The sequence below is a fragment of the Rhipicephalus microplus genome, chromosome X (genome assembly GCF_043290135.1).
Source record: "Rhipicephalus microplus isolate Deutch F79 chromosome X, USDA_Rmic, whole genome shotgun sequence".
NCBI classification, from domain to species: Eukaryota; Metazoa; Arthropoda; class Arachnida; order Ixodida; family Ixodidae; genus Rhipicephalus; species Rhipicephalus microplus.
In genome coordinates, this window is record NC_134710.1 from 489,709,438 (window position 1) to 489,781,526 (window position 72,089).

The 72,089-nt window shown below is 46.8% G+C and overlaps 1 non-coding gene across 1 annotated transcript; it reads left to right on the forward strand.

The window, feature by feature from the left end:
* The first annotated feature begins 27,858 nt into the window (after positions 1-27,858).
* On the forward strand, positions 27,859-27,931 carry TRNAS-GCU (transfer RNA serine (anticodon GCU)). Its single transcript has one exon. It is a non-coding gene; the product is annotated as a tRNA-Ser (tRNA).
* Positions 27,932-72,089: the final 44,158 nt, after the last annotated feature.

A 72,089-nucleotide genomic window follows, 5' to 3' on the forward strand; every position in this document is an offset into this window, starting at 1 on the left:
GTAGTGCTTCTACTTTGGATAACGTTGTCGACTTTGCTTTTAGGTTGATGACAGTACCATGGAGGTATAAGAAGTTCATTCCAAGGATGACATCTCTCGAGCAACGCTGCAGGACTACGAAGTCTGTAAGATAAATACGGCCGTTAATGGTGACTCTCGCTGTGCAGATTCCTGCAGGCGTTACGAGATGACCTCCGGCTGTGCGAATTTCAGTGCCTTCCCGAGCTGTCATGACTTTCTTTAACTTCGCGGCGAACGACCCACTGATGACGGAGTAGTCGGCTCCAGTATCGACGAGAGCGGTCACACTGTGGCTGTCGATAAGAACTTCGAAGTCGCTAGTTTGCCGTCTCGTGATACAGTTAGGGCGTGGCGTTGGGTCACGGCTGCGTCGGCTTGTTCCGCTGCTTCCATGTTGCGTCGTCAGGTCACCTGCGGTAAGTGAGGTTTCGCCGTCAAGGCTTTGCCTGAATGGCGTTGTGCTCGGAAAGCTCCGTCGCGGTGTCGTCGTCGTCGGAGGATCTTTGGTAGTTCGTCGCACAGAAACCGCACCTCCATCGGTTGCTGCCCTTAGTTGCCCGGATACGGGCTAAGAGACCGGCCCCGCGTTGGGCCAGAGTACTGCCGGAGATGCCGTGACGTGCGGCGGCTGGGCGACGGCGAACGCGAAGGGCTTCGTGGTGTCCACTCAGTTCTTGTCAGGTAGTCGGCGATGTCACGTGGCCGTTCTCCTGGCTGTGGACGCGGTGCATTGACGGCGAAGCCACGCAGTCCCATCTGTCGGTACTGGCAACGGCAGTATGCGTGTCCGGCCTCGTCGCAGTGGTTACAGAGCTGGCGGTGGTCAGGGGTGCGCCAGACGTCAGCCTTCCTCGGCGCGCTGCGCTGGGCCGCTGGCGAACGGTATGACGTCGGTGGGGGTGGTGGTGGTTTTGGCGTCTGTCGACGGAAGTGCGATGGGGCGGCGTTTTGGCGTGGACTGGGAGGAGCGCTGCGGCACACTGCAGCGGCGTAGCTCATAGCTTCCGGCTCGGAAAGCGGTGCTTGGGGAATGCGAAGCGATTGCCGAACTTCTTCTCGCACAATGTCGGCGATCTAATGCACTTGAGGCTGCGCCGAAGGCAACAGCTTGCGCAGCTCTTCCCGCACAATCGCTCGGATCGTTTCACGCAGGTCTTCGGAGTTACTGGCTTGAGCATCGGCGCATTCTGGAGTCAGGCGACGATTATACTGTCTGGTGCGCATGTCCAGGGTCTTTTCGATAGTGGTCGCTTCGGCTACGAATTCCTGGATGGTGTTCGGTGGATATTTCATCAGTCCCGCGAAGAGCTCCTGTTTGACCCTTCGCATGAGGAAACAAACTTTTTTCTCCTCAGGCATGTCTGGGTCAGCATGACGGGATAGGCGGGTCATTTCTTCTGTGAAAATGGCGACATTTTTATTTGGTAGCTGAACCCGGGTCTCTAATAGAGCAGCGGCCCTCTCTTTGCGAGCGACGCTCGCAAAAATTTGCAGGAATGCGCCGCAGAAAACATCCCACGTTCGGAGCGTGGACTCCCGATTTTCAAGCCAGGTCCTTGCGGTGTCTTCTAAATAGAAGAACACACGACGGAGCTTTTCGTCATGGTCCGAGTGGTTGAGGGTGGCCACACGGTCGTATGTTTCTAGCCAGTACTCCGGGTCTTCGAACAATTACCCATAGAAAATTGGCGGTTCCCTGGGTTGATGCATGACCATCGTGGGCTGGGATGCTGCGGTTTACATTGTCGCTGCAGTCGCGGTCGTGGCCTTGGTCTTCCGCGCCTTGTCTTGTAGAAGCCCGTACTCCGGTGGTAGCCCTTGCTGTCGGCGGATTTTTCGCTGCTCCTGGTTGGCGTCGGTGTCTTCTCCGCGACGTGGGCTGGGTTCACGGCTTGACGGGGGCGTCCGGTACATGAACGAAGCAGCACCTCCACCAGATGTCACGGGGTGATGACGTGGCCGAAGACAGGAGACTATATGTTGGGATTTAACTGTTTATTTGGGCGAACCTGTGCCCGGCAAACGGAAAGTCCGATTACAGTAGCAGTCTTGCACAGATAGCAGTGAACGGAGCGTCGGCCGTCGATCAACTACTGACAAGCGCCGAAGTGCGTCGGCATTTATACTCTTGCCATCGAATGTTCTAGCGTTATCGCTGGCGGTGGCGTAGGTTCCAGAATAATCTGTACAGTTCACACATTAGGCGTGATCTTATCAATATGATCTACTACGGTCCGGAAGCTTCTGCAAAACTGCAGGCGTGGTTTGCGTTGAGAGTTGTGTAGTGTTTTGGGACGATAACAAATCTTGTGAAATAGAACGTGGCAATATGAAATTAGATGTGGGAGCGTCAGTCAGCGCCACTTGTAGCCATGGCGGCGAGTGCCGTACGCTCTTTTTATGAGTCTGTATGGCTTCACGTACCACGTGAACTTATTACGAGCTGGCAGCTGAACATTAGTCCCTCGTATACAATCTAACGGCACCTAGTATGCCAGTACGACGCACTTGGTGATAAATAAGGAAAAGAAGTGAATACCTAAGGGCTCGTCTTTCCATATTTTGAAAGAATACTCATAAATTTATTTAGTTATTTATCACACACTGCTGACCTGTTTACCATGTCTTAAGCAGGATGGGCATACAGAATTGTTTACAACAAAAAACATATTTTACATCACACAGCATACTGACAGTGGTTACAATTCAACACTTTTGTATTCATTTATACGAGAAAGTAAAGAAAAACATTACAACAATGGCATAGCTTTGCTGTCTGAACCGTACTAAAAAAATAGAAGCATTGCGTAACTCTGTACTGCATGACTGTACAAATAAACTGTTAGTGGTTATTGAGAGCATGTAGAAATAAATCAACTGATGGACTCTGTATAGTATCAGGTGATAGGCAAGTTCACTCACGGGTAGTTCTTTGAAAAAATTAATGCCTGAATGTGTCTGGGCGGTTTACTTAATCTGAAACTTTTTTTGAATAATGTGAGCGCACAGCACATTTACTTGTTTATGAAATATGCACTGTCTTGTTGATACCGCTTTTGTTGTGGAAAATGAGGAAATAAAGCTTCAGCCTCTCTGTTCTTGTTCTCTCCTGAAGTGTTTCGAGATCCGATTTATTTAAAAGAAGGGAAGGGGAAGTACGCCAACTAAAACAATTAAAAACCAATCAGGCAGATTTTTTTGGACCATTTCTAATGTTTTAATATTGGACTCAGTAAAGGGATCCCACACTGCAGCTCCGTTTTCTAATACTGGTCTAATGAAAGTGTTGTACGCGAGAATTTTCATATGAGGCGTGGCATTGACAAGTCTCCTTCGCAAATAGCCAAGCTTCTTCTTTGCTTTTCTTCCAATATATTCTATGTGTTCATTCTATTTTAAGTCAGATTTGAGTACGAGTCCTAAATATTTGTGTTTAGTGACTTCGGTTAACGCATGACCATTGACGTGATAGGTAAACAGAAGTGACTTCGGTTAACGCGTGACAATTGACGTGATAGGTAAACAGAAGCGGCTGCTTCTTACGCGTAACTCACATTGTTACTGTTTTTCATAATTAATTTTCAACTGCTAAATTTCACACCACGTGTGTAGCGTTGCTAGTGCAGTATTTAAAGATTTTTTATCACTGCAACTATATATTTCCTGATAGATATACAATCGCCCGCGAAAAGCTTTATATTTACGGGAGATTTTAGCACAATAATATTTATAAATAACAGAAAAAACAACAGTCCCGAAATTGACCCTTGAGGCACACCCAATTTCACGGGGGTTGAACTCGAGGTGACACCATCAATGGCAACACATTGGCTTCTCATTGAAAGATGAGCAGTTATCCATGCAAGTAATTTTTCAATTTTCAGAATTGGTTTGAACCTAATAAGTTATTTCTGGTGACTCACACGATCGGAAGCTTTCTCAAAAGCTAATAATATACCATCTACTTGACCATTCATATTGATCGCCCCGCCGCGGTGGTCTAGTGGCTAAGGTACTCGGCTGCTGACCCGCAGGGCGCGGGTTCAAATCCCGACTGCGGCGGCTGCATTTCCGATGGAGGCGGAAATGTTGTAGGCCCGTGTGCTCAGATTTGGGTGCACGTTAAATAACCCCAGGTGGTCTAAATTTCCGGAGCCCTCCACTACGGCGTCTCTCATAATCATATAGTGGTTTTGGGACGTTAAACCCTACATATCAATCAATCAATTCATATCGATCGCTGCTGCTAGGTCATGAAACGTCTCAATAAGCTAGGTAACCGTTGAATATCCTTTGCCCAAGCCGTGCTGAAGGCGCGTGATTTGGTTATTTCTTTCGACAAACATAGACAAATGTTTGAATATTATATGCTCTAGAATTTGGACACTAGTGCATAGCAAGGAGATAGACCTAATTGAGGATACAAGCGAATGGTCATCAGTTTTTGGTACTGGATTTATCTTAGCGTGCTTCTAATCACTCGGAAGTTCAGCGCGCAGGAGAGATGATTCAATGATCAAGCATAGGTATTTTGCATTCCATTTAGCATACCTTATCAGAAAGGCGTGAGGTACAGAGTCAATGCCCGGTGACTTTATTGGATCGAGATTAAGCAGAAGCGATAAGACACGCCCTTTAGTGATACAGACGTCATCGAAAGGTGGCACGGTGTCATAGGTGATGAAATCAGGGGTAACGTCGTTATCACGCGTGTACACCAAACAGAAGTAATCATTATTCGCCCTTGCTATTTCCCTCTTGTCGGTTATAACATCACCGTTAATAGATAAGCTTGATACTGGACTTTTTTTGGGTGAAAGATATTGCCAAAACTTATTTGGTGACTTCAAGAGAAAGTGTGTTAAAGCCTCGCTTTGATATCTTTCCTTTGCGCTTTTCAATTCGGCTTTCAGTGTGTGACGCATCTCTGATATATTATCTAGTCCAGACGATGATGGTTGTTCTATTTGTCGCTTTCTTGCGTTCTTTAGATTGCGCCCTAGGCATACGATTTTTGTCGTAATCCAGGGGCCAGACCGGTATATTACCTTGCGTTTGTGAGGAACAAAGTTTTGAATACATTTAATTACTATGTCTTTGAAGAAGCACCACAATCGGTCAACAGAACATTCGCTTTCTTTAAAAAGCGTTAGGAAATCGGAACAAGAATGATCGAAAGCATCTACTTTGTCCACATCGCTAGCACGCGAGAATACGTGTGCAAAAACGGTCTTTTTATCAGGCATTTCAGCATACTACAGTTGAAAGCTTAATGACACAATTTTGTGGTCCGGAATTCCATCATAAAGTTCTATTACTGGACTGCGGTTATATATACCTCTACTAAAAGAAACAAGTCTAAAATTTTGCGAGATTCGTTTTGAACGCGAGTAGGCGTTTTCACAAGCTGCGTCAAATCATGGAACAGCAAAACATCAAGACAAGATACTGATGCAGCAGAGATGGCATACGGAAATTCATCTGACCAATTTATCATAGAAAAACTAAAGTCGCCACCGATTAAGACGTTGCCATTATTCGTTTAAACTCACAAAAAAACTCAAATAATTGTTCCACAAACTCATCAGCACAATTTGCTGGACAGTAAAATTCACCAACGACAGTACGTAGCTCATCAAATAACACTTTAGCGACAACACATTCAACTCCCTCAATATTGGGTAATCGTGTCACCCATAGCGATTCTCGAAACATATGAGATCTAGCAGAAAATAATGCCAAGGAATGTATAGGGGAAGTTATTGCAACCAATTTTGAGTAAAAAAGAAGACAGAACAGTGGCGAAAAAATAAATTGCCGTGAGTATTAAAAAAACCTACGATCTCCGAATAGCGCGTTCGATGCTCTACCACTGAGCTATCATGGCGGATATGCTCCCAGTCAATTTATTGGGTTAATATGAAAAAGTAGGCTAGGGAGTGTCAGTAAGCGCCACCTGTAGCCAGGGCGACGAGTGTCGAACACTCTTCTTATGAGCCTGTATGACGTCACGTAGCACGTGAACTTAATTTAAACTGGCAGCTGACCAAGTGTACCTCATATACAACCTAAAGGCACCAACTCTGCCAATACGAGTCCCTCGGTAATCAGTAAAGCAAAGACGTGTATTCCTACGGGCTCGTTTTTCCGTGTTTTGACACAATAATAATGAGATTTAACAAGCCTTAATTCAAAGGAATGTAACGGAGAAATTATTCGAACGAATGTAATGTTAATATAAAGAAAGAAAAATGGCTGAAGAAATAACTTGTCTTGAATAAGAATCAAACCTACGACCTCCGAATAACGAGTTTGATGTTCTACCACTGATCTATCATGGCGGCTATCCCCCCAGTCACTTTAAAGAACTTTTATGTGAAATTAGGCGTGAGCGCATCAGTCAGCTCCACCTGTAGCCCTGGCGTCAAGTGTCGTACACTGTGTTTATAAGCGTGCATGGTGTCACGTAGCACGTGAACTTATTACGAGCTGGCAGCTAACCAATAGGCCCTCGTATACAACCTAACGGCACCAAATCTGCCAGTACGAAACTCGCGTTAATGAATAAGGGACAGGAGTGTATACCTAAGGGCTCCGTTTTTCGTGTTTTCACACAATAGTAATAAGATCTAACAGATAATCTGCTAAGGATTATATAGGGAAAGTTATTGGAACCAATGTAATGTAAGTGAAAAGAAAGAAAAGTGGCTGAAAAAATAACTTGCCGTGAGGAGGAATCAAACCTACGACCTCCGAATAACACTTTCGATGCTCTAACTGTGAGCTATCATGGCGGCTATACCCCCTCCACATTGTTGGGTCTATTTGTGAAATTAAGCGTGGGAGTGTCAGTCAGCGCCACCTGTAGCCATGACTGCGAGTGCGGTACACTCCTTTTAAGAGCCTGTACGGTGTCACATAGCACGTGAACTAATTACGAGCTGGCAGCTTACCAATCGTTCGTCGTATACAACTTAACAGCACCAAGTCTGCCAGTATGAGACCCTCGTTAATGAATAAGGGCAAGAAGTGCATACATAAGAACTCGTTTTTCTGTGTTTTGACACAGTAATAATGAGATCTAGGAGACAATAATGCTAAGGATTGTATTGGAGAAGTTATTAAAACCAATGTTATGTAAAAAAGAAAAGAGAAAAGTGGCTGAAAAAATAAATTGCCACGAGTAGGAATCAAACCTGCGACCTTCGAATAACGCGTTCAATGTTCTACCACTGAGTTATCACGGCGGCTATTTCCCCCAGCCAGTTTTCGGGTTTATATATGAAATTAGGCGTAGGAGCTTCAGTCAGCGCCACTTGTAGCCATGGCGGCAGTGTCGTACGCTCGTTTTATGAGTCTGTATGGCTTCACGTAGCACGGAAACTTATTACGAGCTGGCAGCTGAACAATAGTTCCTCGTATACAATCTTACGACACCAAGTCTGCCAGTACGACGCCCTTGTGAATGAATAAGGGAAAAAAATGAATACCTAAGGGCTCGTCTTTCCATGTTTTGAAACAATACTTATTTATTTATTTTGAAAAGAGGTTTATTGGCGACTGTCTCGACGGTGGTCCTGCGATGAAACACGATCGGGAAAGAGCAACGGTCAAGCAGATGCGGGCGATGATCAGCACGAGCCGAGCGAGAGAAGCCCAGCACCTAGTACCCAAGCGGTGGCGATGTTGCTTGCCAACGATGCGTTTTCTTTTTCACAATTTGCCCCCGCCGAAAAAGAGCCATCCTGGTTACCTCAGAGTCTGGAGGCAGAGGGCGATTATATGGCTTAAGGCGGGCGACATAGACGATGTCACATCCACGCTGGCGCATGTCGTCAGATGGAGAAAGTGGTTCAATGAGAAAATTCACCGACGAGGTTTGCTCAAAAACGTGGTATGGGCCCTCGTACTTTGGAATGAGTTTTGAGGAAAGGCCGAGGGTTTGGTAACGAACAGCCAGCCATACAAGTGATCCAGGGGAATAGCTGTGACTTTGTGAAAATTCGGCGTTGTTTTATTTCAGGCGCTGCAGTTCTTGTGACGTAAATGTGCGTGCGAGTTCACGGCACTCGTCCGCATTTCGGGCAGCTTCGGACACAGATGGGCATTCGGATGCGTCAGGACGGTATGGAAGGAGAGTATCGATGGTGTGGGGTGGTTCGCGTCCATAAGGAAGAAAGAGAGGTGAAAATGTAGTGGTAGACTGTGCCGCGGTGTTGTATGCGAACGTGATGAATGGAAGAATGCGATCCCAGTTAGTATGATCGGATGTTACATACATCGCGAGCATATCTCCAAGGGTGCGGTTAAATCTCTCCGTGAGCCCGTTAGTATGCGGGTGGTATGCCGTGGTCTTGCGATGAACAACATGGCATTCAGAAAGCAGAGACGTGACGACTTCTGATAGGAAAGCTCGACCTCGGTCACTTAGTAGTTCTCGAGGTGCACCATGTTGTAGTATGAAGCGATGAATGACGAGGGATGCTACGTCCTGCGCAGTGGCATTTGGAAAAGCGGCGGTCTCAGCGTAGCGTGTTAAATGTTCCACAGCCACTATGATCCACCGATTTTCAACTGATTTTGTCGGTAGAGGGCCATAGAGATCAATTCCAATCCAATCGAAACGTTTGGCAGGGCACGGAAGTGGTTGAAACGCACGCGACGAGTGGAAAGGCGGTGATTGCGGCTTTGGCAGTCAGGGCAGCCCATAACAAATTTTCGAACAAAATTATACATTCCGCGCCAGTAGAAGCGATGGCGAGTGCATTCGTAAGTTTTGAAAACTCCGGTATGACCACATTGGGGATTGTCATGAAAGGAGGCGCAGATTTGTGATCGCAAGCTGCGTGGGACAACCAAGAGCCACTTACGACCGTCAGGGGCGTAGTTGCGTCGGTGTAGCAGCCGATCACGTATGGCAAAATCAGCAGCTTGGCATCGGAGAGATCGTGGTACCACGGTGGTTGACGATCCAGAGAGACAGTCAAAAAGGGAAGCGATCCACGGGTCCTTGTGTTGTTCACTGGCAAAGAAGTCGAGGTCGAGAGATGCGACGGAGTTGGTACCAGTGGTTCCGCCGGCCGAGTCGGGAGTTAAAGGCGAACGCGACAGAGCATTGGCGTCAGAATGCTTGCGTCCGCTGCGATAGATAACGTGAATGTCGCACTCCTTGATTTGCAGTGCACACCGAGCTAGGCGGCCAGAAGGATCCTTCAATGTGGCGAGCCAACAAAGTGCATGGTGGTCCGTTACCAGGTCGAATGGGTGACCGTACAAATAAGGACGGAATTTGCGAAGCGCCGACACTAGCGCCAAGCACTCCTTTTCAGTGACGCTGTAATTGTCTTCAGCTTTAGTAAGCGTGCGACTCGCATAAGCGATGACGTATTCGGAGTAGCCCTGCTTGCGTTGGGTGAGGACAGCGCCAAGACCAACCCCGCTAGCGTCTGTGGGAACTTCCATTGCAGCTGTTGGGTCGAAATGCGGAAGAATTGGAGGAGATGTTAGCACAGTACGGAGCGTGGCAAACGCAACGTCGCAGTCAGGAGACCAGGAAGAAAGGTCTGCGTCACCGCGTAATAAGAGGTTGGTCAGTGGTGACATGATTGACGCAAAATTTCGCACGAAGCACCGGAAGTACGAGCATATTCCAACAAAACTGCGTAATCCTTTCAGTGTAGTAGATTTCGGGAACTCAGCGACTGCTCGCAGTTTTGTAGGGTCGGGTAGAACACCATGCTTGGACACGATGTGTCCCAAGATGGACAGCTCTCGCGCGGCGGAGCGGCACTTTTTAAGGTTCAGTTGGAGCCCAGCGTTGGTTAAACACGTCAAAACCAGTTGAAGCCGAAGCAGATGTGTAGGAAAATCGGGAGAGAAAACGACAATGTCGTCGAAATAGCATAGACACACAGACCACTTCAGTCCACGCAATGTGTTGTCCATGAGTCGTTCAAACGTGGCAGGAGCACTACAAAGCCCAAATGACATTACATAAAATTCGTACAGGCCATCTTGTGTAATGAACGAAGTTTTCTGGCGATCAGCTTCTGCCATAAGAACCTGCCAGTATCCTGATCGTAAGTTTAAGGAGGAGAAGAATTCGGCTCCTTGGAGGCTGTCAAGAGCGTCTTCGATGCGCGGTAATGGATAGACGTATTTCCGCGTCACCTTGTTTAATCGCCGGTAGTCAACGCAAAATCGAATCGATCCATCCATCTTTCGAACTAGAACGACAGGAGATGCCCAAGGACTGTGTGATGGTTGAATGACGTGACGGCGTAGCATCTCTTCGACCTGGTCGTCGATGACGTGACGTTTTGCAGCAGAGGCACGGTACGGTCTTTGACGCAATGGCTGGTGCGAACCGGTGTCAATGTAGTGGTGCACTGCGGAAGTCCGACCCGATTGCGGCTGAGAAACGTCGAATAAATTCGCGAAGTGCTGGAGGAGATTAAGAAGCTCGGCGCGTTCATGGGCACTTAAAGTGTCGGCAATGGAACTCGAGAAGGTGTCACTCGACGAGCATTCCAGTGGGAAAAGGGCATGAAGCTCGGTCGAGGCGCTACTGCACGATTCATTTGGCAGTTTAAAGAACAAAGAGAAATTGAGGTACTCCACTCGACCGAGACATTCGTCGGCAAGTAGCGTAAGCGGTGCAGAAAGGTTGTTGTGGACGAAAATATTGCTTCAGCCAGCAGTGACGTCAAGTGTAGCGAAAGGCAAGGAAACGGCTCTGCAGCTCATGAAGATGTCGTAAATGTAAACATTACGGCAACATCGTTATGGTCATCGCAGCAAACAGGAACAACGGCAAGAGAGGCTGGCGGAATTTCAGTGTCTTCACGCATGTCGAATTTCAGGGACCGCTCAAGAGTTTCACGCAAAGGTTCGTCAGACAGGTGCGAAAATTGAGCTTCAGCGCATGCGCAGTCGATGACGGCATGATGATGTGACAGGAAATCCCACCCGAGGATAACGTCATGCGAGTACACCGAAAGGACGATGAACTCGACAATGTACGACAGAAAATAGCGCAAAGAAACGGGGACACAAGACGAGGACACACGGCACAGGCGCTAACTTCCGACATGATGTTTATTACCACCGCACACTCGCCTATATCACCAAGAAAAATAACATCACATGACATGAATGATGCGCACAAAATATTAATTTCTTAGAAAATACAATTCTTTATCACTGAGCGTAAGAGAGGGAGTGCTGACGCACTTAGACCCCAGAGAAGCGATAGCCTCAGCCTCAATAATCTCTTTAGTAAGCTTGTCAACCATTCTCTTGATAACTGTGCATGCATTGAATATCGGCGCGCAGCCGCAGGATTTACAATGTATGGCCAACCAACTTCCCCGGCCGTTTTTCACATTATTACAATGTTCTCTTAATCGATCATTAAGACAACGGCCCGTCTGTCAAATATATTCTTTACCACAAGAAAGCGGGATACGATAAACAACGCATATGATACAGGGAACATAAACAGTTCGATGCTTCTTACTACAACCTTTGGGTTTTCAGTCACGGTCATGAAGGCCACACAGGCTGACCAACTTCTTTGGAGCCGAAAAACAACCCTAACTTCAGAGCGCTTAGCTAATTTCTTTAGGTTGTGCGATATCATGTGATAGTATGGTATGACGACTAGGTGCTTCGGTTTCTCAGAGTCACGACTCGCTGTACATCCTAGGTTGCGAAGCGTACGAAGCAAGCCTTCTGCAACTGAAGTTTGGACGTGCATAGGATAACCTGCTTTCAACAAACGGTCTGACTGAATATGAAAACTATTGACGATTTCGTGCTAACAAGATTTGCTTAAAGCATGACAAAAACAATGACTAATGATGCCTTTTTTCACTAGTTTGGAGTGAGCTGATTGGTAAGGAAGGACCGGTTTGTTCATACGTGGTTGGTAAGCCCAACATATGCGGTTAGGATGAAAGGTGAAGAGGACATCGAGGAATTTTATGGCATTGCTTTCAGGCAGTCCGTGTGTGAGAGTCAAGGGTTTAAACCACTCAGAAAAATGTGGAATTATTTTTGCCAATCCTGCCTCATCCGCTACCGTGTCGTTAATAATAAAACAAGATAGCCATCGACATACCGTAAATCTTTTTTTATCTTCAAATTATCAAGACGTAGGTAAATTGATCTGTCAATTCTACTTAAAAATATGTCGCTTAAAATAGGCGCAATGCAGGACCCGATACAAATTCCATCCTCTTGAATAAAAGGCTTGACAACCCATGAAACGTAGGTCGTCTTGAGGTAAAATGATAAAAGTTCTAAAAACCGACTGACAGGAACACCACACTCTGTTTGAAACCTAACAGAGCCAAACAAATCTATGCACTCTTCAACCGCAGGAAGCAACTGATCATGGGGAATAGAATAATACAAATCTGTCACGTCGACTGAAAAACCATAAACATGCTCAACGACACAAGTTTTCACATAATCTATAACTTGATCAGAACTTTTTACTATGAAAGGATCATTAACGTTAAGCCGGTTCAACTGTTCTTGCAAAAAAGGTAGCAATCGATTTTTGCCATGTATCACATTCTGAAACAATTACCCTAAAAGGCATATTACTCTTGTGAGTCTTTGCATTAAAAGACACTTTTAAAAAGTCATGCTTACTATTTGTGATGCCACTGACAACTCGAGAAAGGTTAAGGTCTTTGCATAGCTTTTTTGCTCTGTCGTCACAATGCACCAACCAGCCCGAATTTCGACAGTGTCAACAACGTACAAAGATCCTTGGATGAATATGCAGGCTGTGCAGGTGCCGAAAGGTCGAACTGGTTGTGCGCTAGCCGTACGAAGCGATAGTCCAGAGAGCGGCATGGTCACTTTGCGTAGGGAGCGGCAGAGCTGGGCGGCTATAACAGAAACGGCAGCACCTGTGTCGATGAGGGCAAAGGTAGAAACACCATCGACAGATATGGCGACGAAGTTAGCAGGTGAAGTGCGACGACTTCGGCATTTCGACGACGGCGCAGTTCTTGCCTCTGGAACTGCGGCGTTCAGTTTTCCCGGTTGGAGAAAGCGGGTCGGGGACGCATTGGGGACAGAGATAGCCTGCGAGGAGACGACGAGCGGGGAGAGTGAGTCGGAGATGGGGGCTGGGGTGACTGAGACTCGGGAAGATTAGTGTTGCCATACTGCGGTGAGGGGTAAAAAGCAGGTAGGTGCGTGGGCTGCGGGTCATACGGTAACGGCAAAGTAGCGTTGTGTTGCGATTGGAAGCGACGATGACAATATCGTGCCACGTGTCCTGGAGTACCGCAGGCGTAGCAGATTGGTCGATTGTCAGCAGTGTGTCAGGAATTGCTGTCTCGCGGTGCAGCGCAAGGTGTCGAAAGAGGGGTAGAGTGGGGAGCAAGTGCAGACATGGGGGGCAAATGCTGCTGGCGGGGTCTGCTGCGTACCACCTGGGCAGAAGAGGTGCGGTCACGGGCTGCATAGCCGGCGCATGGGGAATAGGCATGGCCACAGGCTGCTGGTGGGCAGCGACGGGAACAGCCTGAGCTACCTCTTCGGCAATAACGTCGCGGAGTGGGGAGGGCAGACGAGAGGACGGTGGCTGCGATGTGAAGGGAATCAAGGACAGCTGCCAAGCTACTTCTTCACTCACAACGTCTTCGATTTCTTGCAGGGTTGTTGAGTAATCAGAAACAAAAGTAAGACTAGATAGTGAGTCAGTGTGTGAGGAAAATTGCCGAGTAAGGGCGCGCTGCTTCCTCAACTCGTCGAAACTTTGACATAAAGTCACAAGTTCTGCAACGATGGCAGGATTGCGCGCCAGGTGCATCTGAAATGCGCCATCATTTATCCCTTTGAGGATGTGTTGAATCTTCTCCGACTCGGGCATGGCAGTGTTCACACGGTTGCAAAGACCAATAAAGTCTTCGATGTAACTGGCGAACGATTCAGATGGCTTCTGTACGCGAGTCCGCAAGCGTTTTTCGGCTCTGGACTTGCGGAAAGCGGGCCGGCCGAAAACATCAGCAAACGACGTTTTGAAGATAGACCACGTCGTAATGTCGTTTTTGCGGTTGTTATACCACATTTAGGCCACGTCAATGAGGTAAAATATGACGTTAGTCAACTTGTCCACGTCGTCCCACTTGTTTTTTGCGCTTACCAATTTGTAGTTAGCGAACCAGTCTTCCACGTCGGTCTCATCAGCTCCGCTAAAGACCTTCGGCTCTCGCAAACGAAGAACGCCGGGGTTGCTGGGGGATGGAGTGGAAGAGCCAGGTTGCGCGTTGTTGGTAGCTATGATAAGAGGTAGCGTTTGGTTGCGCAGCTCCAGGTTTAGGCGACGGCGAATGGCAGCATCCAGGTTCAGGCGACGGGGAATGTCAGCACCCTACACCAATTGAAAAGGCGTTCATCGGCGACTGTTGCGACGGTGGTTCTACGATGAAACACGATTGGGAAAGAGCAACGGTCAAGCAGATGCCAGCGATGATCAGCACGAGCCGAGCGAGAGAAGCCCAGCACCCAGTACCCAAGCGCTGGCGATGTTGCTTGCAAACGATGCGTTTTCTTCTTCACAATTTAGTTATTTATCACATAGTGCTGACCTGTTTACCAGGTCTTAAGCAGGAATGGCCATACAGAGTTGTTTACTACAAAAAACCTATTTTACATCACACAGCATACTGACAGTGGTTACAATTCAAAACATTCGTATTAATTTACGAAAAAGTAAAGAAAAACATTACAACAATGGCATAGCTTTGCTGACAGAAACGTACTAAAATATAGAAGTAATGCGTAACTCTCCACGGCATGACTGTACAAAAAAAACTGTTAGTGGTTATTGAGAGCATGTAGAAATAAACCAACTGTTGGACACTGTACAGTATCAGGTGATTGATTGATTGATTGATTGATTGATTTGTGGGGTTTAACGTCCCAAAACCACAATTTGAATATGAGAGACGCCTTAGTGAAGGGCTCCGGAAATTTTGACCACCTGGGGTTCTTTAACGTGCACCCAAATCTGAGTACACGGGCCTACAACATTTCCGCCTCCTTCGGAAATGCAGCCGCCACAGCCGGGATTTGATCCCGCGACCTGCGGGTCAGCAGCCGAGTACCTTAGCCACTAGACCACCATGGCGGGACTACAGTATCAGGTGATAGGCAAGTCCACTCACGGGTAGTTCTTTGAAAAAATGAATGCCTGAATGTGTCTCAGCGGTTTACGTAATCTAAAACTTTCTTTGAATGATGTGAGCGCACAGCACATTCAATTGTTTGTCTAATGTGCACTGTTTTGTTGATACCAATTTTGTTGTGGAAAATGAGGTAAAAAAGCTTCAGCCTCTCTGTTCTTCTTCTCTCCTGAAGTTTTTCGAGACCCGCTTAAATTAGAAGTGAAGGGGAAGTACACCAACTATAACAATAAAAACAAATTGGGCAGATTTTGTTTGGACCATTTCTAATTTTTAATATTGGACTCAGTAAAGGGATCCCACACTGCAGCTCCGTATTCTAATACTGGTCTAATGAAAGTTTTGTACGCGAGAAGTTTGATGTGTGGCGTGGCATTCTAAAGTCTCCTTCGCAAATAGCCAAGCTTCTTCATTGCCTTTCTTCCAATATATTCTATGTGTTCATTCAATTTTAAGTCAGATTTGAGTACGAGTCCTAAATATTTGTGTTTAGTGACTTCGGTTAACGCATGACCATTGACGTGATAGGTAAACTGAAGTGACTTCGGTTAACGCATGACAATTGACGTGATAGGTAAACATAAGCGGCTGTGTCTTACGCGTAACTCACATTTCTACTGTTTTTTATAATTAATTTTCATCTGCCAATTTTCACACCACGTTTGTAGCGTTACTAGTGCAGTATTTAAATATTCTTGATCACTGCAACTATATACTTCCTGATAGATATACAATCGCCCGCGAAAAGCTTTATATTGAAGGGAGATTTTAGCACAATAATATTTATATATAACAGAAAAAACAACGGTTCCAAAATTGACCTTTGAGGCACACCCAATTTCACGGGGGTTGAACTCGAGGTGACACCATCAATGGCAACACATTGGCTCCTTATTGAAAGATGAGCAGTTATCCATGCAAGTAATATCTCATTTTTCAGAATTGGTTGGAGCCTAATTAGTAATTTCTGGTGAGTCACACGATGGAAAACTTTTTGAAATGCTAGTAATATACCATCTACTTGACCATACATATCAATCGCTGCTGCTAGGTCATGAAACAACTCAATAATCTGGATAACCGTAGAATAGCCTTCGCGAAAGCCGTGCTGAAGGGGCGTGATTAGGTTATTTATTTCGACAAACATGGAGAAATGTTTGAATATTATATGCTCTAGAATTTGGACACTAGTGCATAGCAAGGAGATCGACCTAATTGAGGATACAAGCGAATGGTCATCAGTTTTTGGTACTGGATTTATCTTAGCGTGCTTCTAATCACTCGGAAGTTCAGCGCGCAGGAGAGATGATTCAATGATCAAGCATAGGTATTTGGCACTCCATTCAGCATACCTTATCAAAAAGGCGTTAGGTACAGAGTCCATGCCCGGTGACGTTTATGGATCGAGATTAAGCAGAAGCGATAAGACCCCCCCTTTCGTGTTACAGACGTCATCGATAGGTGGCATGGTGTGATAGGTGATGAAATCAGGGGTAAAGTCATTATCAAGCGTGTACACCGAACAAAAGTAATCATTCATCGTCCCTGCTATTTCCCTCTTGTCGGTTATAACTTCACCGTTAATAGATAAACTCCTTACTGGACTTTTTTGGGTGAAAGATATTGGCAAAACATATTTGGTGCCGTCAAGAGAAAGTTTGTCTAAGCCACGCTTTGAAATTTTTCCTTTGCACTTTTTAATTCGGCTTTCAGTGTGTGACGCATCTCTGATATATCATCTAGTCCAGACAATGATGGCCGTTCAATTTATCGCTTTCTTGCCTTCTTTAGCTTGCACCCTGGGCGTACGATTTCTTTCGTAATCCAGGGGCTACACCGGTTTATTACCTTGCGTTTGTGAGGAACAAACTTTTGAATACATTTAATTACTAGGTCTTTGAAAAAGCACCACAATCGGTCAACAGAACATTCACTTTATTTGAAAAGCGTTAGGAAATCGGAATAAGAATATTGAAAAGCATCTATTATGTCCACATCGCTAGCACGCGAGAATACATGTACAAAAACGGTCTTTTTATCAAGCATTTTTGCATAGTACAGTTTAAAGCTTAATGACACAATCTTATGGTCCGAAATGCTGTCGTAAATTTTTATTACTGGACTGCGGTTATATATACCTCTACTAAAAAGAAACAAGTCTAAAATTGTGCGAGATTCGTTTTGAATGCGAGTGGGCGTTTTCACAAGCTGCGTCAACTCATGGAACATCAAAACATAGAGAAAAGACACTGATGCAGCAGAGCTGGCATGTAAAAATTCATCTTACCAATTTATCCCGGGAAAACTCAAGTCGCCACCGAATAAGACGTTGCCACTATTCGTTTTATATTGCACACAAACTCAAATAATTGTTCCACAAACTCATCACCACAATTTAATGGACGGTAAAATCTCCCAACGACAATATGTAGCTCATTAAATATTACTTTGACGATAACACATTCAACTCCCTTAATATTGGGTAATCGTGTCACATATAGCGATTCTCGAAACATAAGAGATCTAACAGAAAATATTGCCAAGGAATGTATAGGGGAAGTTATTGGAACCAATGTTGTGTAAATAGGAATAAAGAAAAGAGGCAAAAAAAATAAATTGCCGTGAGTAGGAATAGAACCAATATCCTTCGAAAAGCGCGTTCGATGCTCTACCACTGAGCTATCATGGCGGCTATGCTCCTAGCTACTTTATTGGGTTTATATGTGAAAGTAGGCGTGGGAGTGTCAGTAAGCGCCACCTGTAGCCAGGGCGATGAGTGTCGAACACTCTTTTTTTGAGCCTGTATGACGTCATGCAGCACGTGCACTTAATTCGAACTGGCAGATGACCAACACTTCCTCAAATATAACCTAAAGGCACCAAGTCTGCTAGTACGAGACCCTCGATAATCAATAAGGGAAGGATGTTTATTCCTAAGGGCTCGTTTTTCCGTGTTTTGACACAATAATAATGAGATCTAAGAGGCAATAATGCCAAGGAATGTATAGGAAAAGTTATTGAAACCAATGTTATGTAAATAAAAAGAAAGAAAAGTGGCTGAAAGAATAACTTGGTTTGAATAAGAATCGAACCTACGACCTCCGAGTAAAGCGTTTGATGTTCTACCGCTGATCTATCATGGCGGCTATCCCCCCAGCCTCTTCATAGAACTTTTATGTGAAATTAGGCGTGAGAGCATCAGTCAGCGCCACCTGTAGCCCTGGCGGCGAGTGTCGTACACTCTGTTTATGAGCCTGTGTGGTGTCACGTAGCACGTGAACTTATTACGAGCTGCCAGCTAACCAATATGCCCTCGTATACAACCTAACGGCACCAAATCTGCCAGTAGGAGACTATCGTTAATGAAAAAGGGAAAGAAGTGTATACCTAAGGGCTCGTTTTTCCGTGTTTTGACACAACATTAATGAGATCTAAGAGACAATATTGCCAAGGAATGTATAGGGGAAGGTATTGGAACCAATGTATTGTAAATGAAAAGAAAGAAAAGTGGCTGAAAAAATAAATTTTCGTGAGTAGGAATTGATTCTACGACCTCCTAATAGCGCGTTCAATGCTCTACCACTGAGCTATCATGGTGGCTATCCCCCCAGCCACTTTGTTGGGTCTATATTTGAAATTAGGCGTGGGAGTGCCAGTCAGTGCCACCTTAAGTCATGGCGTTGAGAGAAGTACACTCTTTTGGTGAGCCTATAAGGCGTCACGTAGCAAGTGAACTTATTACGAGGTGGCAGCTGGCCAATAGTCCCTCGTACACAACCGAAAGGTACCAAAGCACCCAGAACGAGACCCTAGCTAATGAATAAGGGAAAGAAGTGTACACCTAAGTGATATAACCAAGGCACTGCTTGAACAACAGGAATCAGCAGCCTTTATTCAGTGCTGACCAACCAATATATATAAGACTGGTGTGACGTCACCAGCCGCAACAGATACTATGTACCAGCAGCCGACAGATAACGCAAAGAGCATGGCAGCCTTATCGCTGTTGCAAGGCGAACGTTTCACGTTACCACATATTCTGCCTCCCAGAAAAAAAGGTATCACTTCACATGCAAAAGTCAGCATGTTGGAAACGGTCCGGTGACTTCCGCACCCTTGTACTACGACGCTGCGCCTGGGTGTCACTGCTTTTAGGCGAACTGATCGCTATAGCGGGAGGCGAAGTCGGTGTCGTCACTTCGGGTTGTATAGGAGCCTCCGGCTGCATGCGGCGTTCGGCTGTGGCGTGGCCACCTGGTTAACTTGCTGTTGGCTCAAGAATCCGTTGCACGAGTTCCGTGAGCTTGACGTTTATGGCGGAGGGCATCGTAAGTGTGTAAGGAGCTGTCTCCGCTGGAGGAATTTGGTTTTGCAGTCTCTCCACGTCGTCCACTTTCGAAGACGTGCCGGCATTTAGGGACCGCTTGAGATCGGCGTCGACGAAGCGAAACTGGTTCTGCACTTTCGCCACATACGTCACCGCCCTGACCAGTTTAGCCACCAGTGCTTCCTGCCACGACACAAGTTGATTGATTGATATGTGGGGTTTACCGTACCAAAACCACTATATGATAATGAGAGATGCCGTAGTGGAGGGCTCCGGATAATTAGACCACCTGGGGTTCTTTAACCTGCACCCAAATCTAAGCACACGGGCCTACACATTTCCGCCTCCATCGGAAATGCAGCCGCCGCTCCCGGGATTCAAACCCGCGACCTGCGGGTCAGCAGCCGAGTACCTTAGCCACTAGACCATCGCGGCGGGGCACGACACAAGTTCTCCGCGCACAGTTTTCACATAAACGCGCTCACCCGAAAGAAACACAGGTGCAGCACCCCACCTTTCGTCACCGTGTTCTTTCACGCCCTCTTGCTTATCCCGCATAGCCTTCCCTAAATCAAGCTTCAATAAAGAAAGTTTCGTGTGCGGTTGCCTTCTTAGAAACAACTGGGCCGGCGACTGCGCTGTCACACTGCTGGGAGTGTTTCGATACGCACACCGAAAATTGTCGACTCGTTCTTGGAATGAACACCGACTACCCAAAGCATTCTCTTCCAATACTTGCTTAAGCAAGGCTCGCTTGACAGTCTGTTCCATGCGTTCTGCCGCACCTTTTGATAAGGCTTGATATGAGGATTGTGAACGTGTTTCAAACCATTAGCCGCCAAGAAGTCCGCGAACTCGGCGGACGTGAACTGTGGCCCATTATCGCTTACCAGCGTTTCCGGAAGTCCGTATGCGGCAAATGTGCTTCGCAGCTTTTCGATAGTCTTAGTATCAGACGTGGAAGCCATTGGCCACACTTCCACCCATTTCGCGTAAATGTCGACTAACAGCAAAAAAACACCCACACCCTTGACCGCAAAATCCACGTGTACTCGCAACCAACACTTTGCCAGGTACATCCACGGGTGCAAGAGTACCGGTTCAGCCAAGAGTAGGGCGGCCTGACAGATCAAACATCGTTGAACCTATTGCTCATTCGCTTGATCCATTCCTTGCCACCACACATAACCTCTGGCGAGCATTTTCATTCGGCTAGCCCCGAGGTGCTCTTCGTGTAACAAGTTTAGCACTTGATTCTCCAGAGAGTCTGGAATGACAACCCTAGAGCCACACGTGACGCAGCCTTGTTCAATTTGATTTGATTGATATGTGAAGTTTAACGTCCCAAAACCACCATATGATTAAAAGAGACACCGTAGTGGAGGGCTCCGGAAATTCTGACAACCTGGGGTTCTTTAACGTGCACCCAAATCTGAGCACACGGGCCTACAACACAGCCTTGTTCAAGAGAAAGTTCACACCGCCTGGCACAGTAAGGCTTCAGTTCCTCTGCGCAGTTGCTGGGCCACCCATTCATTGTGAATTCGGCGATGCGGGGCAAGATTATGTTACTTTTTCACGCTCTTGCTATCATTTCAGCTCTTAAATGAAGACAAAGACTGCCATGCACTATGCTGGCTCTTCTATGCTGCCATCTGTGCATGGAAGTCTCGACAGCGCGTCCGCTTCTTCTATATTCTTCCCGTGTCGATACTTCAGCCGAATTTATAAGCTACCAGCTTCATCGCCCATCGTTGCATGCGGGCCGCGGCTATGCTAGGCACGGGTTTATCTTGCTGCTGAATACCGACGAGCGGCTAGTGGTCTGTGTACAGAGTGAATGTCCTTCCGTACATGTACCGGTGGAATTTTTTTCAACACAAAAACCACGGCAAGGGCCTCGCATTCACCTTGCGCGTAGGTTTTTTCGACTGGTATCATCGTTCGTGAATCAAATGCGATGAGCCGCTTGCCATCCACCGTCACGTAGAAGATCACTGCCCCGAACCCGCACGCTGACGCGTTACACAACAACCCAGTGGGCTTTCCAACATCATAGAACGTTAGGACGCGGCTGCTTGTGAGTAGCCTCTTTGTCGCGGCGAAAGCGTCTCTTTGTTCCTTCGTCCAAGACCACTTTTGCTCTTTTCGCAGGAGCCTGTAAAATGGCTCTGCGATCGTTGAGCCATTCAGAAATTTTGCATAAAAAATTAACATTCCCAAACACGCCTTTAGTTCTGTCCTGCTTTTAGGCTCTGGTGCCTGCAAGATTGCATTTTTATTTGTTTCGGTCGAGTAGATTTTCTCTGCATCTACCTTGTGACTCAAGTACGTCACAGATTCTTCAAAAAAAACGGCATTTGGCTTCACTCAACGTGATTTTGTAATCACGGAACCGTGTCAAGACCTTCTCAAGAGTCTTTTGGCAATCTGCTGCGTCTGAACCTGCCACAATGACATCGTCATATAACACCCGACGTTTGGTATGCCCCTTAATACTGTATTCATTATGGACTGAAAATTGCGGGCGCACTGGCCACCCCGTATCACAGTAGTTGAAACTCAGAAAGACCGATGCTCGTGTTAATGGTCAACAGTGGTCTGGATTCTGGACGGAGAGGCACTTGTTGACATGCCGATGATAAATCAAGAACGCAAAAAAAGAAAACTCTGCTGTTTGTATTGCTCGAGTACAAGTCTTCCGGCCTCGGCAAGAGATAATGATCGGTTTTTAAAATCGGGTTGATCGTTATCTTGTAGTCTGCACAAATTCGGTAAGTGCCATCGCTTTTCTTAATAGGCACATGGAAGTGGCCTAATCACTGCGAGTGACTTGCTTTAATGTACCCTTCTGTATCATACTCATGATCTGTCTTTCTAGCGGCTCTCGTATGCGAAAGGGACCGGTCTAGCACGGCAAAACACTGGCGTGCAGCCTTTCCGGAAAAACACTTTCGCCGCTAAACTCCGTATTTTTGCCCAGTTCTCTCGAAAACACGGAGTGATATTTTTCTTTCAGTGCTTACACCCTGCCCTCACAACGCACGTTTCTTATTCCGTGCCAGTCTAATTTGACACGTCCGAGCTAATCACGACCTAGCAGCACCGGAAAGCACCTAACTTTATCTTTCACTGCCACTACTAGCAAGGTCATTCGCTGGGTATTATGGTTGACCACCACCTCGCACTGTCCCTCAAGCTGCAGCTGTTCTCCCGTGTATGTGCGTAACGATACTCGGGACGGGGTGAACCTTGCGTGTGGGAAAGTAGCCGTATACACGCTTTCTGAAACTATCATTACGGCTGCGCCTGTGTCAAACTGCATCTGCAGTGGTCGCCCTTCTACCTCTGTGCTAACCTCGTAACAAGACCTTGCCATTTTTACGAAGTGCCACACTTCCTGCTCCGTTTCTTCCTCTAGACCTATCACGTTACTTGAGTTGTTTTGTCTGGGTTCATTCAGAGACATTCTCTGGAAATGTCCTGTCTGATGGCATCTGCGGCACCCGAATTCTTTGTACCAACACATCTCTGAGGAGTAGCTCTTGCCACATCGCTGGCATTTACTTTTCGCCAGATCCTCACTTGAAGTTCTGTAGCCTTCCCTTTTCCTTCTTTGCTGACTTTTCACGGCATATATATTGCAATCGTCATCTTTCATGAGGGTGGAATCGCGTGCGACTAACTATCGCGCCAAAGCAATTTTGCACGCAATCTCAAACATCAAATTTCCCTCGGTGAATAACGCCCGGTGGCTATCCTCATTTCGTACGCCGGCCACTAGCCTGTCCCTCAAAGCATCGTTCGAAATTTCGCCAAAGTCGCACTTTCCGGCTAGGCGTTTTAGTTCTACAATGAAGTCATCGACACTTTCTTTTTAGTTTTGGATGCGCCTGTTGAATTTACATTGTTCTGCAATAAATGAATTTGAGGTACGTAATGACTCTTGAGCAGCTGTTTCCCCTCGTCAAATGTTTTGTTAGCAGGCGTGTCCGGAACAACCAAGCTTTTTAGCACCTCATATGTTTCTGAATCTCCCCAATGCTATTAACCGCGTGCTTAGAGAAGGTTTTCAGAAGCCTAGAATGGGAACAGTTAGGGATAAGAGTTAATGGAGAGTACCTTAGTAACCTGCGCTTCGCCGATGACATTGCATTGCTGAGTAACTCAGGGGACGAATTACAACTCATGAATACGGAGTTAGACAAGGAGAGCAAAAAGGTGGGTCTTAAAATTTATCTGAAAACGAAAGTAATGTACAGCAACCTCGAAGAGAGCAGCGCTTCGAGATAGAAAATTGTGCTCTTCAAGTTGTAAAAGACTATATCTACTTAGGGCAGGTATTAACCCTGGAGCCGAACCACGAGATTGAAGTAACTAGAAGAATAAGAAGGGGGTGGAGCACATTTGGCAAGCACTCTCAAATTATGACAGGTAGATTGCCACTATCCCTCAAGAGAGAGAGATAAAGAAGCAAGGAAAGGCAGGGAGGTTAACCAGACGCACATCCGGTTTGCTATCCTGCATTGGGGAAGTAATAAAGGGGTGAAAAAAGGTTGCAGAGAGATGAGAAGGTACACACAATCACGAGCACACTCGGGGAGCACACACAGTCTACAGGTGGTTGCTAAGGTTTGTTGACTTTAGGTAAAATAGCAGTGCTTTGGTTGCTTTTTGCGCAACTGAGGCCGACGCCCAAGGTCCTAGTATCTTCTGCACACAAAATGGTCCAGGGTCAAGTTGATTCAAAACCATCCGGAGCTGGCATCGCTGTGTGTCATAGCAAGCGCAGTTGCACAAGACGTGTTCGATAGTCTCTTCAGCTCCGCAGTAGTTGCATGTAGGAGTGTCTGCCATACCAATGCGAAAGGAGTACACCTTTGTAAATGCAACACCCAGCCAAAGGCGGCCTAACAGTGTCGCATCGGAACGGGAAAGTTGTGATGGTAGCTTTAGCATGAGAAAAGGATACAGTTCATAAAACTGACACCTTTGGAAGCTGGTAGACGACCAGAACGTGCGTTTGAGATCTCGAGCCAGCAGGTAAAGTTGTTTTGCTGCATCATTCCTTGATAGAGGAATCGGGACTACACGGGTTCCTTCATGGGCTGAGCGGGATGCATCATCGGCTAATTGATTTCCGGTAATACCGATATGTCCAGGCAGCCATTGATATATAATATTATGCCCTCGTGCTAGAGCTTCATGATGGCAATGTCTTATTTCTTGTACCAATTGGTCATGACTCCTCCTACGCATGGCAGACTGAAAATTCTGAAGCGCTGCCTTCGAATCACAGAATATGACCTATTTTTCTGGACGTTCTTGAACTAGATATTGTAAAGCAGCCCTTATAAACGCAAGCTCTGATGCCGTAGATGTGGTCATATGCGACAACTTAAACATGATTGTCATTGCTACAGCCGGAATCACCGCGGCACCTGATGAGCTGCTGGACGAGACGGACCCATCAGTGTATATCTGCGTTCGGTCTAAGTACAACTCATGTAATATTAGCAGTGTTGCTTGCTTCAATGCTACTCTGGAGTGATTGCTTTTCTTTTTGATTCCCAGAATTTCTAGACGTACTTGCGGCTGGTCGAGGCACCACAAAGGACATGCCATTCTCGCAGCTGGCGTATATCCTGATGGAATGCTCTTTAGGTGCTTGGCTATGACGTCTGAAAACGTAGCACGTGGTCTTCCGGATGGTAGAAGGGCTAAGTGGTGGTCGGGGACACGGCTAGCATGTCGAATGTGCGCTCTGAGGCAATCCACAACTCTATATGTCCTGACCGGAGGGTCTTTGGCAAGCATGATTGTGGCATAAGTAGAAGCGCATCGGGGCAGTCCTAGGCAGATATGCAGTGCCTGACCCTGCAAACTCTCCAGTGAATGAGTATTCGATTTGCAAGTGATAGTCAGTACCGGCAAGCTGCAGCGCAATAGACCCAGAAATAGGGCCCTATACAGCTGTAGCATGGAGGCCACAGAAGTTGCCCATGCTTTCCCGCACGTGAATTTCATTATATGCACAATTGATAGCAGTCTCTTCTTCATGTACGCACAATGTGGGCTCCACGAAAGACTTCTGTCGATTATTATGTCCAGGAAACGATGCGTCCGTGCATATTTGACACTCTGCCCATTGATGTAAATTTGGCGTCATTGGTTTGCGTGTAAATGCCATCAACGCGCACTTCACAGTTGATATGTTTAGGCCTTGTTTCTGAAGGTAGGCTGTTGTGAGGGTTGCTGCCCGCTGTATTCGTGCACGCACCTGAGGGCGAGTAACTGCAGCACTCCAGAGGCAAATATCATCGGCGTATATATGGATAGGCACACCGATTTTGGCAGAACCTTCACCAGACCAATGAGGGCAACATTGAACAATGTGGGGCTTAAAACACCTCCCTGAAGAACTCCGCAGTAGGTGTAATGTTCAGCAGTTGTACCCTCATATGTTTGCACAAAGAAACCCCTGCCAGTTATATAATCTTTTATCCACTGAAACATTCGTCCACCAATTCCCATTGCTGCGAGAGAAGTGAGGATGGCATCGTGAGCTACATTATCATATGCACCCTTCACGTCAAGAAAGCGTGCCACTGATATGCGCTTGCAACTTTTTTCTTGTTGAACAAATGTCGATAAGTCAAGGACACAGTCGATGGAGGAGCGGCCCCGACGAAAGCCTGCCATGCAAGATGGGTATTTGGTGTATCGTTCCAAGTACCACTCGAGACGAAATGCAACCATTCTTTCAAGGGGAGGTATATAACAGCTGTATCTTGCCAGTACTTAGCTACGGAGCAGAAACCTGGAGACTTACAAAGAGAGTTCAGCTTAAATTCAGGACAACGCAGCAAGCAATGGAAAGAAAAAGGGTAGGTGTAACCTTAAGTGACAAGAAGAGAGCAAAGTGGATTAGGGAACAAAGGGGGGTTAAGGATATCATTGTTGATATCAAGATGAAGAAATAGACATGGCCCAGCCATGTAGCGCGTAGACAGGATAACCGCTGGTCGTTGAGGGTAACTAACTGGATTCCCGGAAAACGCAAGCGGGTTAGGGGGAGACAGATGGTTAGGTGGGAAGATGAGACTGAGAAGTTTGCGGGTATAAACTGGCAGCAGCAAGGACAAGACCAGGTTAACTGGCGGAACATGGGAGAGGCCTTTGTCCTGCAGGAGACTTATTCAGGCTAATGATGATGATGATGATGATGTTTCTGAAACAATGGCCGTCAAAAACACCGTTAAAACTTTTTCCTGTTTTCCATCATTCGCAGTAATGAACTGTTGAAAGCGTTCAAGGTATGACTCTAAGTTCTGAGTTCTTGGATCAAGCTCGCTTAACTTCCCCCAGTGCGATATTCTATAAAGGCGAAGGCACTCCAAAGTCTGCGGTTGATGAGCGTTGCTTACTCAGGCGCACAATGGTGATGTAGGGGCGTTTCCTTAAGGTACGTCGAAGAGACGTAATACTGGCTGGAGTACTAGCATAATCCGAGAGCAGGCTATATTTTTCGTACGTGGCTACCGCCGTTTAGCTGCTTGGCTGGGCCTACCCTTCTGGGTTCTTTGAAATCCTCGTCACCACATGATATAAGCGAGGCACTGCTTGAAGAACAGGAATCAGAAGCCTATATTTAGTGTTGAGCAACCCATATATTTAAGACTGGTGTGACGTCACCAGCCGCAACAGATACTATACACAAGCAACAGACAGGTAACGCAAACAGCATAACAGCCTTGTCGCTGTTGTAAGGCTAATGTTGGAAATGGAACCAATAAAATGTAATTTAAAAACGAAAAGTGACTGAAAAAATAACATGCTGTGAGTAAGAATGGAACGTACGACCTCCGAATAACGCGTTCGATGCTCTACCACGGAGCTACCATGGCAGCTATGTTCCGAGCCACTTTTTTGGGTTTATATGTAAAATTAGGCGTGGGAGTGAAAGTCAGAGCCACCTGTACCCTTGGAGGTGAGTGCCGTACCCTCTTCTTATGAGCCTGTATGGCGCCACGTAGCACACTAACTTATTACGAGCAGGCAGCTGACCAATAGTCCCTCGTATACAATCTAACGGCCCCAAGTATGCCAGTACGAGACACTCGTTAATGAATAAGGGAAAGAAGTGTATACCAAAGGGCTCGATTTTTGGGGTTTTGACACATTACCAATGAGATCTAACTGACAATAATGCCAAGGAAGATATCACAGCGTCTAACCCCTCCACCAATTTATTTGGTTTATATGTTAAATTAGGTGTGGTAGTGTCAGTCAGCTCGTCCCGCCGCGGTGGTCTAGTGGCTAAGGTACTCGGCTGCTGACCCGGAGGTCGCGGGTTCGATTCCCGGCTGCGGCGGCTGCATTTCCGGTGGAGGCGGAAATGTTGTAGGCCCGTGTGCTCAGATTTGGGCGCACGTTAATGAACCCCAGGTGGTCGAAATTTCCGGAGCCCTCCACTACGGCGTCTCTCATAATCATATGTTGGTTTTGGGACGTTAAACCCCACAAATCAATCAATCAGTCAGCTCCACCCGTAGCCATGGCGGCAAGTGTCATGCACATTCTTTAGGAGCCTGTATGGCGTCACGTAGCACGTGAACTTGTTACGAGCTGGCAGCTGACCAATAGTCTCTCGCATACAACCTAATGACACCAAAGCTACCAATACGAGACCTTCACTAATGAATAAGAGAAAGAAGTGAATACATAAGGGCTAGTTTGTTTTTGTTTTGAGACAATATTATTCAGATCTAACAGACAATATTGAAGGGAAATATATAGGGGAAGTTATTGGAATCAACGTAGGGTATATAGAAGAAAGAAAAATGGCAGAAAAACAACTTGTCATGAGCAAGAATCGAGCATACAACCTCCAAATAACGCGTTCAACGCTCTATCACTGAGCTATCAGGGCGGCTATCTCCCAGCCACTTATTGGGTTTATATGTGAAATTACGCGTGGGCGTGTCAGTGAGCGCGACCAGTGGCCATGGCGGTGAGTGTGGTACATTCTTTTTATGAGCCTGTATGGCTTCATGGAGCAAGTGAACCTATTACGAGCTGGGAGCTGGCCATATTCCCTCTTATACAACCTAACATCACCAAGTCTCCCACTACGAGACCCTCGTTATTGAATAGGTGAAAGCAGTGTATACCTATGGGCTCGTTTTTCCGTGTTTTACACAATATAATGACATCTAACAGACAATGGCAAGGAATGCACAGTGGAGGGTATTGGAACAAGTTTTGTGTAAATAGAAAGAAAAAAGTGGCTGAAAAAATATCTTACCGTGAGCAGGAATCAAACTTACGACCTCCGAAGAACGCGTTTGGTGCTCAACCACTGAGATATCATTGCGGCGATCCCCCCAGCCACTTTATTAGGTTTATATGTGCAATTAGGCGTGGGAGTGTCACTCAGCGCCACTTGTAGCCATGGCAGCAAGTGTCGTACACCCTTCTTATGAGCCTGTATGGCGTAACGTACCACGTGCTGGCAGCTGACCAATAGTCCTTCGCATACAACCTAACGGAACCAAGTCTACCAGTACCAGACCCTCGTTAATGAATAAGGGAAAGAAGTGCATACCTAAGGGCTCGTTTTTCCGTTTTTTGACACAATAATAATTAGATCTACCGGACAATAATGCAAACGAATATATAGGAGAAGTTTTCATTGACTTGTGGGGTTTAACGTCCCAAAACCACCATATGAATGTAAGAGACGCCGTAGTGGAGGGCTCCGGAAATTTCGACCACCTGGGTTTCTTTAACGTTCCACAAATCTGAGCACACGGGCCAACAACATTTCTGCCTCCATCTTAAATGCAGCCGCCGCAGCCGGGAATCGAACCAGCGACCTGCTGGTCAGCAGCCGAATACCTTAGCCACTGGACTACCGCGGCGGGGCTATAGGAGAAGTTATTGGAACAATGTTATGTAAAAAAGAGAGAAAAGAGGCTGAAAAAGTAAATTGCCATGTGTAGGCATCGAACCTACGACCTCCGAATAATGCCTTCGATGCTCTACCACTGAGCTATCATGGCGGCTATTGCTCAGGCACTTTATTCGGTGTATATGTGAAATTCGGCGTGGGAATGTCAATCAGCGCCACCTGTAGCCATGGCGGCGATTGTTGTACACTCTTTTTGTGAGCCTGTAAGGCGTCACGTAGCATGTCAACCTATTACGAGCTGACAGCTGGCCAATAGGCCTTCATATACAACCCAATGGCACCAAGTCTGCCAGTAGGAGACCGTTGGTAATGAATAAGGGTAAGAAGTGTATACCTAAGGGTCCGTTTTTCCCTGTTTTGACACAATAATAGGGTGATTTAACAGGCAATAATTCCGAAAATTGTATAGGGGATGAAAAATAACTTACCGTAAGTAAGAATCAAACCCACGACCTCCGAATAACGCGGTCGATGCTCTACCACTGAGCTATCAAGGCGGCTATCCCCCCAGGCACTTCAGTTGGTTTATACGGGAAATTAGGCGTAGGAGTGTTAGTCAGCGCCACCTGTAGCCATGACCTAACGGCACCAAGTTTGCCAGTACGGGACCCTCGTTAATTAACAAGTAAAGAAGTGTGTACATCAGGGCTCGTATTCCCGTGTTTTGACCCAATATTGACCCGAACGAACAGAAAATTATGCCAAGGAATGTATAGGGGAAGATATTGGAACCAATGTAATGTAAATAAGATGGAAAGTGGCTTAAAACATAACCTGCCGTGAGTAGGAATCAAACCTACAACCTCCGAATAACGAGTTCGATGCTCTACCACTGATTTAACACGTTTTGTTATTTAAAAACTGGTTATAGCGACACGGACATTAGACAGCACAGATGGTATCGGCTCTAGCCAAAAAATCTAAATGTGCAATGGTCGAGTGTATCTTGTTGACAGTATGAATCTAAGCCAATTTTGAAAAGACAGGTAACCACTCTATTTGTTCAATAAGAGATTTGTACACTTTTCTATTGATTAAAATATTTTCTATAAAGTATTCACTAGCAGGCTTTATATGTACATCTAGATTTTGAAAAGCCATTTGTTTTTTCCACACACTATGCATGCAAAGTAGCATCACCATGTCGTAGGGCACACCTCCTGTATCTTCGAATGGTAAAAACCGGATTCCGAATGGAGTTGATAGGAATTCCTTTTTAAATTTCCCTCGCAGATCTTCCCAAAGGGACACAGAGTCTGAGCAATCCAAAAAATTACGATCAATTGTTTCCAGTTTTTTTGCAGATGTAGCAGTTTACGCTCAAGGTACAAATATTCCCTTGTTCTTTAGCCACAGTTTTAAAGGAAGCGTGCCCATGTGTAGCATGAAGAAAAATGTTTTTGTGGTCGCTCTCTTTGGCATTCATTTAACTCTCTTTAAAACATTTTTATTTCGTTACCCAATACATATATTGCCCTGTATCTTGGACCAGGACACATAACATAAACCAAATCTCTGTAAAACTGCTTTTTTGTGACCGAAATCAAATATTGTAGCGAAAGATGTGCTCTCCGGAACCAATAAGCACTTGTTATTTCAAACCAAAACCCTTTCACTGACACTTTTGGTGCAGCGCATGACGAACTATGTAATCTGCAATTGCGTCACCCAACCTCGTCTGGATGGCGCATCGCAAAAATTCATTACTTTCATCACGCAGGAATGTGAATCAGGCAACTATTTGCTTCAAAAACAAATTCTGTAATGAAAGCCCACAATTCTTCACTGAATGAAACAATTTCAGTCGGCTTGTACGCTTCCACGATGACTACCACACGAAAAACAGCAAAAATTCTGTGTATTTTCTTCGCACTCATTCGGACCATACATGATACATGTAACATATAAAACACGTTGGCGACAAGAAACACTATACACGCTGTCGACTTCGCAAATACTGAGAGGCGTCTGCTTCAATACGCAGCTGTTTGTGCCTTAATTCGCTCAGCTTGTTCTGTCCACTGCTTCTTTTTATGTTGTTAATCGTGCAAGGGCACTCCAAGGTAACTGTTTGGAGTGTCGATGAACCATATGCCTTCGAAAACTGTCCACCTGCTACTCCACTCGCCGTGCCAGAATCCTTAGCTTTTTTTTTCCAGTTTGTGGCACTACCAGTGCTGGCACTACCAGGCATGGAAGTGTCAATCCAGGCTGCGGCGGCTGCATTTCTCATGGAGGCGGAAATTTTGGAGGCTCGTGTGCTCAGATTTCGGTGCACGTTAAAGAATCCCAGGTGGTCAAAATTTCCGGAGCCCTCAACTACGGCGTTTCTCATAATCATAGCGAGGTTTCGGTATGTCGAACCCCACATATCAACATTAGTTTGTAGGCCTTTCTGTTCCGTTGCAGACTAGCACAGGGGTGACAAAGATCCATACGTATAGGCCGACCAGATCCACAGCACGCTCCCGGTGGGCGGCAGCCATCGGCGTTCTCTGCTTGTCAGGCGGCATGCTCAGTTTCGGCTTCAGTGTTGCACGTCTATGAAGGTTAGCCTTCGAAGGGGGGCCCTAGCAGCCGCCATCGTCGCCTTCCTCTCCCTTTTTGTTCTCTAACGTGCCCCTGGGTCTCTTTGAGCTTCCCGCAGTCAAGTCCATGCCTTCAGCAGGCTCTTCAGCAGCTTCTGTCTTAGAGGAGCTTTGCGGTGCCTCCCCCTGAGTAGCCACCACCTCTGGACGTACCGACGTTACCTCCGCTACAGGCTCGGTTTTACTCTTCTTGTCATGAGATTCCTCTCTTTGGCCACAGGGCTGACATTATTCATTAGTTTTCAGATCTGGCCTCTCCTGCAAAGCACGAGAGTCACTAGTCCCTCCCGAAGTTGCGTCCATCATGTGTTCCATCATGTGTTCATCATGTGTTCCTCCATGATGTCGCCGTGACCAGAGCCGGTGGTTCTCATGATGTCGCCGCGATGCACCGGTGGTTCTCAGCGCTGAGAGTTTTCGCCGACAAAAGCTTCTTTTTCCCGTCTTCGTCCTTGAATATTATTGCCCAAACGTGGTTCATCTTATACGCCCTAGGGCCATGACATCTGGCATCAGATTGAGGCGATCGAGCGCATTGTGAAAATGCTCAACTCGGTAGAAGCGAGCTTTTACATCACAATTCAAAAACAGAGTCTTGCTTTAGGTTGTACCTTAGGGAAGCTGGTGCAAAGCTAGCTGATAATCCTGGGTCGACATTTCCGTAAGCCTGATAACGGCCAAGCTGGGCCGCACGAACCGCCCCAGAGGAACGCAACATTACGAGTCCACACGCGACGGTAGCCAAAAGTGTATTCCACAGAGCTATCACTGCGGCTATATCCCCAGCCACATTATTGGGTTTGCATGGGAAATTAGGCGTGGGACTGTCAGTCAGCGCCATCTCTAGCCATGGCGGCGAGTGGGGTAGATTCTTTTTATGAGCCTCCATTGCGTCAAGTAGCACGTGAACCTAATACGAGCTGGCAGCTGACCAATAGTCCCTCATATACAACCTAACGGCACCAAAATTGTCAGTACGAGACCCTCGTTGATGAATAAGGGAAGAAAGTGTACAACTAAGGGCTTGTTGTCCCATGTTTTGACTCAATATAATGAGATCCGACAGACAATTGTGCCAAGGATTGTATAGGGGAAGGTATTGGAACCAATGCAATGTAAATAGGAAGAAAAAAAAAGTGGCTGCAAAATAACATGCAGTGAGCAGGCAACAAACGTACGACCACAGAATAACGCGTTCGATGCTCTACCACTGAGCTATGACGGTGGCTATCCCCCTCCCCCCCGCCACTTTATTGGATTTGAACGTGTAAATTTTGCGTGGGAGTGTCAGTAAGCGCCAACAGTTGCCATGGCAGGAAGCGTGGTACACTCTTTTTATGAGCCTGTATGGCGTCACGTAGCACGTGAACATATTACGAGGTCGCAGCTGGCCAATAGTCCCATGTATACAACCCGGAAGCACCAAGTAGGCCAGTACGAGACACCCGTTAATGAATAAGGTAAAGAAGTGTATACCTAAGGGATCGTTTTTTCGTGTTTTGACACAAAATAATGAGATCTAACAGACAAGAACGCCAAGGAATGTATAGCGGAAGTTATTGCAACCAGACTAATGTAAATAAAAAACAAGAAAAGTGGCTGAAAGATACCTTGCCGTGAGCAGAAATCAAACCTGCGACCTCCGAATAAGGCTCTGTTGTTTAGTTTTGCCGGAAAGCTTGAACCGAGATCTTCCTTCGCCATTCCCACAAGTATCCCTCCTGACTCGTGTACTTCAGTTGCTACTGTACCTCATCTGGCTTACGATTCGCTTTTTTCTTCATAAAAGAACGGACGACAGTGCCATATACTCTGATTACGTCATCAAAACTGCCTCTAAAAATGCACTGCAGAACTTCAGCATCGGTGCGAGCGGCAGACAGGGTAACAGCATGTGGCCATGAAACCCCCTTCTTTGCTTCATGCAGGCTCCGCTGTTTACTGTGGCCGGAATGCTTGAACTGAGATTTTGCTTCGCCATTACATGAGTCTGCCTCCTGACACTTGTACTTCAGTGGCTACTTTATCTCAACTGGCTTCCGGTTCTCCTCCTTTCTTCGTAAAAAACGGACGTGAGTGCCATATGCTCTGTATACGTCATCAGAACTGCCTATAAAACATCCACTGCAGAACATCAGATTCAGTGAAAGCGGCAACCAGCCAGTGGCTAGTGGTCATGAAGCCCTCTTTGTTTCACGCAGGCTCTGCTGTTAGGTTTCGCCGAAATGCTTGAACCGAGATCTTGTTTCGCCATTACCATTACTCTGCCTTCTGACACGTGTACTTCAGTGGCTACTGTATCTCAACTAGCTTAAGATTCTCCTACTTTCTTGACGAAAAAGCGGACGACAGCGCTGTCTACTTTGACTACGTCACCCCTACTGCCTCTAAAAGATGAACTGCAGAACTACAGATTCAGTAAGAGCGGCCCACCAGGCAGCAGCTGGTGGTCAAGAAACCCCATTCTTTGCTTCATGCAGGCTCTGCTGTTAGATTTTGCCGAAATGGTTGAACCGAGATCTTGTTTCGCCATTACCAATACTCTGCCTTCTGACACGTGTACTTCAGTGGCTACTGTATCTCAACTAGCTTCAGATTCCCCTACTTTCTTCATGAAAAAGCTGATGACAGCGCTGGCCACTTTGACTACGTAACCCCTTCTACCTCTAGAAGATGAACTGCAGAACTACAGATTCAGTGGAAGCGGCCCACCAGGCAGCAGCTTGTGGTCACGAAACCCCCTTCTTTGCTTCATGCAGGCTCTGCTGTTACCTTTCGCCTGAATGCATGAACCGACATTTTCCTTCGCCATTACCACGTGGCGGCCATCGTGTACTTTAGTGACTGCTGTATCTCAACTTGCTTCCGGTTTCCCTCCTTTCTTCAAAAAAAACGGAAAACAGCGCCATCTGCCCTAACTGCCTCATCGGAACTGCGTATCAGAGATCGACTGCAGAACTTCAGAATTAGTGGGAGTGGCAGAACAGCCAGTGGCATGTGGGCAAGAAGCCCCTCTTGTTTGCTTCATGCAGGCTCTGCTGTTCACTTTCGCCGGAATGCTTGAACCAAGATTTTGCTTTGTCATTACCCTTAGTCTGCCTTTTGACACGTGTACTTCAGTGGCTACTGCATTTAAACTAAAGTTAGGTTCCCTTCATTTCTTCATAAAAAACAGACGACAGCGCCATCTACATTGACTACGTCATCACTACTGCCTCTAAAAGATCAACTGCAAAACTTCAGATTCAGTGGGAGTGGCCGACCGGGCCACAGCATGCGGTCATGAAACGCCCTTCTGTGCTTCATGCAGGCTCTGGTATTTAGCTTCGCCGGCAAGCTTGAACGCAGATCTTGCTTCGCGATTACCATCAGTCTGTCTTCCTTTTTACACCTGTACTTCAGTGGCTACTGTATCTCAACTAGATTCCGATTCGCCTCCTTTCTTCATAACATGATGATGTTTGATGTTTTATGGCGCAAGGGCCATTTCACGGCCAAAGAGCGCCAGTTCATCTTACTAAAAACATGGACAATGATTGTGATAAGCGGCTGTATAAGGGCCATAAAATTCCTCGCGGTAAGGCGGGTAAAAACATACAAGTAATAAAATCATGACCATGTCGTGAAAGGTGTGTGCGGTGTGAATAGATGACAAACGTTGGTGATAATAAAAGACGATGGTGGATATGTATGGCATTAGCAAGAGTGCCTCACTCGTTCATACCCTTGCGTCCAAGGGCCGTGAGGCAAGTGCTTTCTTGTGTAACCACCGCTGCAAAAACCTCTCTGGAGAGGTCATGCTACGGGATGCCCGGGTATATGATGTGAAAACTATGAATTTCTTTAAAAAACGCTAACAATGATTTGTGACTAAAAAGCGGTTCCCTACCGACGAACATTGCAGGGTGCAAAGGTATATGTTGTCGGTAGGGTAATGGAAAGTGTTGTTTTCTTACAGTGTCCAATTGTTTGCACTCAATTAAAATGTGAAGGACTGTCAATACTTCAACACATCTGTCACACAATGGTGGATCGCCACCGGACAAAAGGTGTGTGTGTGTCGTGTATGTGTGTCCTATCCTGAGTCTCGTTAGTATTACCTCTGTATGACGCGATTTCGATACAGGCAGCCAATGACCAAGGTGTGGCTTAATAACGTGTAGTTTGTTTTGTGTGTGTGTATCCCACTTGCTCTGCCAGTATACTCTGAGGTTTCGTTTGAGAGACGGCTTAAGATCAACGGCCGGGATTGATATAGGTGTAGGGGCAGTGCTTTTGTGGACGGATGCAGCGAGCTGATCCGCCCTCACGTTGCCTTGAATCTCACGGTGCCCTGGCACCCAGCACACTACAACATGTTGTTTGAGTGTGTATAGTGTGCATAAAATGGAGTAAAGTGAGACAAGGACTAGGTTTTTGTGTTTTTTAAGAGTGTGCAGAGCCGTTACTACACTAAGGGAGTCTGTATAAATTACTGCTTTTTTTTATTTGTAATTGCTTGATGTGTTTAGCCGCCACAAGTATCGCGTAGGCTTCCGCTGTGAAGATACTTGTGCCTGGATATAGAGGGCCAGCATCCGAAAAGGATGGGCCGACAGCAGCGTAGGACACGGAGGCGTTAGACTTGGAGGCATCTGTAAAGAACTCAGGACGTGTGTATTTGTGTTGAAGTTCCAGGAAGTATGTTCGGATATGGGCAATAGGCGCATGTTTTGTAACTTCAAGAAAGGACACATCACAGTCTATAGTCTGCCACTGCCACGGTGGCAGATATGCTACAGGAGCCATTACACTATGTTCAAGTGAGACTCCAGTTTCCTCAGCTAGACTTTTCAGGTGAACTGAGAAGGGCTGCCTCATCGAAGGCCTGTTTTGAAACAGAATGGAGCTCGACAAATCAATAATAGTGGAGTATGAGGGGTGCTTCTTATCTGCTTTCACCTTGAGGAAATAAACAAAGGACATGTAAGTTCTCTGCAGATGAAGCGACCACTCATTCGACTCAACATAAAGGCTTTCTACGGGGCTGGTGCGAAAAGCACCCGTAGAAAGGCGGATGCCCAAATGGTGCACGGGGTCCAGCATCTTCAAAGCACTTTGTGTTGCAGACTGATAAACAATGGCCCCATAATCTAAGCGGGTGCGAATGAGGCTTCGATACAGATTCATGAGACATTGCCTGTCACTACCCCACGTAGTACGTAACAACGCTTTTAAAACATTCATGGCTTTTAAACATTTTGTTTTTAGATACTTGATGTGCGGTACGAAGGTCAACTTGTCGTCCAAGATTAATCCTAAGAATTTATGCTCCACATTGACAGACAGACGTTGACCGTTCAATTCAATGTCAGGTTCTGAGTGCATGCCTCTCTTTCGGGAGAACAAGACACACGTGCTCTTTAGTGGGTTCAGTCGGAATCCGTTTTCCTCTGCCCATTTGGAGACCTTGTTTAAACCTAACTGAACCTGTCGCTCACACATTACCAGGTTGAAAGATCTAAAGCCAAGCTGGACGTCGTCGACATATGTACAATAAAACATATTGCGGGGGATGGACAAGTGCAAGGAATTCATCTTGATGAGAAAAAGTGTGCAGCTAAGTACACTACCTTGTGGCACGCCTGTTTCTTGGACGAATGTTTGGGAAAGAGCCGTGCCCACTCGGACACGGAATGTCCGGTTTGACAGGTAACTTTCGATTATGTGGAACATTCTTCCGCGCACGCCAAGGTGGGACAGGTCTCTTAGCATTCCGAAACGCCATGTAGTATCATAAGCCTTTTCGATATCGAGGAATACAGAGAGAAAATATTGTTTATGGACGAAGGCGTCCCTGATCTGTGCCTCGATACGAACAAGGTGGTCTGTGGTGGATCTACTTTCTCGAAACCCGCACTGAAATGGGTCGAGCAAATTGTTTGTTTCAAGGAAATGTACAAGTCTGCAGTTTATAATTTTTTCGAAGATTTTGCACAAGCAGCTTGTGAGTGCAATAGGCCTATAACTCGAAGGTAAAGAAGGGTCCTTGCCCTCTTTCAAAATGGGAATTATATTAGCCTCTTTCCAGGAGTTAGGGATAGTGCCAGAAAACCAGATAGCATTGTACAAACAAAGTAAGGTTTTTCGTGTTTCGATCGGTAGGTTTTTTAACATTTCATAAACGACACGGTCAGAACCTGGGGCAGAAGTACTGCAGGAGTTTAGAGACATTCGCAGCTCAGCTAGACTGAACGCTTGATTATATGTCTCGTATCTAGTGCATTTGTGTTCGAGTTTCTGCTTTTCTATTTTTGTTCTGTATTTTTGGAAAGTGTCAGTATAGTGGGATGAGCTGGACACCTGTTCGAAGTGTGCACCGAGGAAGTTTGCCTGATCTTCCAAGGTGTCACCCTGAGTGTTTACGAGTGGAAGTGTGTGTACTTGTTTTCCTGCTATCCTACCGACCATGTTCCAGACTTTAGCTTCCTGTGTGTATGAATTGATCCCTGACAAAAACTTCTGCCAGCTTTCTCTTCTGGCCTGCCGACGCGTTCTCCTGCCTTGAGACTTTATTTTCTTGAAGGTGTCAAGATTTTCGGCTGTCGGTGAGTTCCGAAGCAGCCTCCAAGCTCTATTTTGCTGTTTGCTCGCGTTTCGGCATTCAGAGTTCCACCATGGCACACGCCGTTTTCCAGGGTGTCCATTTGTTTGTGGGATGCATTTTGTTGCAGCACCAATAAAAAATGCTGTGAAGTAGTTGACAGCAACATCAATGTTCAAAGTACTTATGTCATTCCAACCTAGACGAGCGATGGTATAAAAGTGTTCCCAGTCGGCCCTGTTTATGAGCCACTTGGGAACACGTGATGGACACTCAGTTACTGTATTTGTGCTCAAACCTATGGGGAAGTGGTCACTTTCGTACAGATTACTGACGACTTTCCACTGGAGTAGAGGCACAAGAGATGGAGATACTATGCTTAGGTCTATGAAGGAGTAGGTGTTATTGGCGAGATTATGTTAGGTTGGTTCTTTTCGATTTAGGAGACACGCGCTCGACGAGATACGGAACTGTTCAATCAGTCGACCTCGCGCGTCATACCGAGAGTCACGCCATAGCCTGCTATGCGCATTAAAGTCTCCAAGGAGAACATAGGGCTCCAGAAGTTTATCAATTAAAGAGTGTAAATCACGTTTTTGCAGCTGATAGCTAGGAGGGATGTAGATAGTGCAGATTGTGATCAGTTTGTCAAGAAGAACTGCTCGAACAGCCACTGCCTCAAGGGATGTTTGGAGTTGTAAGTGTGTGCATGCAATTTCTTGATTCACTATGATGGCAACACGTCCGGATGATGTCATAGCATCAACACGGTCCTTTCGAAAAATAACGTATTTACGAAGAAAGTTTGTGTGTTTTGAGTTAAGGTGTGTTTCTTGTACACACAGCACTTTTGGAGAGTGTTCGTGTAAGAGCTCTTGGATGTCGTCAAGGTTTCTGAGAAGGCCCCTGACGTTCCATTGTATAATTGGAGTGTTCATGGTGAATGTAAAATAGTGCTGTGTGTACGAAAAGCGAGTGGCTGTTTAGACAGGTAGTTTGAGTTCACTTAACAGGGCCGTCACCAGGCCCTGTTATCGGCTTTTTTTGTTTTCTTGGCGCGCTCCAAGGAGCCACGCCGCTCTTTCGGCACCACGGGTACCGACGTATCCATTGCCTCCTCGGAGGCACTGGATGCCCGCACGTGCAGGCTGCTAGTTCGAATTTCGGGCCTCGCCTGGTGAGGTGAGGCCTTGAGACCCAAGGACTCTGGAGTCTCCGGTCTCTGTTTGGGAGTAGGCGGTGTAGCCTGGGCTACAACCGCCTTGGGGGCAGGTGCCACAACCTCCGGCTCGGTATGTGCGGGCCGAAGGAGTGGCGAGGGCTGGTGCGGCGGTGCCCCCTGACGCGCCGCATCAGCGTATGTAGCTCCATAGAATGGAGCGACTCTTCGCCGTGCTTCCTTAAATGTAATGTTCTCCTTCACCTTCAACGTAATTATTTCTTTTTCTTTTTTCCAGTATGTGCAGGAGCGTGAGTATGCGGCATGGTTTCCTTCACAGTTTACACAGTGTGGCGGTTGTTTGCAGTTCTCAGACACGTGGCCTAGGACTCCACATTGCGCACAAGTCTGGCGACCACGACAGGTTTTAGAGCCATGGCCATACCTCTGGCATTGGAAGCAACGACGAGGGTTTGGTATGTACGGCCTGATAGATGTCTTTGTGTACCCTGTTTGAATAGATTCCGGTAGTTTATTGGATGCAAATGTGAGTATTAGGTGTTTCGTCGGTGTTTCCTTATTATCTCTTCTAACAATGAATCTCTGCACATTAGTGACATTTTGGCTCTTCCACCCCTCCAAAAGTTCAGTCTCAGTCAAGTCAAGTAAGTTCATGTCAGATACCACTCCGCGAGTTGTGTTCATCGATCTATGTGGTGTTATGGTTATTGATATGCCACCGAAATCTGAAAGACGGTCTAGCTTTTCAAATTGTTCTTTGTCGCGGATTTCGAGGAGAAGGTCTCCACTAGCCATTTTGGTTACCTTGTATCCTGTGCCAAGAGTTTCGCTAAGACACCTAGAAACCAGGAAAGGAGAGACGGTTCTGGCTTGCTTTTCAGTTTTTTCACAGTGGATAACATGATAGTGAGGATATGTTTCTTTGGGCTGGTTAAAAAAGTTTATATCATCGGTGCGTACCCGCTTTAAGCCGGTACGATCAGATAGTAAGGGGAATGCTCTGTGCATGCCTGTCTTATTTTTGTTCAGCAGCGTTGGCGGCCCCCCACCACGGAGCCCAATGAGGGGACGCTACAAGTTTGCGGATGCTGAAACCTGCAGACGCCAGCCGTACAACGCCACTATAACCCAATGCGCCTAGACCAAGGTAGGCTATTTGCACAGGGTTAACCCTAGCCGCCAGGAAGTTTGGAAGTAAACCGAAGAGAGTAGAAGACAGGACAGATAAACAGTAAGAGATACAGACGAAGATGTAGGGAGAGAGAGATAGGAAAAGGCGACTGCCGATTTCCCCTGGGTGGGTCAGCCCAGGGGTGCCGTCTACGTGAAGCCGGGGCCAAAGAGGTGTGTTGCCTCTGCCAGGGGGCCTTAAAGGTCCAATCACCCAGGGTCGGCTCAACCCCCAGAATCCCCTTTTCCCCGGACACGGCAAAGCCACGCACGGCTAGGCGTGGGAGGGAGTAGAAACTCCCCCGTTAGCTCGGGTCCGTGGTGTCGCTACACACCAAGCGCCTACTTGCGCAGGCGCCCCTGCGGGGCTTTCTTCATAACATATGACAACAGCACCAGCTACTCTGAATCCGTCATCGGAACTGCCTATAAAAGGTTCACTGCAGAACTTCAGATTTTGTGGAAGAGGCAGACTGGGCAACGGCTTGTCGTCTTGAAACCCCCTTGTTTGCTTCATGCAGGCTCTACTGTTTAGTTTCGCTGGAAAACTTGAACCGAGATCTTGCTTTGCCGTTACAATTAGCCCGCCTTCTGATACGTGTACATCAGTGACTACTGTATCTCAACCGGCTTCCGCTTCCCGTCCTTTCTTTGTGAAAAAATGAACGACAGTGCCATATACTCTGACTACGTCATCGGAACTACCTATAAGAGAACTACTGAAGAACTTGAGATTCAGTGGGACAGGCAGACCAGCCAGATGGAAGTGGTCACGAAGTCCCCTTCTTTGCTACATGCCGGCTCTGCTGTTTAGTTTTGAAGGAAATCTTAAACCGACATCTCGCTTCGCCACTACCACGAGTCTGCCTTCTGACTGGTGTACTTCAGTGGCTACTGTATCTCAACTCTCTTCAGATTTCCCTCCTTTCTTCGTAAAAAACAGACGACAGTGCCATCTACTCTGACTACGCCATCAGAACTGCCTATATATGATGCACTGCAGAACTGCAGCTTCGGTGGGAGTGGCAGAAAGGGCAGCGGCACGTGGTCGTAATGTCCCCCTTCTTTGCTTCATGCTGGCTCTGCTGTTTAGTTTCGCCAAAAACCATAAACCGAGATCTTGCTTCGCCATCATTACGAGTCTGCCTTCTGACTGGTATACTTGAGGGGTTAATTTATCTCAAATAGCTTCCGATTAGCCTCCTTTCTTCGTAAAATTGGAGGGTACAGTGCATTTTACTCTGACTGCGTCATCGAAACTGCCTATAAAAATGCACTGCATAGCTTCATATTCAGTGGGAGCGGCAGACCATGCAGCGGCATGCGGTCATGAACCTCCCTTCTTTGTTTCAAGCAGGCTCTGCTGTTTAGTTTGCCGGAAAGCTTGAACCGAGATCAGCCTTCGCCATTACCACGAGTCTAACTTCTGACACGTGTACTTCAGTGGCTTCTGTATCTAAACTGGCTTCTGGTTCTCCTCCTTTCTTCGTAAAACAACGGACGAAAGCTGCATCTACTCTGACTACGTCATCTGAATTGCCTATAAAAGATCCACTGCAAAACTTCATGTTCAGTAGGAGCGGCAGAGCTGGCAGTGGCATGTGGTCATGAAACCCCTTCTTTGCTTCACGCAGGCTCTGCAGTTTAGTTTCGCCGAAAAGCTTGAACCAAGATTTTCCTTCGCCATTATTACGAGTCGGCTTTCTGACACGTGTACTTCAGAGGGTACTGCATCTCAACTGGCTTCCGCTTCCCCTACTTTTATCGTTAAAAATGGACGGCAGCGCCATCTGTTCCGACTCAGTCTACAGAACTGCCAATAAAAGATCCTCCGAAAAACTTCAGATTCAGTGGGAGTGGAAGGCCAGCCAGCGGCATGTCATCATCAAACCCCCTTTTTGTTTCATTCAGGGTCTGCTGTTTAGTTTCGCTGGAAAGCTTGAACTGAGATCTTGGCTGCCATTACCATTAGTCTGCCTTCTGACACGTGTACTTAGGTGGCTACTGTATCTCAAATGGCTTCAGGTTCCCCTCCTTTCTTCGAAAAAAAAAAACAGATTAAAGTGCCATCTAATCTGACTACAACATCGGAACTGCCTAGAAAAGATCCACTACAGAACATCAGATTCAGTTGGAGTGGCAAACTGGGCAGCGGCGTGTGGCCATGAAACCTCATTTTTTGCTTCATGCAGCCCTTGCTGTTTAGTTTCGCCGAAAAGCTTAAACCGAGAACTTGCTTCGCCATTACCACGAGTCTGCCTTCTGACACGTGTACTTCATAGTTCCCTGTATCTGAACTGGCTTCCCATTCCCCTCTTTCTTCTTAAAAAAAACGAACGACAGCGCCATCTATTCTGACTACATCATCGGAACTGCCAATGCAAGATTCACTGCAGACCTTCAGCTTCAGGGGGAGTGGCAGATCGGGCAAAGGCATGTGGTCATGGAACCCCCTTTTTTCCTTCATGCAGGCTCGCTGTTTAGATTAGCCGGAAAGCTTGAACCGAGATCTTCCATAGCCATTACCACGAGTCTGCGTTGTGATACGTGTTCCTCAGTAGGCACTGAATATCGACTGGCTTTCAGTTCCCCTCCTTCGTAAAAAAATGGGCGACTGCACCATCTACTCTGACTACGTCTACAGAACGGCCAATAGATGATCCATAGCAGAACATCAGCTTCAGTAGGAGCAGCATACCGGGAAACAGCATCTGGTCATGACACCCCCTTGGTTGCATCATGCGGGCTCTTCTGTTTAGTTTCGCCGGAAAGCTTGAACCGAGATGTTGCTTTGCCATAACCATTAGTAAGCCTTCTGACACGTGTACTTCAGTGGTACCGTATCTAAACTGACTTCCAGTTCCCCTCCTTTCTTCGTTAAGAAACGAGCAACAGCGCCATCTACTCTGACTACGTCATCGTAACTGCCTTTAAAAGATTCACTGAAAAATTCAGATGCAGTGTTAGCGGCAGACAAGGCAGTGACATGGGGTCATAACCCCCTTCTAAAATTCTTGCAAGCTCTGCTGTTTAGTCTCCCCAGAAAACTCTAACTGAGATCTCGCTCCACCATTACCACGAGTCTGCCTTGTGACACGTGTACTTTAGTGGCTACTGTCTCTCAACTACCTTCTGGTTTTCCTTCTTTCTTCATAAAAAACGAACGACAGCGCCATACACTTTGACTACTTCATCGGAATTGCCAATGAAAGATCCACTGCAGAACTTCAGCTTCAGTGGGAGTGGCAGACCAGGCAAAAACATATGGTCATGGAACCCCCTTCTTTGCTGCATTCAGGCTCTGGTGTTTAGATCCGCCGGAAAGCTTAAATTGAGATAATCCATTGCCATTACCACGAGTCTGCGTTTTGATACGTGTTCTTCAGTGGGCACTGTATCTCTACTGGCTTTCGGTTCGCCTCTTTCGTCAAAATGGGCGACAGCACCTTATACTCCGGCTACATCTACAGATCTGCCAATAAAAGATCCACGGCAGAACTTCAACTTCAGTGGGAGCGGGTGACCGAGAAGCGGCATGTGGTCAAGAAACCCGCTTGTTTGCTTCATGCAGGCTCTTCTGTTTAGTTTCGCCGCAAAGCTTGAACCGAGATCTTCCTTCACCATTACCATTAGTCAGCCTTCTCACAGGTGGACTTCAGTAGCTACTGTATCTCAACTAAATTCCAGTTCGCCTACTTTCTTCGTTAAGAAACGTACGACAACGCCATCTATTCGGACCATATTAACAGAACTGCCTATGAAAGAAGCACTGCAAAACTTCAGGTTCAGGGGGAGCGGAAGGCCAGCCAGTGGAATGTGGTCATGAAACCCCCTTTTTGTTTCATTCAGGTTATGGTGTTCAGATTCGCCGGAAAGCTTGAACCGAGATTTTGCTTCGCCATTACCATCAGTCAGCCTTCTGACACGTATACTTCAGTGGCTACTGTATCTCAACTGGCTTCCGCTTCCCCTCCTTTCTACGTAAAGGAACGGGCGACAGCGCCATCTACTCAGATTACGTCATCGGAAGTACCTAAAAATCATCCACTGCATAACTTCAGATTCAGTGGGAGCGGCAAACTGAGCAATGGCATGTGGTCGTAAAACCCCAACTTTCGCTTCATGCAGGATCTGCTGTTTAGTTTCGCCTGAAAGCTTGAATCGAGATTTTGCTTCTCCATTACCACAAGCTTTCAACTGAAAACACAGTATACTATAGTGATGGGCGACTTTAATGCAAAGGTAGGGAAAAAGCAGGCTGGAGACCAGGCAGTAGGAGATTATGGCATCGGTACTAGAAACGCCAGAGGAGAGCTACTAGTAGAATTCGCAGAACGCAATAATTTACGGATTCTGAATACCTTCTACCGAAAACGAGAAAACCGCAAGTGGACATGGAGGAGCCCTAATGGCGAAAATAAGAACGAAATAGACTTTATAATGAGTGCACACCCTGGAATCGTGCAGGATGTGGAAGTGATTGGCAAGGTACGATGCAGTGACCATAGACTGGTACGGTCTCGAATTCGCCTAGACTTGAAGAAGGAACGACAGAAACTGATACGCAAGAAGCCAATCAATCAGCTAGCACTGAGAGGGAAAGTACAGGAATTCAGAGTGTCGCTGCAGAACAGGTACTCTGCTCTTAGTGAGGAAACCAACCTTAGCGTAGATACAATGAATGATAATCTGACGAATATCATTACGGAGTGTGCAGTGGAAGTTGTAGGCAGGGTAGTTAGACAGGACACTGGCAAACTTTCCCAGGAAACGAAGAACCTAATTAAGAAGCGTCAAATTATGAAAGTGTCAAGTACAACAGACAAAATAGAACTGGCAGAGCTTTCGAAGTTGAATAATAGACGTAAGGTATGCGATGTAAGAAGGTATAACATGGAGAGAATTGAACACGCTCTGAAAAACGGAGGAAGTGTGAAAGCATTGAAGAGGAAACTTGGGATAGGCAAAAGTCGGATGTATGCACTAAGGGACAAAGAAGGCAAAATAACTACCAATATGGATAGGATAGTTAAAATAGCGGAGGAGTTCTACAGAGATCTGTACAGTAGCCGAGACAACCACGACCTTAATAATATAAGAACTAGCAGTAACCCACATGACACCCCACCAGTAATAATAGAAGAAGTCAGAAAAGCTTTGGAGAGCATGCAAAGGGGCAAAGCTGCTGGTGAGGATCAGGTAACATCAGATCTGCTGAAAGATGGAGGGCAGATTGTGTTAGGAAAACTAGCCACCCTGTTTACGAGGTGTCTCCTGACGGGAAGAGTACCAGAGTCTTGGAAGAACGCTAACATCATCTTAATACATAAGAAAGGAGATGACAAGGACTTGAAGAATTACAGGCCGATCAGCTTGCTCTCTGTAGTATACAAGCTATTTACAAAGGTAATTGCTAACAGAGTAAAGAAAACATTAGAATTCAATCAACCAAAGGAACAAGCAGGATTTCGAACAGGCTACTCAACAATTGACCACATTCATACTATCAATCAGGTAATAGAGAAATGCTCAGAGTATAACCAACCACTATACATAGCCTTCATAGATTACGAGAAGGCGTTTGATTCAGTAGAAATATCAGCCGTCATGCAAACACTGCGGAATCAGGGCGTAGATGAAGTATATATAAACATTCTGGAATAAATCTACAGGGGATCAACTGCTACCATAGTGCTTCATAAAGAAAGCAACAGAATACCAATCAAGAAGGGTGTAAGGCAGGGGGACACAATTTCCCCAATGCTATTTACCGCGTGCTTACAAGAAGTTTTCAGAAGCCTAGAATGGGAACAGTTAGGGATAAGAGTCAATGGAGAATACCTTAGTAACCTGCGCTTCGCCGATGACATTGCATTGCTGAGTAAGTCGGGGGACGAATTGCAACTCATGATTACGGAGTTAGACAAGGAGAGCAGAAAGGTGGGTCTTAAAATTAATCTGCAGAAAACGAAAGTAATGTACAACAACCTCGGCAAGATGCAGCGCTTCGAGATAGGTAACAGTGCACTTGAAGTTGTAAAAGACTATGTCTACTTAGGGCAGGTAATAACCGCAGAGCCTAACCACGAGATTAAAGTAACTAGAAGAATAAGAATGGGGTGGGGTACATTCGGCAAGCACTCTCAAATTATGACAGGTAGATTGCCACTATCCCTCAAAAGGAAGGTATATAACAGCTGTATCTTGCCGGTACTTAGCTACGGAGCAGAAACCTGGAGACTTACAAAGAGGGTTCAGCTTAAATTGAGGACGACGCAGCGAGCAATGGAAAGAAAAATGGTAGGTGTAACCTTAAGAGACAAGAAGAGAGCAGAGTGGATTAGGGAACAAACGGGGGTTAAGGATATCATAGCTGAAATCAAGAAGAAGAAATGGACATGGGCAGGGCATGTAGCGCGTAGACAGGATAACCGCTGGTCATTAAGGGTAACTGACTGGATTCCCAGAGAAGGGATGCGGGTTAGGGGGAGACAGAAGGTTAGGTGGGCAGATGAGATTAAGAAGTTTGCGGGTATAAATTGGCAGCAGCAAGCACAGGACCGGGTTAACTGGCGGAACATGGGAGAGGCCTTTGTCCTGCAGTGGACGTAGTCAGGCTGATGATGATGATGATGATGATTACCACAAGTCTGCCTTCTGACACGTGTACTTCAATGGCTACTGTATTTCAAATGAGTGCCGGTTCCGCTCCCTTCTTCGTAAAAAGTGGAAACAGCGCCATCTACTTTGACTACGTCGTCAAAACTGGCTATAAAAAATTCACTGCGAAACTTCAGATGCAGTGGGAGCGGCAGACAGGGCCCCGACACGGGGTCATAACCCTCTTCCAAAATTTGTAGAAGCTCTGCTGTTTAGTTTCGCCAGAAAACTCTAACAGAGATTTTGCTTCGCCATTACCACGAGTCGGCATTGTGACACGTGTACTTCAGTGGCTACTGTATCTCAACGAACTTCCGGTTCTCCTTTCTCCATAAAGAAACGGACGACAGCACCATGTACTACGTCATCGGAGCTGCCTATGAAAGATCTACTGCAAAATTTCAGTTTGAGTGGGAGCGACACGCCAGCCAGCGGCGTGCGGTCATGAAACCCCATTTTTCGCTTCATGCAGGCTCTGCTGTTTAGCTTCGCGGGAAAGCTTGAACAGAGATTTTGCTTCTCCATTACCACAAGTCTGCCTTCTGACACGTGTACTTCAGAGGATACTGTATCTGAACTGAGTTCCGGTTCCGCTCCCTTCTTCGTAAAAAAATGGAAACAGCGCCATCTACTTTGACTACGTCATCGGAACTGCCTGTAAAAAATTCACAGTAAAACTTCATATGCAGTGGGAGCGGCAGACAAAGCACCAACATGGGGTCATAGTCCCCTTCCGAAATTCGTGAAAGCTCTGCTGTTTAGTTTCGGCAGAAAACTCTAACGGAGATCTTGCTTCGCCATTACCTCGAGTCTGCCTTGTGACACATGTACTTCAGTGGCTAGTGTCTCTCAACTAACTTTTGGTTCTTCTCCTTTCTTCGTAAAAAACGCACGACAGCGCCATGTACTTTGACTATGTCATCGGAACTGCCAATAAAAGATCCACTGCAGAATTTCACCTTCAGTGGGAGTGGCAGACAGGCAAAGGCATGTAGTCATGGAACCCCCTGTTTGCTTCATCCCTTTTATGCTGTTTAGATTCGCCGCAAAGATTGAACCAAGATCTTCCATCGCCATTACCACGAGTATGCGTTCTGATACGTGTTCTTCAATGGGCATTGTATCTCAACTGGCTTTCGGTTCTCCTCCTCCGTAAAAATGGGTGACAGCACCATATTGACGCGTGTCTACATGTGGACGATAACGATGATGGGGCATTCAGTGGGCACGAGGTAGTGGGCCTCTAGCTTTTCTCGAGGCCGAAGAAGACGATCTTATGGTTCAGCTGTTGACGACACGCTGCTTTCGTCGTCGCAAGGTGTATCTGTGTTTTATTCACGTTGTACCGCGACACTGGTGGAGGTGCTGGGCCGTAACCCTGTCTGATGCTCCAAACGCCTGCTGGGAGCCGCTCATCGAGTCCAGACGTATTGTCACCTGTAGAAACACCAGTGCATCGCTCCAGTCGACGGTTGCGAGGCCTCGCGCCAGAGCTGACTCACTCGCCGGAACCTGCTAGGCATCGCACACCTCAACCAATGGCCAACGCAAGCCCGCAACAGGTGCCCCAAGGCAGCTTTCCGATGCACCCACCTCAGGTGACCCTCTTTCAACCCCTCGTTCCCGATCGCTTCAGTGGCGGTGCCCATGAAGACGTTCACGACTGGCTTGACCACTACGAGCTTGTTGCCAAGGTAAATCAGTGGTCGGAACAGGAAAAGCTTTCACGTGCCTATTTCTACCTTGACGACAGTGCTCGTACTTCGTATGAAAATAGAGAAGGCAATCTGTCAGCTTGGCCCAACTTTCAACAGAAGTTCGTCGATACCTTCGCCAATATCGATAGAAGGGACCGTGCGCAGCAGTTATTGGAGCTACGGGTTCAAAAACCCAACGAAACCGTTGCAATGTTTGCCGAGGACATGACGCGTCTCTTCCAACGAGCTAACCCGCACATGACGGAAGATAAAAAGTTTAGCTACCTCATGCGCGGTGTCAAGGAATAGCTTTTTGCCGGGCTACTGCGCAACCTTCCAAGTACTATGGTTGACTTCATTAAGGAGGCAACGACTATCTTGCGGGCCCTTCATCAACGCTGCAGGCAATATGCCGCATGTCCTGCAATGTCCTAATCAATGCGGTCGCCATGACGTCTGAGAGTCAGAGCTGCTTGCGAGACTTGATTAGGGAGATAGTTCGCGAGGAACTGCACAAGTTGCGGAATCCAGTTGCTGAAAATCCCATCGCGTCGATCGCTGAAGTTGTACGCGATGAAATCCACCATACATTGTCTACGGCTAGTTTTGATGCTCAGCAGCGTCCTATGAGCTACGCTGCCGCTCTCCGACGTCCACCACCCGCTTTGCCGACGCTGTACCACCAGGTGCCGATGGCCCCTTCGTATCCGCCGCAAGAGGAGACACTGCATCAATCACCCACGCTACAGCCATACAACCGGCCATCCACAGCCACCCCATGGGCATCGACGCGTCCACCGACCCGGAAAACCGACGCATGGCGCACAGTAGACAGCCGTCCACTATGCTTTCACTGCAAAGGTGCAGGACATATTGCCCGTCATTGCTGACATCGAGGTGATTCATTCCGTCCTCATCGACCTTGGTTTGATGGTCGACGTGCCAACGACAAATACACTCCGTGCCTTGACGACACCTCTTTCTATGGAGTCCGTTCTCACTTTGAGGACGGCTCTACCAATGCAGAGAAGGCAATGCCTGCTCACCCTCCTGGTCCGAAACGTCAGTTCCTCTCTTCGTCTCCCGAGCGTCCACCTTTGTCGCACCACCGCACCTACGCGGACCTAATACAAGAAGGTCACCTAGCCCGCACCGGGGAAACTGAGAGTGGCGACCTCCGATGGCAAGGTTGCAGGCCATAAAGATGACGACAAGAAGCCCCCACAGCACGACGTCATACAGCCGATAAGCCGTGAAAACAATGAAATTGTGACTGCTGACCTTAGTGTTCTCGACGGCCAGGAAGTAACAGCTTTAGTCGACACTGGTGCCGACTTCTCCATTATCAGTCAGGACCTCACCGATAGCCTCAGAAAAGTGAAGACGCCGTGAACGGGCCCTCATATAAGAACAGCAGGAGGCCAGTTATTGATGCCCTCGGGAAGATGTATCGCAAGAATTGATATCGGAGGTTCTACTTTCACTGCCTCGTTCGTTGTTATCGCCACATGCTGCAGAGACGTAATTCTTGGCATGGACTTTTTACGTGAATATGGTGCCGTCATCAACATACCAGAAAGTTTGATTACGTTTTGCAACAGTTCGGGCTTACCCAATTCTCCAGAGGCGTGACTAAACCAACTGCGTCTTACTGATGACGATGTGGTTCTTCCTCTGACGTCATGCATGCTTGTTTCTATGGCCACCGCTGCTCAGTTTGACGCCGAAGGAGTTGCAGACCGAATAAGCTCGCTGCTCTTCGCCCACGGTATTTCTGTCGCACGAGATATCGTCAGAGTTGCTGCTGGACGCACGGACTTGCTGCTGACCAATTTTAGAGCTGAGCGCCGGCACCTTCCTAAAGGAACAGCTGTCGCTTACTTCGACGATGTCGTAGATGCCGAAGGCTGCTTGGCGGTAGTCAACGAGTCGCTAAATCTTGATTCAGCGCCTGTTCTGGACGTTAGCATTACTTTGCCGAAAGACGACCGACGCAGAGTCTTTGAGCTACTGGCCAATTTTCAAGACTGCTTTTCGACAACATCAAGAGTTGGCCGCATGCCTCTAACCAGGCATCGAATAATTACCTAGGAAACGGCGAGACCTATTCACCAGAACCCTTATCGCGTGGCTCCAAAAGAACGTGAAGCGATACAATAGCAGGTAGACAGATTGCTTGAAGATGACGTCATTCAGCCTTCACAGAGCCCCTGGGCGTCGCCTGTAGTCCTCGTTAAGAAGAAGGACGGCAGCCTGCGCTTCTGTGTGGATTACCGGAAGCTAAATCAGGTGACCAAGAAAGACGTATATCCACTACCGCGTATAGACGACTCTCTCGACAGACTTCGACAAGCTCGATACTTCTCTTCAATGGACTTGCGGAGTGGATATTGGCAAATCGAGGTGGACCCGACAGACCGCAAGAAGACCGCTTTTGTGACACCAGATGGGTTATATAAATTTAAGGTCTTGCCATTCGGTTTGTGCTCAGACCCTGCTACCTTGCAAAGACTCATGGATACCGTGTTTTCTGGGTTGAAGTGGAAAACATGCTTAGTATATCTAGATTACGTCATAGTGTTTTTCGCGACGTTTGACGAGCACCTTGAAATACTTGAGGTGGTCTTACGAGGCATACAGTCCGCGGGCCTGACGTTGAAGCCTGAGAAGTGCCACTTTTGCTACAAAGAGCTGCGATTTCTTGGTCATGTCATCAGTCATGCTGGTGTTTGTCCCGTTCCTGAAAAAATCGCAGCCATAGAACCTATGCCGACCAATAAAAAGGCTGTCAGACGCTTTCTCGGCCTCTGTGCATATTATTGACGATTTATCGCAGACTTCGCACGCATAGCATCCCCGCTAACTCGCCTCACGAGAGAAGACGTCACCATTGAGTAGAATAACGAAGAGGAACCTGCTTTTAACGATCTTTGCCAGCCACTACAAACACCCCCAGTCCTCGCCCACTTCGACGAGAGAGCCCCTACAATGTTCTCACACCGATGCTAGCAATGTTGGTCTGGGAGCTGTGCTTGTGCAGCAGCAAGAGGGCACAGAAACGGTAATCGCTTACGCAAGCAGAACGTCAACACGCGCTGAGGCTAATTACTCCACGACTGAGAAGGAATGTCTCGCCGTAGTATAGGCGGTTACAAAATTTCGTCCGTATTTATATGACCACCCCTTCAATGTAATTAGCACATACCACTCACTGTGTTGGTTAACTAACCTTAAAGACCGTAGTGGCCGATTAGCGCGTTGGTGTCGAAGGCTGCAGGAATTCGATATGGCAGTCATACATAAGTCAGGGAAGCGACATATGGACGCCGACTGTTTGTCCCATTCACCCATTGAATCGACAACCCTACCCGAGGAGGAGGAAACATCATTTCTCGGTGTCCTCGACACGACCACCATTGCGCAGCAACAATGAGACGACGCTGAATTGCTTGGCTTAATTACCTACTTGGATGGCAGATCTCGGAAGGCGCCAAGAGTTTTCGCAAGAGCGCTATCATCATTCTGTTTACGTGGCGGAGTAATCTATGCAAGAAATTTTTCGTCGACGGGATCTGCCTATCTACTCGTCATCCCAGCAGCCGTTTGCACCGAAGTACTGAAAGCATGCTACAACGAGGTTACCTCTGGCCACTTGCGTTACACAAGAACGTTGGCTAGGGTACAGCAAAGGTATTACTGGCCAAGACTAACCACAGCCGTGAAGCACCACGTTCGTACCTGTCTCGACTGGCAGCGACGCAAGTCACCGCTAACTAAACGAGCTGGCCTCCTGCAACCCGTACAGGTCCCAATGACTCCATTCCACCAGATCGGCAAGGAGATTTTGGGCCCACTCCCTACTTCTACTGCAGGCAACCGATGGGTTATCGTCGTGACGGATTATTTAAACCGTTATGCCGAGACAAAGGCTATCCAGAGAGGTACAGCAGCGGAGGTGGCAAGATTTTTTTATCGAGAATATTGTACTGAGGCATGGTACACCGCCCGTCGTAATACCAGACAGAGGAACCGCATTTACAGCAGCTCTTTTGGACTATATTTTGAGGCTGAGTGGAACAACGCATCGTAAGACCACCGCATACCACCCAAAACGAATGGGCTGACAGAGCATCTAAACAAAACCATTGAAGACATTCGATGTACGTTGACGTCGAACACGAAAATTTGGATACAATCTTGCCTTACATAACGTTTGCATACAACACGGCCAAGCCAGAAACCACCGCATGACACCATTCAGCCTCGTTTATGGACGGGAAGTACGAACCATGTTAGATGCAATGTTACCGCACGAAGGCGACAACATCGTCCCGGACGTCGACACGTTTACGGAACGCGCAGAAGAAGCCAGGAAACTCGCACATTTACGGATCAGCCAGCAGCAAGACTACGATGCAGGCCGCTACAATGCTCACCGCAAAACAGTCGTCTACCAAACTGGCGACAAAGTATGGGTTTGGACGCCCATACGAAAACGAGGACTTTTTGAAAAACTCTTAAGAAGAGACTTTGGACCGTACCTAGTTGTGCGAAGACTGAGCGATGTCACGAAGTTGTTCCCGACTGTTCGTATAGTACAAGGTGTCGCGAGCACCATCCTGAACTCGTTCGCGTAGTCCGCATGAAACCTTACGTCAGCGAGTGGTTGGGTGATACTTTACTTTAGAAAAAAACTGCATTACAGACTGCGCATCGGGGCGATGCTCTTTGAGAGAGAGGCAAATGACGCGTGTCTACATGTGGACGATAACGATGATGAGGCATTTAGCGGGCACGAGGTAGTGGGCCTCTAGCTTCTCTCGAGGCCGAAGAAGACGATCTTGTGGTTCAGCTGTTGAAAACACGCTGCTTTCGTCGTCCCAAGGTGTATCTGTGTTATATTCGCGTTGTACCGCGACAATATACTCCGACTACGTCTACAGAACTGCTAATAGAAGATCAACGGCAGAACTTCAGCTTCAGTGGGAGTGGCAGACCAAAACGGCATGTGGTCATGAAACACCCTTGGTTGCTTCATGCAGCCTCTTTTGTTTAGTTTCGCCGGTAAGCATGAACCGAGATGTCGCTTCGCCATTACCATTAGTCAGCCTATTGACACGTGTACTTAGGTGGCTATGGTGTCTCAATTGATTTCCGGTTCTCAAATTTCTTTGTTAAAAAACGGAAGAATGCGCTGTGAATTCTGTCTATATCATCGGAGCTGCCTATAAAAGATCCACTGCGAAATTTCTGATTGAGTGGGAGCGGCACGCCAGCCAGCGGCGTGTGTTGATTAAACTCCCTTTTTTGCTTCATGCAGGCTCTGCTGTTTCGTTTCTCCGAAAAGCTTGAACTGAGATCTTGCTTCACCATTACCACGAGCCTGCTTCTGACACGTGTACTTCAGTGGCTACTGAATCTCAACTGGCTTCCGGTTTCTCTCTTTTCTACGGCAAAAATGGACAACAGTGCCATCTACTCTGACTGCGTCATCAAAACTGCCTATAAAAGATTCACTGCAAAACTTCAGATGCAGTGTGAGTGGCAGACAGGGCACCGACGTGGCATCATAACTCCCTTCTAAAATTCATGCAAGCTCTGCTGTTTAGTTTCACCGGAAAACTCTAACCGAGATCTTGCTTCGCCATTACCACGAGTCTGCCTCATGACACGTGTAGTTCAGTCGCTACTGTCTCTCAACCAACTTCCAGTACTCCTCCTTTTTTGTTGGATGGATGGATGGATGGATGGATGGGTGGATGGATGGATGGATGGATGGATGGATGGATATGGCTGTACCCTTTAGATCGTGCGGTGGCTAGCGCCACCAAGCCTTAATACTTAATGAACCAAAAACTATACTTAGTTTTTTTCCCTTAAAATGTGAGTTTGAGGATTCGTACTTTGCAGTGAAGAGTTTAATTTTCACTCGTGCCTTGACTTTAGCCACGAATCAGATAACCTCCTTCTAGGTAAGTCTACCCAATTAAAGTCCATTTTGCCCTCCCGGTTCCTAAACCCTAGTGCTTTGAAAATCTCTGCGCCATAATCTTGAACTATAGAGGGAAGCCCTTTACTGAACATTATCAAGTGTTCGGCAGTTTCTTCTTCCTCTCCACACGCACTGCGTACAGTGTCTACCCCTTCGTATTTGGCCCGATATGTCTTGGTTCGCAGTACTCCCGTCCTGGCCTCAAACAGTAGAGAACTACTCCGAGTATTATCATAGATAGTTTCCTTGGCAATTTTCTGCCTAAAAGTTCGATAGATTTCTAGTGCGGACTTCCTAATCATGCCCATTCTCCTCATGTGAGTCTCTGTTTCCTTCACTTTCTTCTTAACTGATAGTTCTTTTTGGTTTGGCCACCTGCTGTTTTCTAAGTATTTACCAGTCAACTTCCTGGTTCGCTTCCTCCATTTCGTATCGACATTCTTCATGTACAAGTAGCTGAAAACCTTCCTAGCCCAACGCTCCTCCCCCATTTCTCTGAATTGCTTCTCAAATTTTATCTTGCTGCTAGCTTCCCTGCCCTCAAATGATGTCCATCCCATATCACCTTGTACTCCCTGATTTATTGTATTCCCGTGAGCTCCTAAAGCAAGTCTACCTATTCAACGTTGATTAATTTCTAATCTTGCTTGAACTTCTGATCTCATGCACAAGACCGCATTGCCAAACGTCAGCCCAGGAAAACGTTCAAAACGGACGACAGCGCCATCCACTTCGACTACGTCATCGGAACTGCCAATGAAAGATCCACTGCAGAACTTCAGCTTCAGTGGGAGTGGCAGACCAGGCGAAGGCATGTGGTCATGAAACCCCCGTGTTTGCTTCTTTCAGGCTCTGCTGTTTAGATTCGCCGGAAAGCTTAAACCGAGATCTTCCATCGCCAATACCACGAGTCTGCGTTCTGATACGTTTTATTTAATGGGCACTGTATCTCAACTGGCTTTCGGTTCCCTCCTTCGTAAAAATGGGCGACAGCACCATATACTCCGACTACGTCTACAGAACTGCTAATAAAAGATCGACGTCAGAACTTCAGCTTCAGTTGGAGCGGCAGACCAGGAAGCGGCATGTGGTGAAGAAACCGCTTCTTTGCTTCATGCAGGCTTTTCTGTTTAGTTTCGTTGGAAAGCTTGAACCGAGATCTTGCTTCCCCATTACCATTAGTCAGCCTTCTGACAGGTGTACTTCAGTAGCTACTGTATCTCAACTGAATTCCAGTTCGCCTACTTTCTTCGTTAAAAAAAGGACGACAACGCCATCTATTCTGACCATATTGCCAGAACTGCCCATAAAAGAACCACTGCAAAACTTCAGATTCAGTGAGAGCGGAAGGCCAGCCAGTGGCATGTGGTCATGAAAACCGCTTTTTGTTTCATTCAGGTTCAGCTGTTTACTTTCGCCGGAAAGCTTGAACCGAGATCTTGGTTGCGATTACTAATAGTCTGCCTTCCAACACCTGTACTTAGTGGCTACTGTATCTCAACTGGCTTCAGGTTCCCCTCCTTTCTTCGTAAAAAACACATGGAAGTTCCATGTAATCTGACTACGTAATCGGAACGACCAAGAAATAATTCACTACAAAACTTCAGATGCAGTGGGAGCAGCAGACCGGGCAGTGGCATGTGGTAAAGAAATTTCAGTTTTTACTTCATGCAGGCTTTGCTGTTTAGTTTCGCCAGAAAGCATGAACCGAGATTTTGCTTCGCCATAACCATTTGTCAGCCTTCTGACACGTACACTTCAGTGGCTACTGTATCTCAGCTGGCATCCGGTTCCCCTCCTTTCTTCGTAAAGAAACGGACGACAGCGCCATCTACTCAGATTACGTCATCGGAAGTGCCTCTAAATCATCCACTGCATAACTTCAGATTCAGTGGGAGCGGCAAAATGGGCAGCGCCATGTGGTCGTGAAACCCCAATTTTCGCTTCATGCAGGCTCTGCTGTTTAGTTTCGCCTGAAAGCTTGAACCAAGATTTTGCTTCTCCATTACCACATGTCTGCCTTCTGACACGTGTACTTCAGCGGCTACTGTATCTCAACTGGCTTTCGTTTACCCTCCTTCGTAAAAAATGGACGACAGCACCATATACTCCAACTTCGTCTACAGAACTGCTAATAAAAGATTTTCGGTAGAATTTCAGCTTCAGTGGGAGCGGCAGACCGAAAACGGCATGTGGTCATGACACCTCCTTGGTTGCTTCATGCAGGCTCTTTTGTTTAGTTTCACCGGAAAGCTTGAACCGAGATGTTGCTTCCCTGTTACCACTAGTCAGCCTTCTGACACGTGTACTTCAGTGGCTACTGTACCTCAATTGATTTACGGTTCTCGCTTTTCTTTGTTGAAAAACGGACGAATGCGCCATCAATTTTGACTTTATCATCGGAGCTGCCTATAAAATATCCACTGCATAATTTCAGATTGATTTGGAGCGGCAGGCCAGCCAGTGGCGTGCGGTCATGAAACCCCCTTTTTTGTTTCATACAGGTTCTGCTGTTTAGTTTCGCAGGAAAGCTTGAACCGAGATCTTCATTCATCATTACCACAAGTCTGCCTTCTGACACGTGAATTTCAGTTGCTACTGTATCTCAACTGGCTTCCGGTTCCCCTCCTTTCTTCGTAAAGAAATGCACAACCATGCCATCTACCCTGACTACGTCATCGGAACTGCCTAAAAAAGATTAATTGTAAAACTTCAAACGCAGTGGGAGCGGCAGACAGGGCACCGACATGGGGTCATAACCCCCTTCTAAAATTCATGCAAGCTCTGCTGTTTAGTTTCGCCGGAAAACTCTAACTGAGATCTTGCTCCGCCTTTACAACGAGTCTGCCTTCTGACACGTGTGCTTCAGTGGCCACTGTCTCTCAACTAGCTTCCGGTTCTCCTTCTTTCTTCGTCAGTGCCATGTTCGACAGCGCCATGTACTTTGACTACGTCTTAGGAACTGCCAATGAAAGATCCTCTGCAGAACTTCAGCTTCAGTGGGAGTGGCAGACCGGGCATAGGCTTATAGTCATGGAACCCCCTTCTTTGCTTCATGCAGGCTCTGCTGTTTAGATTCGCTGGAAATTTTGAACCGAGATCTTGCATCGCCAATACCACGAGCCTGCGTTCTGATACGTGTTCTTCATGGGCACTGCATGTCAACTGGCTTTCGGTTCCCCTTCTTCGTAAAAATTGAGCGAAAGCACAATATACTCTGACTACGTCTACATAACTGCTAATAAAAGATCCACAGCAGAACTTCAGCTTCAGTGGGAGTGGCAGACCGAGAAGTGGCATGTGGTCAAGAAACCCGCTTGTTTGGTTTATGCAGGCTCTTCTGTATAGTTTCGCCAGAAAGTTGAACCGAGATCTTGCTTCACCATTACCAATAGTCAGCCTTCTGACAGCCGTACTTCAGCAGCTACTGTATCTCAACTGAAGTCCAGTTCGCCTACTTTCTTCGTTAAAAAACGGACGACAACGCCATCTATACTGACCACATTACCAGAACTACCCATAAAAGAACAACTGCAAAACTTTAGAGTCAGTGGGAGCGGAAGGCCAGCCAGCAGCATGTGGTCATGAAACCCCCTTTTCGTTTCATTCAGGTTCTGCTGTTTGGTGTCAACGGAAAGCTTGAACCGAGATCTTGGTTGCGATTACCAATAGTCTGCCTTCCGACACGTAAACTTAGTGGCTACTGTGTCTAAACTGGCTTCAGAGTCCCCTCTTTCTTCGTAAAAAACAGACGAAAGTTCCATGTATTCTGACTACGTCATCGGAACGGCCTAGAAAAGATTCCTTACAAAACTTCAGTTGCAGTGGGAGCAGCAGATTGGGCAGCGGCATGTGGTAATGAAACCCCAGTTTTGCTTCATGCAGGTTCTGCTGTTTTTTTTCGCCGGAAACCTTGAACCGAGATCTTGCTTCGCCATTACCATTAGTCAGCATTCTGACAGGTCTACTTCAGTGGCTACTGTATCTCATTTGACTTCCAGTTCCCCTCTTTTCTTTGTTAAGACACGGACGACACAGCCTTCTACTTTGACTATGTCATCGGAACTACCAATGTAAGATCTACTGCAGAACTTCAGCTTCAGTGGGAGCAGCAGGCCAACCAGCGGCGTGTGGTCATGAAACCCCCTTTTTTATTTCACGCAGGCTCTGCAGTTTAGATTCGCTGGAAAGCTTGAGCCGAGATCTTGATTGTGCATTACCACTAGTCTGCCTTCTGACACGTCTACTTCAGTGGCTATTGACCTCAACTGGCTTTTGGTTCCCCTTCTTTCTTCGTAATAAACTGACAACAGCGCCATCTATTTTGACTACTTCATCGAAACTGCCACTGAAAGACCCACTGCAGAACTTCAGCTTAAGTGGGAGCGGCAGACCGTGCAATGGCATGTGGTGATGGAACCCCCTTCTTTACTTCAACAGGCTGTTCTGTTCTGTTTCGCCGGAAAGCTTGAACCGAGATGGTGCTTTGCCATTACCATCTGTCAGCCTTCTGACACGTGTACTTCAGTCGCTACTGTACCTCAACTGACTTCCGGCTTTCCTCTTTGGTAAAAAACGGAAGGCAGCGCCATCTATTCTGACTTTATCATCGGAACTGCCTATAAAACATCCACTGCAAAATTTCAGATTGAGTGGGAGTGGCAGGCTAGCCAGCGGCGTCTGGTAATGAAACCCCCTTTTTTGTTTCATGCAGGTTCTGCTGTTTGGTGTCGCCGGAAAGCTTGAACCGAGATTTTAGGAGCGATTACCAATAGTCTGCCTTCCGACACGTAAACTTAGTGGCTACTGTATCTGAACTGGCTTCAGGTTCCCGTCTTTCTTCGTAAAAAACAGACGAAAGTTCCATGTAATCTGACTATGTCATCGGAACGGCCTAGAAAAGATTCCTAACAAAACTTCAGATTCGGTGCGAATGGGAAACTGGGCAGCTGCTTGTGGTCACGAGACCCCATTTTTTGCTACATGCAGGTTCTGCTGTTTAGTTTCGCCGCAAAGCTTGAAGCGATACCTTGCTTCGCCAATACCGCAAGTCTGCCTTCTGACACGTGTACTTCAGGGGCTACTGTATCTCAACTGGCTTCCGGTACCCCTCTTCGTTAAGAAAAGGACGACAACGACATCTATTCTTACTATATTATCAGAATTGCCTATAGAACATCTACTGCAAATCTTCTGATTCAGTGAGAGCGGCAGGCCAGCCAGCGCATGTGGTCATGAAACCCCTTTTTTTCATTCAAGTTGAGCTGTTTAGTTTCGCCGAAAGGCTTGAACCGAGATCTTGGATGCCATTACCATTAGTCTTCCTTGTGACACGTGTACTTAGTGGCTATTGTATCTCCAGTGGCTTCAGGTTCCCCTCCTCTCTTCGTAAAAAGGTAGACGAAAGTGTCATCTAATCTCACTACGTCATCTGAACTGCCGAGAAAAGATCCACTGCAGAACTTCAGATTCAGTGGCAGCGGCAGACCGGGCAGTGGCATAAAGTCATGAAACCGCCTTCTTGCTTCATGCAGGCTCTGCTGTTTAGTTTCGCTGGAAAGTTTGAACCGAGTTCTTGCTTCGACATTACCGCGAGTCTGCCTTCTGACACGCGTTCTCCTGTTGGTACTGTATCTCAACTGGCTTCCGGTTCTGCTCCCTTCTTCGTAAAAAACGGATGACAGCACCATCTACTTTGAATACTTCATCGGAACTGCATATGTAAGATCCACTGCAGAACTTCAGCTTCAGTGGGAGCGGCAGACCGAGCAAAGGCATGTGGTCAAGAAACCCCCTTGTTTGCCTCATTCAGGCTCTTCTCTTTAGTTTCGCCGGAAAGCTTGAACCGAAATCTTCCTTCGCCATTACCACGAGTCCTCGTTCTGATACGTGTACTTCAATGGGCACTGTATCTCAACTCGCTTCTGGTTTCCCTCCTCCGTGAAAAACGAACGACATCACAATCTACTCGGACTACATCTACAGAACTGCTAATAAAATGTCCACCGCCGAACTTCAGCTTCAGTGGGAGCGTCAGACCAGAAAACAGCATGTTATCAAGAAAACTCTTTGTTTGCTTCATGCATGCTCTTCTGTTTAGTTTCGCCGGAAAGCTTAAACCAAGATAATGCTTTGCCATTACCACCAGTCAGCCTTCTGACACGTGTACTTCAGTAGTTACTGTATCTCAAGTGATTTCCGGTTCCCCTCTTTTCTCTGTTAAAAAACGGACGACAGCGCCATCTATTCTGACTATATCACCGGAACTGCCTATAAAATATCCACAGCTAAAATTCAGATTGAGTGGGAGCGGCAGGCCAGCCAGTGGCGTGTGGTCATGAAACCCCCTTTTTTGTTTCATGCAGGCTCTGCTGTTTAGTTTCGCCGGAATGCTTGAACCGATACCTTGAATCGCCACTACCACGATTCTGCCTTCTGACACGTGTACTTAAGCTGCTACTGTATCTCAACTGGCTTCCGATTCCCCTCCTTGCTTTGTAAAGAAACGGACGACAGGACCATCTACTCTGACTCTGTCTACAGATCTGCCAATAAAAGATCCACTGCAGAACATCAGCTTCAGTGAGAGTTGCAGACCGAGCAAAGGCTTGTGGTCATGCAACCCCCTTCTTTGCTTCAAGCAGGCTTTGCTGTTTAGATTCGCCGGAAAGCTTAAACCGAGATCTTCCATCGCCAATACCATGAGTCTGCGTTCTAATACGTGTTCTTCAATGGGCACTGTATCTGAACTCGCGTCCAGTTTTCCTCCTTCATAAAAAACGGACGACAGCACAAAAGTCTCTGACTACATCTACAGAACTGCTAATAAATTATCCATTTCAGAACTTCAGCTTCAATACGAGCGGCAGACCGGGAAACGGCATGTGGTCTAGAAACCCTCTTGTTTGCTTCATGCAGGCTCTGCTGTTTAGTTTCGCCAGGAAGCTTGAACCGTAATCATAATTCGCCATTACCACTAGTCTGCCGTCTGACATGTGTACGTTTAATTAAATAAATTAAAAAAAACACTTTTTTTCAAGCAGGCTCTGTTTAGTTTCACCAGAAAGCTTGAGCCGAGATCTTCCTTCGCAATTACCGCAAGTCCTCGTTCTGATACGTGTACTTCAGTGGGCACAATATCTCAACTCGCTTCCAGTTCCCCACCTTCATAAAAAATGGACGACAGCACAAACTTCTCCAACAACATCTACAGAACTGCTAATAAAAGATCCGTTGCAGAACTTCATCTTCAGTGCTAGTGGCAGACCAGGAAACGGCATGTGGTCAAGAAACCCTCTTAATTGCTTCATGCAGGCTCCTCTGGTTCTTTTCACCTGAAAGCTAGTACCGAGATCTTGCTTCGCCATTACCATTAGTCATCCTTCTGACAGGTGTACTTCAGTGGCTACTGTATCTCATTTGACTTCCAGTTCTCCTCCTTTCTTCGTTAAGAAACGGACGAGAACACAATCTATTCTTACTATATTATCAGAACTGCCTATAAGAGATCCACTGTAAAACTTCAGATTCAGTGGGAGTCGTAGGCCAGCCAGCGGCATGCGGTAATGAAACCCCCTTTTTCTTTCATTCAGGTTCTGCTGTTTAGTTTGCCGGAAAGCTTGAACCGAGATCTTGGTTGCCATTACCATTAGTCTGCGTTCTAACACGTGTACTTAGTGGCTACTGTATCTCAACTGGCTTCTGGTTTCCCTCCTTTCTTCGTATAAAATTAGACGAAAGTGTCATCTAGCCTGACTACGTCATCGGAAATGCCGAGAAAAGATTCACTGCGGAACTTCAGATTCAGGGGGAGCGGCAGACAGGGCCGAGGCTTTAGTCATGAAACCCCCTTCTTGCTTCATGCAGGCTCTGCTGTCTAGTTTCGCTGGAAAGCTTGAACCGAGATTTTGCTTCGCCATTACCGCGAGTCTGCCTTCTGACATGTGTACTTATGTGGCTACTGTATTTAAACTGGCTTCCAGTTCACCTCCCTTCTTCGTAAAAAACGGATGACAGCGCCATCTACGTTGAACACGTCAACGGAACTGCATATGTAAGATTCACTGCAGAACTTCAACTTCAGTGGGAGTTGGAGACCGGGCAAAGGCTTGTGGTCATGGAACCCCCTTTTTTGCTTCAAGCAGGCTCTGCTGTTTAGTTTTGCCGGAAAGCTTGAACTGATACCTTGCTTCGCCATTACCACGATTCTGCCTCATGACACGTGTACTTCAGCTGCTACTGTATCTCAACTGGCTTCCGCTTCTACTCCTTTCTTCGTAAAGAAACGGACGACAGTACCATCTTCTCTATGTCTACACATCTGCCAAAAAACGATCCAGTGCAGAACTTCAGCTTCAGTGGGAGTTGGAGACCGGGCAAAGGCTTGTGGTCATGGAACGCCTTTTTTGCTTCAAGCAGGCTCTGCTGTTTAGTTTCACCAGAAAGGTTGAACCGAGATCTTCCTTCGCCATTACCACAAGTCCGCCTTCTGACATGTGTACTTCAGTGGGCACTGTATCTTAACTCGCTTCCCGTTCCCCTCTTTCATAAAAAACGGACGACAGCACCATCTACTCCAACTACATCGACAGATCTGCTAATAAAAGATCCACTGCAGAACTTCAGCTTCCGGTTCCAATCTGGCTTCCGGTTCCAATCCTTCGTAAAAATGGGCGACAGCAACATATATTCCGACTACGTCTACAGAACTGCTCATGAAAGGTCCACCGCAGAACTTCAGCTTCAGTGGGAGTGGCAGACCGGGAAGTGGCATGTTGTCAAGAAACCCGCTTGTTTGATTCAAGCAGGCCTTTCTGTTTAGTTTCGCCGAAAAGCTTGAACGGAGGTCTTCCTTCGCCTTTACCATTAGTAAGCCTTCTGACACGTGTACTTAGTGGCTACTGTATCTGAACTGGCTTCTGGTTCCCCACCTTTCTTCGTAAAAAATTATACGAAAGTGTCATCTAGTCTGACTTCGTCATCGAAACTGTCGAGAAAAGATCCACTGCAGAACTTCAGATTCAGTGGGAGTGGCAGACCGGGAAACGGCATGTGGTCAAAAAACCCTCTTGTTTGCTACATGCAAGCTCTGCCGTTTAGTTTCGCCAGAAAACTCTAACCGAGATCTTGCTTCGCCATTACCACGAGTCTTCCTTTTGAGACTTGTATTTCACTGGCTCCTGTCTTTCAACTAACTTTCGGTTCTTCTCCTTTCTTCGTAAAAAACGGACGACAGCGCCATGTACTTTGACTACGTCATCGGAACTGCCAATGAAAGATACACTGCAGAACTTCACCTTCAGTGGGAGAGGCAGATCGGGCAAAGGCATGTAGTCATGGAACCCCCTTTTTTGCTTCATCCAGGATCTGCTGTTTAGTTTCGCCAGAAAGCTCGAACCGAGATCTTCTTTCGCCATTACGATGTGTCTGCCTTCTGACACGTTTACTTCAGTGGCTACTGTATCTTAACTGGCTTCCGGTTCCCCTCCTTTCTTCGGAAAGAAATGGCCGACAGCGCCATCTAGTCAGATTACGTTATCGGAAGTGCCTATAAATTATCCACTACATAACTTCAGATTCAGTGGGAGCGGCAAACTGGGCAGCGGCATGTGGTCGTGAAACCCCAATTTTTGCTTCATGCAGGTTCTGCTGTTTAGTTTCGCCTAAAAGCTTGAACCAAGATTTTGCTTCTCTATTACCACAACTCTGCCTTCTGACACGTATAGTTCAGTGGCTACTGTATCTCAACTGAGTCCCGGTTCCGCTCTTTTCTTCGTAAAAAATGGAAACAGCGCCATCTACTTTGAACACGTCATCGGTACTGCCTTTAAAAGATTCACTGCAAAACTTCAGATGCAGTGGAAGCGGCAGACAAGGCACCGTCTTGGGGTCAATACCCCCTTCCGAAGTTCGTGCAAGCTCTGCTATTTAGTTTCGCCAGAAAACTCTAACCGAGATCTTGCTTTGCCATTACCAAGAGTCTGCCTTGTGACACGTGTACTTCAGTGGCTACTGTCTCTCAACTAACTTCCGGTTTTTCTCCTTTCTTCGTAAAAAAATGGATGACAGCGCCATGTACTTTGACTACGTCATCGGAACTGCCAATGAAAGATCCACTGAAGAACTTCACCTTCAGTGGGAGTAGCAGACTAGGCAAAGGCATGTCGTCGTTGAATCCCCTTTTTTTGCTTCATCCAGACTCTGCTGTTTAGATCCGCTGGAAAGCTTCAACCGAGATCTTCCATCGACATTACCACGAGTCTGCGTCTTGATATGTGTTCTTCAGTGGTGACTGTATCTCAGCTTGCTTTCGGTTCCCCTCCTTCGTAAAATGGGCGGCAGCACCATATACTCCGTTTACGGCTACAGAACTGCTAATAAAATATCCACGGCAGAACTTCAGCTTCCGTGCTAGCGGCAGACCGGGAAACGGCATGTGGTCAAGAAACCCTCTTGTTTGCTTCATGCAGGCTCCTCTGTTTCGTTTCACCTGAAAGCTAGTACCGAGATCTTGCTTCGCCATTACCATTAGTCAGCCTTCTGACAGGTGTACTTCAGTGGCTACTGTATGTCAACTGGCTTCCTGTTTTCCTCCTTTTTTCGTAAAGAAACGGACGACAGTGCCATCTACTCTGACTATGTCATTGGAACTGCCTATAAATGATTCCCTGCAAAACTTCAGATGCAGTGGGAGCGGCAAACTTAGCAGCGGCATGTGGTCGTGAAACCCCAAATATTGCTTCATGAGGGCTCTGCTGTTTAGTTTCGCCTAAAAGCTTGAACCGAGATTTTGCTTCTCCATTATCACAAGTCTACCTTCTGACACGTGTACTTCAGTGGCTAGCGCCATCTACTTTGACTACGTCATCGGCACCGCCTATAAAAGATTCACTGCAAAACTTCAGATGCAGTGGGAGCGGCAGACAAGGCACCGTCATGGGGTCATAACCCCCTTCGAAATTCGTGCAAGCTCTGCTATTTAGTTTCGCCAGAAAACTCTAACCGAGATCTTGCATCGCCATTACCACGAGTCTGCCTTGTAACACGTGTATTTCACTGGCTACTGTCTCTCAACTAACTTCCAGTTCTTCTCCTTCGTAAAAAACGGACGACAGCGCCATGTACTTTGACTACGTCATCGGAACTGCCAATGAAAGATCCACTGCAGAACTTCAGCTTCAGTGGGAGTTGCAGACCGGGCAAAGGCATGTGGTCATGGAACCCCCTTCTTTGCTTCAAGCAGGCTCTGCTGTTTAGTTTTGCCGGAAAGCTTGAACCCACTTCTTCGTTCGCCATTACCACAAGTCCTCGTTCTGATACGTGTACTTCAGTGGGCACTGTATCTCAACTCGCTTCCAGTTGCCCTCTTTCATAAAAAAACGGACGATAGCCCAAAATTTTCCGACTAAATCTACAGAACAGCTTATTAAGATCCACTGCAGAACTTCAGCTTCAGTGCTAGCGGAAGACCAGGAAACGGCATGTGGTAAAGAAACGCTCTTTCTTGCTTCAAGCAGGCTCTTCTGTTTCGTTTCGCCGGAAAGCTTGAACCGAGATCTTGCTTCGCCATTACCATTAGTCAGCCTTCTGACAGGTGTACTTCAGTGGTGACTGTATCTCAACTTTCTTCAAGTTCCCCTCCTATCTTTCTTAAGAAACGTACGACCACCCCATCTATTTGGACCATACTACCAGAACTGCGTATAAAATAACCACTGCAAAACTTCAGATTCAGGGGGAGCGGAAGCCCAGCCTGCGGCATGTGGTCATGAAACCCCCTTTTTGTTTCATTCAGGTTCTGCTGTTTTGTTTCGCCGGAAAGCTTGAACCGAGATTTTGCTTCGCCATAACCATTAGTCAGCCTTCTTACACGTATACTTCAGTGGCTACTCTATCTCAACTGACTTCCAGTTCCCTTCCTTTCTTCGTAAAGAAACGGACGACAGTGCCATCTACTCTGATTATATCATCGGAAGTGCCTGTAAATGATAAACTGCAGAACTTCAGCTTCAGTGGGAACGGCAGACCGGGAAACGGCATGTGGTCATGAAACCCCCTTGGTTGCTTCATTGAGGCCCTTTTGTTTAGTTTCGCCGGAAAGCTTCAAACGAGTAGTTGCTTCGCCATTACCATTAGTCAGCCTTCTGACACGTGGACTTCAGTGGCTACTGTATCTCAACTGACTTCCGGTTCCGCTCCATTCTTCTTAAAAAATGAAAACAGTGCCATCTGCTTTGACTACGTCATGGGAACTGCCTATAAAAGATTCACTGCAAAACTTCAGATGCAGTGGTAACGGCAGACAAGGCACCGACATGGGGTCATAACCCCCTTCCAAAATTTGTGCAAGCTCTGCCGTTAGTTTCGCCAGAAAACCCTAACCGAGATCTTGCTTCGCCATTACCACGAGTCTTCCTTTTGAGACTTGTATTTCACTGGCTCCTGTCTTTCAACTAACTTCTGGTTCTTCTCCTTTCTTCGAAAAAAACGGACGACAGTGCCATGTACTTTGACTACGTCATCGGAACTGCCAATGAAAGATACACTGCAGAACTTCACCTTCAGTGGGAGTGGCAGATCGGCAATAGGCATGTAGTCATGGAACCTCCTTTTTTGCTTCATCCAGGCTCTGCTGGTTAGTTTCGCCAGAAAGCTTGAACCGAGATCTTGTTTCGCCTATACGATGAGTCTGCCTTCTGACACGTTTACTTCAGTGGCTACTGTATCTTAACTGGCTTCCGGTTCCCCTCCTTTCTTCGGAAAGAAATGGCCGACAGCGCCATCTAGTCAGATTACGTTATCGGAAGTGCCTATAAATCATCCACTGCATAACTTCAGATTCAGTGGGAGCGGCAAACTGGGCAGCGGCATGTGGTCGTGAAACCCCAATTTTTGCTTCATGCAGGTTCTGCTGTTTAGTTTCGCCTAAAAGCTTGAACCAAGATTTTGCTTCTCCATTACCACAAGTCTGCCTCCTGACACGTATAGTTCAGTGGCTACTGTATCTCAACTGAGTCCCGGTTCCGCTCTTTTCTTCGTAAAAATGGAAACAGCGCCATCTACTTTGACTACGTCATTGGAACTGCCTTTAAAAGATTCACTGCAAAACTTCAGATGCAGTGGGAGTGGCAGACAAGGCACCGTCATGGGGTCATAACCCCCTTCCGAAGTTCGTGCAAGCTCTGCTATTTAGTTTCGCCAGAAAACTCTAACCGAGATCTTGCTTTGCCATTACCAAGAGTCTGCCTTGTGACACGTGTGTTTCAGTGGCTTCTGTCTCTCAACTAACTTCCGGTTCTTCTCCTTTCTTCGTAAAAAAACGGACGACAGCGCCATGTACTTTGACTATGTCATCGGAACTGCCAATGAAAGATCCACTGCAGAACTTCACCTTCAGTGGGAGTGGCAGACTCCGAAAAGGCATGTCGTCGTGGAACCCCCTTTTTTGCTTCATCCAGAGTCTGCTGTTTAGATCCGCTGGAAAGCTTCAAACGAGATCTTCCATCGACATTACCACGAGTCTGCGTCCTGATATGTCTTCTTCAGTGGTGACTATCTGAGCTGGCTTTCGGTTCCCCTCCTTCGTAAAAATGGGCGACAGCTCCATATACTTCGTTTACGACTACAGAACTGCTAATAAAATATCCACGGCAGAACTTCAGCTTCAGTGCGAGCAGCAGACCGGGAAAAAGCATGTGGTAAAAAAACCCGCTTGTTTGCTTCCTGCAGGCTCTTGTGTTTAGTTTCGCCGGAAAGCTTGAACCGATATGTTGCTTCGCCATTACCATTAGTCAGCATTCTGACACGTGTACTTCAGTGGCTACTGTATGTCAACTGGCTTCCTGTTCTCCTCCCTTCTTCGTAAAGAAACGGACGACAGTGCCATCTACTCTGACTATGTCATTGGAACTGCCTATAAATGATTCCCTGCAAAACTTCAGATGAAGTGGGAGCGGCACGCCAGCCAGTGGCATGCGGTGACGAAACCCCCTTTTTTGCTTCATGCAGGCTCTGCTGTTTAGTTTCGCCGAAAAGCTTGAACCGAGATCTTGTTTCACCATTATGATGAGTCTGCCTTCTGACACGTTTACTTCAGTGGCTACTATATCTTAACTGGCTTCCGGTTTCCCTCCTTTCTTCGTAAAGGAATGACCGACAGCGCCATCTACTCAGATTATGTTATCGGAAGTGCCTATAAATCATCCTCTGCATAACTTCAGATTCAGTGGGAGCGGCAAACTTAGCAGCGGCATGTGGTCGTGAAACCCCAAATATTGCTTCATGAGGGCTCTGCTGTTTAGTTTCACCTAAAAGCTTGAACCGAGATTTTGCTTCTCCAATATCACAAGTCTGCCTTCTGACACGTGTACTTCAGTGGCTAGCGCCATCTACTTTGACTACGTCATCGGCGCTGCCTATAAAAGATTCACTGCAAAACTTCAGATGCAGTGGGAGCGGCAGACAAGGCACCGTCATCGGGTCATAACCCCCTTCGAAATTCGTGCAAGCTCTGCTATTTAGTTTCGCCAGAAAACTCTAACCGAGATCTTGCTTCGCCATTACCACGAGTCTGCCTTGTGACACGTGTATTTCACTGGCTACTGTCTCTCAACTAACTTCCAGTTCTTTTCCTTTGTAAAAAACGGACGACAGCGCCATGTACTTTGACTACGTCATCGGAACTGCCAATGAAAGATCCACTGCAGAACTTCACCTTCAGTGGGAGTGGCAGACCGGGCAAAGGCATGTAGTCATCGAACCTCCTTTTTTGCTTCATCCTGGCTCTGCTGTTTAGATTCGCCGGAAAGCTTGAACCGAGATCTTTCATCGCCATTACCACGAGTCTGCGTCCTGATCCGTGTTCTTCAGTGGGCACTGTATTTAAACTGGCTTTCGGTTCCCCTCCTTCGAAAAAATGGGCGACAGCACCATATACTGCGACTACGTCTTCAGAACTGCTTATAAAAGATCCACCGCAGAACTTCAGCTTCAGTGGGAGTGGCAGACAGGGAAGCGGCAAGTGGTCAAGAAACCCGCTTGTTTGCTTCATGCAGGCTCTTCTGTATAGTTTTGCCGGAAAGCTTGAACCGAGATCTTGATTCACCAATACCATTAGTCAGCCTTCTGACAGGTGTACTTCAGTAGCTACTGTATCTCAACTTATTTCCAGTTCGCCTACTTTCTTCGTTAAGAAACATACGACAACGCCATCTATTCGGACCATATTACCAGACCTGCCTATAAAAGAACCACTGCAAAACTTCAGATTCAGAGGGAGCAGAAGGCCAGCCGGCGGCATGTGGTCATGAAACCTCCTTTTTTTTCATTCAGGTTCTGCTGTTTAGTTTCGCCGGAAAGCTTGAACCGAGATTTTGCTTCGCCTTTACCATTAGTCAGCCTTCTGACACGTATACTTCAGTGGCTACTGTATATCAACTGGCTTCCGGTTCCCCTCCTTCCTTCGTAAAGAAACGGACGACAGCGCCATCTACTCAGATTACGTCGTCGGAAGTGCCTAAAAATCATCCACTGCATAACTTCAGATTCAGTGGGAGTGGCAAACTGGGCAGCGGCATGTGGTCGTGAAACCCCAATTTTCGCTTCATGCAGGATTTGCTGTTCAGTTTCGCCTGAAAGCTTGAACCGTGATTTTGCTTCTCCATTACCACAAGTCTGCCTTCTGACACGAATACTTCAGTGGCTACTGTATCACATCTGAGGGCCGGTTCCGCTCCCTTCTTCGTAAAAAATGAAAACAGCGGCATCTACTTTGACTACATCATCGGAACTGCCTATAAAAAATTCACTGCAAAACTTCAGATGCAGTGGGAGCGGCAGACAGGGCACCGACATAGGGTCATAACCCTCTTCCAAAATTTGTGCAAGCTCTGCTGTTTAGTTTCGCCAGAAAACTCTAACAGAGATTTTGCTTCGCCATTACCTCGAGTCTGCATTGTGACACGTGTACTTCCGTGGCTACTGTATCTCAACTAACTTCCGGTTCTCCTTTCCCCGTAAAGAAACGGACGACAGCGCCATGTACTTCGTCATCGGAGCTGCCTATGAAAGATCCACTGCAAAATTTCAGATTGAGTGGGAGCGGCACGCCAGCCAGCGGCGTGCGGTCATGAAACCCCGTTTTTCGCTTCATGCAGGCTCTGCTGTTTAGTTTCGCGGGAAAGCTTGAACAGAGATTTTGCTTCTCCATTACCACAAGTCTGCCTTCTGACACGTGTTTTTCAGTGGCTACTGTATCTGAACTGAGTTCTGGTTCCGCTCCCTTCTTCGTAAAAAAAATGGAAACAGCGCCATCTACTTTGACTACGTCATCGAAACTGCTTGTAAAAATTCACTGCAAAACTTCAGATGCAGTGGGAGCGGCAGAGGCACCAACATGGGGCATAGTCCCCTTCCAAAATTTGTACAAGCTCTCCTGTTTAGTTTCGCAAGAAAACTCAAACGGAGATCTGGCTTCGCCATTACCTCGAGTCTGCCTTGTGACACGTGTACTTCAGTGGCTAGTGTCTCTCAACTAACTTCCGGTTCTTCTGCTTTCTTCGTAAAAAACGGACGACAGAGCCATGTACTTTGACTACGTTATCGGAACTGCCAATGAAAGATCCACTGCAGAACTACACCTTCAGTGGGAGTGGCAGACCGGGCAAAGGCATGTAGTCATGGAACCCCCTT